The sequence below is a fragment of the Salvia miltiorrhiza genome, chromosome 6, assembly GCF_028751815.1.
Source record: "Salvia miltiorrhiza cultivar Shanhuang (shh) chromosome 6, IMPLAD_Smil_shh, whole genome shotgun sequence".
In the NCBI taxonomy this organism is placed as follows: domain Eukaryota; kingdom Viridiplantae; phylum Streptophyta; class Magnoliopsida; order Lamiales; family Lamiaceae; genus Salvia; species Salvia miltiorrhiza.
Genome location: NC_080392.1, coordinates 12,392,929 through 12,465,017, shown reverse-complemented (window position 1 = coordinate 12,465,017; position 72,089 = coordinate 12,392,929). Strand labels below are relative to the sequence as shown.

Below are 72,089 nucleotides of genomic sequence, written 5' to 3'. Positions count from 1 at the left end.
GAATGCTCATCCATGCTCACCATTAAACAGATTGTGCTTTAGAAATCTACATTTATTGTAGTTGCGTCTCTTGCTATTGTTTTCTAGTCTAATCCAGGTGATGTTTTGCTTTTTCTTGTCTTATTTCGTGCCCACCATTGAACATGGGTTGTTTCTTGGACATGGATTGCTTATGTTATAATTCTTGATTTTTTTGGTTCGATGTATGTATATATATATATATATATTGGACCTGGCCCAAGGCCCACTCCACTCTCTATATAAGGATACACTCTCCTACGCCCAGAGCAGTCAGTTTTTAAATTTTAGAGGCTAGACACACTTATCACAATGTAATCACTAGAGTAGTTTGGGTAGCCATGGCTTAGTTTAGTTTGTATTTTCTTGTTTTATTTACTCTTCCCAAGGTTGATTTTGGGTAGAGATGCTTTTCGTTTGAGCTTCAATGATAAAACCAAGTATTTTATTTGCTATCTTTTCCTTTGCCTTTGTTATTTATTTATGTCTAGTTAATTTTTCCTTCCTGGTGTGGGCATAATCGAATTATGTATGAGCATATGAAATTATGAGGTTGTATCTGGGCAAAGGAGTTGTGTATGTGTGTTCTCGAAGCATTTGGCCTAATTCCAATTCAATTTGGGCAAACCCGACGCTTTATCTGGCCAGTTTTGTTCTGGGCACGACCAAGTTACAAGCAGTAAGTGGGCAAAAGTTAGGAGAAATCCGGCTCCACATAGTGCGGCAAATGTGGGCGAGTGGTAGTATGTCCTCGGACATGCCTGATGACCATTTGGGTCCGACAAACCTCCTGTGGGCAACCACCTGAAGGGCGCGGATGAGGACGGGGTAGGTTGCGTACGTGACACCTAAAAGGGGCCCAGCCTATTGATCGACTGTCCATAACCAATGATACATGGGCACAACGACTTTCCTTGAACCTATGAGCGATGGTTGTGCCCAAACTTAACGAGATTGTGCCCAGACCAGGTTGTCTTTACTTTTGATATTTTTCTTTGTTTTAATTGTTTCAGTTTCTCCTTTTCGGGCACAGCCTTTTGTCCCCAACGCTCAGACCATAGTGATACCAATGTGACTGTGACCGTGACAAAAGAGAATAATACACCAACTCCTCGTGGAATCGACCTTATACTTACCGCTAGCGGAACCTAGCTTTGGACATAGGAAAATTAATTATAAATGTATTTGCACGGAGAGTTCCACCGCACAACGAATTTCAAAGGCAAAGGATCAACCTCTGTCAGTTCAAAAACTACCAACTAGACCACAGAGAACAGGCTCTCTGTAATCAGTAACTTAGGCTTTGGATAAACAATATTTGCCTAAGGTTTTAAGAGAATATATATAATCAACAATGAACTGATTTTGACTTTGGGATTCTCTTCTTTGATTCAAACTTTGGAAGGCTTTGATTGACTGAGTGGCGATTTCGGCAGCGTTTTAGCTTGTGTATTTGAATCGGTGAAGATTGAAGTGATCCTCTCGGGCTATATTTATAGGAGAGGTCTTGAATAGATCCGTTGGCGTAGATGGTCTTCAAGAATTCATCCGTTGGAGAGTAATTCGAATTTTGTTAAGGCTTCAATCTTCGAGGTTCCTTGTTTGGTGTGAAACGGCTACTCAAGTACATGAGGTAAGGCGCCTCTGAAAAGGTAATCACCAAAAAGGAATGCTCTATAGAAAAAGGACGATCCTCTGTATCTCTGCATTTAATGCGGCTGTACTTTGATTGCGTGACTTCCTTTTAACGTTGGAGTTCAGTCCGAGGAAGAATGTCAACTGATACTTGACTTTAGTATCAGTCCGCTGATTCCACGTAGCCAGCATTAGACGAATGAGTCATAACTGATTCTTCAATTGAGAAACTAGTTTAGTCAAATATCAGTATTTGACTTCTGTCTTTAAACGCGAACATCAGTCGAGTTCTTCAGTCTTCAGGCTTTAGTCCTTCGTTCTTCATTCTTCATTCCTCTGGTCTTCAGTCTTCAATCTTCAGAACACTAAACAACTAGAAGATGAACTCCAACACTTGAGTTCGAAGGGTTCTAGTCTATTACAAAGAAAACTTAAGGATTTTGGTATCATCAAGACAAGGGTTAGGATAATTCATTAAGTTCCCAACAGAAGTTCTCACTTACTCAACAATCATCAGACTTTGAAAGGATTGAATGAAAAATGAAGAAAACTCTCTCTGTTATTGCTGTCAGTTGCAATTTCTCCCCGCAACTGATAGCAATAGCCGAGCTCAATGAAGACGAAGGCTGTAGTGGGCAAAATTCGTCAACATGACCCGTATCCAATCAACACTCCAGGCTGGCTCAGCAAGCCAAGTAACCTGGTCAATCCAACCCAATTAATCTTTCAAGTTGGACCAATGAGCTAAACAGCCCGGTCAATCTAGCCCGACAAACTTCAAGTCCAACTTGTCTCAATAGTCCGGTTGGATAAATCGCACTTGGCCCAAACCCATCAAGTTAGCTCGCCAATCTGGCACGACCCTAAGAGGCCCAGTCAGTCAAGCATATTGGTCCATCTAGCCCAAGAAGCTATAGATCAACTTGAATCGATAACCAGGCTGGAGGTATCACATCCGGCCCAAGGGTTACCGCCCACCTTGTTGACGAAGTCACATGACCTAGCCATCAACCCTAAAAAATATCTTTCGCCAAGCTGACACAGTCAAAGGATGAATCTTTATGATCCCGTCCAAATCGCAACAACTTGGAAGTGGAAAGCGTGGACGGATAAGGTCAACTTGTAAAACCCTAGCGGCTGGCTGCCCTTTATATAGACAGACTGACTAGGTTACAAAGGACGACGAAAAAATCTTACTTGCTATCGATTCCTTGAATTCTCTCTACTCCGCCGCCTAGCCAACTTGGCCTATCTCCGCCTCCCATATTCCATTATCACAACACACTGTCACCGTTTCCACCCTCCGACGCCGCACACTCCAGCCTGCCTCTCTCTCTTATTTCAATTTGCTTATCATTCTATTTTGCTATTCCGCTACTGACTTGAGCGTCGGAGGCTCTACGGTCGACACCCCCACCCGGTGCTCAACCTAGGGCTCTTACGTGTTCTTGTGTTGACAGGTTGCTAGTGCCCAATCTATCCGGACGTGCAGACGTCAACTTCAATTGTAGATTTTAGCCTCTACAAAGGCCAGTTAGTTATAACTAACTAATAAGCTGAGATTAAATCTCGTCCCTTTAAACACATAGACGGCTGAGATTATAACATCACGTAAATCTTTCTTTGCAACTAAACCCCTCTACATTGAATAATTGCAAATCGACCCCTCCGTATTGAAGCTACAACTCTTACTTTGTGCAAAGGGCGACACCTACAAAAAAACCGGCTTTTTTTCATTTAGCCCAGATGGGCCGATTTTTAGTGATTTATCAATTTACTAATTTATCCCTCATTAAATATATTGTTTTTATTGTTTTGCTTTTTCTATTTTATGATTTTTGAAATTTATGGGTTTTTTTGTTCCTAATTTTGCGGTTATTTTGTTTCCTTATTTGTTGGTTTTTTTATTTTCCAAAATTATATATAAACCATATAGTTTTATTCCGGATTTTTTTTTTGTTTCAAAATATTATTATTGATTTGTTACCAATAATTTAGTGTTTCTTGTTAAAATAATCCTAGATTTTTTTCCAACTATTATTTTTTTCGAAATTAATTTTTTTTAAGATTAAATTATTTATTTTATTTCAAAAATTATGTTTTATTTATTTGTTTCCACATATTTATGATTCTCATAAAACTAATCATAGATTTGTTTCTACACACATTATTTGTTTCAAAAATTATATTTTTTTTATTGTTTTACACTAATAATTTAGTAAAATTAATGTTTTTAAATAATTGAATAATATTTTTTCGTGTTATTTAAAATTTAAATTATTACACACATTATTTGTTTAAATGATTAAACGAATTTTCTCTTTAATTTTTGAAGATTTTGGACGATCCTTCAAATTAGATCCTAATTTTGTGGGATTACATTTATCCAAAATTAAATCTTCACAAAACTCAGTTGAGATTTCGGCCCATCCCAAAATCTTAAAAATAAAAAAAAAAAAAAAAAAAAAAAAATCTCGGCCCCTCTCATATCCAATTCCTTGACCAAAATAATGCACTTCAAATGTTTGTTAAATGATTAAACGAATTTTCTATTAAATTTTCAAGATTTTTTAATTTGCAAAATAAAATTCACCAAATTCACTAATTTTCAAGATTTTCTATTCAACGAATATTTTTTTTTAAAAATTCACTAATTTGTTTGAAATGGAAATTCACATAATATTACAAGATTTTTTTTTACAAATTCAGTAATTAATTTCAATTAATTAATTCTACTTTATTTCATTGACTATAATTATTTTCGACTTCGTTACTCACACAATACTATATTCGTTTTGTTATTATTATATTGCATTTAATACTTTATTATAATACATTCAAATAAAGTATATGTTAAATAGTTTTGCGAGCGAATCCAATCATATGTTTCATATTTTTTTGTATTTTTTTTTCAAATTCACTAATTAATTTCAGTACATTGCAAAATGACATCGTATACATTGTTTTTCATTCAAATATATGTTAAATAGTTTCGCGAGCGATTTCCAATCGTATGAATAATTTATTTTTATAAATATTTAATTTTCAAATTTTCAACATTTATATTGCCCACATATATATTCCTTCATTTATAATATATTTAATTTTGTATATGTCTTCGTTTACTTGGCCAACATATATATATATTCCTTCATTTTTAATAAAAATTTCATTAATTAATAAACTTTATTTGATTGAGTATAATTATTTCGATTTCATTACTCACACAATAGTGGTTCATTTAGTTATTATCATATGGATTACAATACTTGATTATAATATATTAAAATAAGGTATATGTTACATAGTTTTCCGAGCGTATGATTCATTTTTTAATTTTTTTTCATTACTCACACTATAGTAGTGCATTTTCGTATTATTATATTGCGTTTAATAAAATATATGTTATTTAGTTTTCAACTTCATTATTTACACTATAGTAGTTAATTTTCAACTTCTATTCAACGAATATTTTTTTTTAAATTCACTAATTTGTTTGAAATGGAAATTCACATAATATTACAAGATTTTTTTTTACAAATTCAGTAATTAATTTCAATTAATTAATTCTACTTTATTTCATTGACTATAATTATTTTCGACTTCGTTACTCACACAATACTATATTCGTTTTGTTATTATTATATTGCATTTAATACTTTATTATAATACATTCAAATAAAGTATATGTTAAATAGTTTTGCGAGCGAATCCAATCATATGTTTCATATTTTTTTGTATTTTTTTTTTCAAATTCACTAATTAATTTCAGTACATTGCAAAATGACATCGTATACATTGTTTTTCATTCAAATATATGTTAAATAGTTTCGCGAGCGATTTCCAATCGTATGAATAATTTATTTTTATAAATATTTAATTTTCAAATTTTCAACATTTATATTGCCCACATATATATTCCTTCATTTATAATATATTTAATTTTGTATATGTCTTCGTTTACTTGGCCAACATATATATATTCCTTCATTTTTAATAAAAATTTCATTAATTAATAAACTTTATTTGATTGAGTATAATTATTTCGATTTCATTACTCACACAATAGTGGTTCATTTAGTTATTATCATATGGATTACAATACTTGATTATAATATATTAAAATAAGGTATATGTTACATAGTTTTCCGAGCGTATGATTCATTTTTTAATTTTTTTTCATTACTCACACTATAGTAGTGCATTTTCGTATTATTATATTGCGTTTAATAAAATATATGTTATTTAGTTTTCAACTTCATTTTTTACACTATAGTAGTTAATTTTCTTATTATTAAAGCGACTTCAATACTATATTATAATACATTGTCTTCAAATCTTTGTTATATAGTTCTCCGAGCAAAATCCCATCATATGATTCATTTTATTTAATATTTTATTTCCGAATTAACTAATTTATTTCAATTAATTAATACAATTTTATTTCATTGACTATGATTATTTCTTATTATTATATCGCGTTTAATACTATATTATAATTCATTGTATTCAACTATATGGTATATAGATTCTGATAAAAATCTCTGCGTATGATTGACTATACTTTACTTTTGCTTCCAACTTAAATAATATTTCAATTATATAATTAAACTTGATAAATGTTGAGTTTAATTATTTCGACTTCAATACTATATTATAATAATGGTCTTCAAGTATATTGTTATATTGTTATATAATTTCAACTAATTATATAATTAAACTTTTTTTCATTGAGTATAATTATTTCGACTTCGTAACTCACACGATCGTGGTTCATTTTGTTATCATCAGATCGATTCAATACTTTATTATAATATATTCAAATAATATGAAATATAGTTTTAAATTTATTTTTTTCAAATTCACTAATTTATTTCAATTAATTAATTCAACTCTATTTCATTGAGTATAATTATTTCTTATTAAGGAAATGTCATTTGGACACCGAGTGTCCAAGACACACGGTCCAAAACCGGGCTTTTTTGAATAAGTCAGAATGAGCTGGTTTTAATTGATTTGTGCATTTACTTATTTATCCCTTATTAAGTTTCCTATTGTTATTGTATTGTATTTTCTGTTTTTTAATTCTCGAAATTTATATATAGTTCCTTATTTTTTGGTTTTCTTTGTCGAAATTAATTTATTTATTTTTATTGATTATTAAATTATTAATTTTTATTCAAAAATTATGTTTATTTATTTGTTTCCACTAATTTTATGTTTTACTTATTTTTGTTTCCACATTATTTTTTATTGTTTCGAAAATATTTTTTTTTTCTGAAATTTTGTATTTTTTCTAAATTTATGTTTTTTTTTATCTGTTTCCACTAATTTGGATATTCTTCTAAAAATAATTCTAGATTTGTTTCCACTAATTTAGAGATTTTCATTTTCCAATAAATAATCTTTGATTTGATTCCACTAATTTAGAGATTCTCCTAAAATAATCCTAGATTTATTTCCACATTTATTTTATTTTTCAATTATTATTTTTTATTTTGTGAATTTTATGTTAATTTTATTTGTTTCTACTAATTTAGAGATTCCCTTCAAAATAACCCTAGATTTGTTTTAATTTATATTTTTTTTCCAATATTTAATAAAAAATTCGAAGATGATTTTTTTTATAAAAAAATCAAAATACAAGAAAAAGGTGATTGGGGGAAATAATCCTAGATTTATTTTCATTTATATATTTTTTTTTCCAATATTTTTTTTAAAAAAAACAAAGATGTTTTGAAAAAAAAACTAAAATACACGAAAAAAGTGCTTGGTGGATTTGAACCTGAGACCTCAATAATATGTGAGTTATACTTTGTCATCTTGTCCGGTAGTGGCAACCGCATTACTGAAACGTTAGAAATAAAAATAAAATGAATCATATGATGGGGCATCGATTGAAAAAATAAATAACATATACTTGGATTAAATGTATTATAATAATGCAGCAAACGCGATACAATAATAGGGAATAAATTTTAATTAATTAATTGAAATAAATTAGTGAAGGTCGGAAAAAAATTGTGAATACGATGTGATTTTGGTTGGAAAACTATATAACATATAAGTTAAGACAATGTATTATTGAATTGGCCTTCCGATTGTTGACGATTTTCTCTCTCTACAATACTGTAGCTAATCTTTGATGAGGATCCGCAGATATTGACCTCTCTCTCCGGTCTGCCGCCGCCACCGACGACCGGCGAAGATCAGGCGTCCGGTGCAGACCATCAGCAGCGTCGGTTCTGGTCGAACAGATACAGCAGCAGCTGCAGCGCGGCTCGTCCGGTGATAGCAGTCACCGCTGCTGCCCGCTTCTCCGGTTGCGCGTATCGGAGCTTCCCCAGCGCTGCATCTCGGTCGCCCGCTCCTTCACCCTCGGCACCTCCGTCCGCTGCCGCCTTCCGTGCAGATTGAAGATCCAGACTTCTGTTGCAGACGCTGCTCGCCCTCGATTGAGGCGGGCTGCTGGATCCGGCGACCACAAAAACTCTACGGCGGCGCAGAGAGGGTTGTTGTTTCCGATCTGGTCTCACTCCGTCTCCGCCTGCGCCGCACCCTTTGTCGCGTCGGATCCCGTCGGAGGGAGAGATTGATTACCCGATCTGGTGAGTGTTGACTTTTGGTTTTTCTGGTGGCCCGATCGCCACCTCCGCCACTGGAGAAGGTCCGTTCCCTTCAGGAAAATGCAGTCCTTGGATGAGATCAACGGCACGCCGTCCAACGTCCACCAACCGATGCCGCCAACGTCGCCGAGCAAGTCATCCACGCCAACCATCAACCAACAACACTTGTCGATAATGGTTGATAAGTCAGGGCTGAATCTGCCGCAAGTTTCCAATAACTTCTCTAATCATAGCCATCGAGAAGGTCATGACAAAGAGCAATTTGCTGCTGAATCTACAAAGGGTGTGGCTGAGGAATCAACGACGACGTCTTTTGCTGGTAGAACTTTTGGAAATTCACAGGATCATAAAAACATTACATCCAATACTAGGGTTCCGGATTTGATAAAGGGAAACAATACTAAGAATGCCTCGGCGACGGAGCTTCATCGGCCGAGCATCACTTCTTTTGCTTCGCTTCTGAGGAGACCCCGACAAATTGAACGTACGCCGGATGTGCTTGTTCATCGCTTCACTTCGCTGCAACCGGACTTCTCTGGTGAAATACCCACGCTTAGGGTGCCAAAAGAACATCTGCTGCCCAAGATAAATCAATTTGAGCATGCTTTAATTGGTCGTCTTCTTCTTAGGAAAGGAGAGAAGCCGCGTCTTCTCACGGATCTTAAACGTGATCTTCAGGTGGCTTGGAATATTGACAATGATTGGCAAATCATCCCCATGGGAAAGAGCTTCTACACTATTAAATTTAATACCGCTGAAGACAAGGCGTTAGTTCAGAAAAACACTTCTTGGGAGCTACCTTTCGGAACCATGCGATTACGCGAATGGGTAAGATTCTTCGATCCCTATAAAGAAATTTCCTCACTTTGTGAAGTTTGGATGCGCATTTATTATTTGCCCTTAGAATTTTGGACTCTGGATGTCATTACGGGTATTGGAAGGGCTATGGGATCGCCTATTAAAGTTGATGGGGCTTCTGCACGTGGTGCTGCTGGACATTATGCTCGAATTTTGTTGGAAATTGATCTCTCGCGTCCTCTTCCGGAGGCTTTGCTGGTTGACGGGGAAGAACGTTCATTTCACGTCGAATTTGAATTCGAACAACTCCCGGCCTTCTGCTCTAAGTGTAAGATCACTGGACATTCTATTGATAACTGCAATAGAATGAAGAACAAATCCAAGGAGGACAGCAGGAATGGGAAGGACAAAGACATGTCGCTGGGTAAAGACAATGAAATAATTAACAAGGGAGCTGCCAAGGATGTTAGGGCACCTAACTGGAAACCAAAATCTTGGGACCAGAATAGGACTGCCCAAGCTCACAGACCGCAGATTATCACTGAAAATCAGTTTGGGGTTTTGGAACAGGTGGTTGTCGAAGAAGAGCAGATTATAAATCAGTTGGTGGTTTGGGAACAGGTTGCTGTTGAAGAAGAGCAGATTCAGACACCGCGGGGAACAAAGAACCACAATCAGTCGTTGGCTTTAACTGAGAGGAATGTTGATTTTGAGGATGTCAGTGGAGATAGATTGACATCGGGTCCGGATATCTTACAGGCGATCACTGTACCGGTTACGGAAGAGATAGATTCAGGAGACGAGTCTGATGGGCATGTGGATGGTGGCAATACACGGGCTGAAGCAGATTCACAACAGATCGTCATTTTTGAAAGTTCGGTCAATCAGGATAAAAATTGTGAGAAACAGGAAAGGATGATGGAAAGCGCTATCAAAGCTCAGCGGATAGTGGAAACTTTCAGGAATTTTGAGGCGGAAGCGCAGGTGAAAAAAAGGGGGAGACCGCCGAAAGATTTGGAGGCAAAGAAATCGATGATTCGTGGTGAAGATAGTATCAAGAGTCGTCTCCGGAACTCGGTAGAGCAGCAACCTAATCAGCAACCTAACCAACAGGCTGAAGATTTCATCAAAAATAAACTTTACAAAGCTTGGGAAGCAGGAGATAAACCTCGAGATTTCATTATTACGTCAGGAAGCTCGAAGAATGATAGAGCCCTGAATAATGTGGCGGCCAAGAGTTGGGCAGCTGAAGTGGAATCGGGTGAAAACCCGAACACGAATTCTCAGTCTTTATGATGAATGTCCTCGTATGGAATGTCCGGGGCCTTACGGACGAGTCCAAACGAGTTTTAAAGGAGCATTGCGACTCCTTCTCCCCGGTTATTGTTGGGATTATTGAGCCTAAGACGAACCTCAAGAAGACTTATTCTAGATTCTGGCGTTCTCTGAATCTTATTCCTTGTTTTCAAAATTCAAGAGACAACATGAGTTCGAATATTTGGGTTTTTTCTCATCCTTCTGTTACTCATGATGTGATTTTCTCCTCGGAGCAGGTGGTTATCATGAACTGCAGATGGTCGACGTGGAATTTTAAAATCGCGGTGGTGCATGGCGTTAACACGTATGCTGGCAGACGGCGTTTGTGGTTGGATCTTCTGGATCATATTGATGGTAATGTTGTCTTTATTGGCGATTTTAATGCGGTGAAAGGCGCTCATGAAAGAAGTAGTGACTGTATGCCTAACTCTACTGCTTGTGCGGAGTTCTGTGATTTCATTGAAGCCACCGGTTTCATTGAGGCGCTGACGGTTGGTCTGCATTACACGTGGTCTGGTCGTAGATTTATGCCTACCCACGTGGAGTCTCGTCTGGATAGAGCGATTTATTCTGACTCTTTTGCAAATCTCTGGAGTTCGGTTTTTGTTCAAGCTCTTCCACGTATTTCCTCGGATCATTCTCCGCTTGTTCTTCATTGCATGGTGGATGCTCCTCCTCGCCATCGTTTCTTTAAGTTCCTTAACATGTGGACCTTACATCCGGATTTTCTCCATACGGTGGAACGGTCCTGGCAGATGGATACCGAGATTGCCTGCCCGATTTTTAAAGTTATGCATAAATTAAAGCGTCTTCGGCAGGTTCTTCGCGCGTGGAATCGGAATGTTTTTGGAAATGTTGATTCTGGTATCATGAATACTCAACAAGAGCTTTTGGAGATTCAAGATCAGATTGCCAGGGATGGTTACACGGACGATCTCTTTGATAAAGAAGTGGAAGCCCAAGCTAAGATCAACGTTGTGCTTTCCAGGCAGAGTTCGCTTTTACAGCAAAAAAGTCGGGTGTCTTGGCTTCAAGATGGAGACAGGAACACGAAGTTCTTTCATGCGATGCTTAGGTTTCGCCGTAAACCTCACATCGTTTCTCACATGGAGATCAATGGAGATATGAATTACGATCAAAAGGTTATTGGGGATCATATTGTGGATTTCTTCTCTTCTTTGTTTTCGACTAGCAGTCATACTAATACTGATATTACGGCGGTTGAGGCGGTTATTGAGGAGATGGTCGAAGATCGTTATAATAATTTGCTCATTCGTTTGCCGGATGAAGAGGAAATTTCTGCTACGGTTTTTCAGATGGAGCCGAACAGCTCGCCTGGGCCAGATGGTTTCTCGGGTAAGTTCTTTCAGCATTGTTGGTCGATTATTAAAGTGGATATTTGGTGTGCTGTTCAAGCCTTTTTCCGGAATTCTTATCTTCCTCAAGGCTGCAATTCTAATACCTTGGTGTTGATACCTAAGAAAGATGTCGTCAATTCGGTCTCGGATCTGAGACCGATTGTTTTGTCCAACTTTCTTTACAAGATTATTACTAAGGTGTTGGCGTCTAGACTGAGCCAGGTTGCTGCTATTTATGTCTCTCGTCATCAGTTTGGTTTTATTAGCGGCCGTTCCATTCACGATTGTATTCTGATTGGGTCGGAAGGCGTGAACTGTATGCATCGTACGAGCCGTGGTCAAAACATGGCTTGCAAGATTGACATCAAAAAAGCTTTTGATACTCTTAGCTGGGATTTCCTGCTTAACGTTCTTCGTGTTGCTGGCTATGATTCAAAGTTCATTAGTTGGATTGAGATTCTGCTTCATTCGGCTAGGATTTCTATTCTGTACAATGGTCAGCTTAAAGGTTATTTTGCGTGTTCAAGGGGTGTTCGTCAGGGCGATCCTCTTTCTCCTGTTCTTTTTGGAATCGCTGAGGATGTTCTTGGTAGGCTATTTGCAAATGGTGTTAGCGCGGGCACCCTTACCCCGATGCAAATGAGACAGGGAATTAATTTTCCCACACATCTTTTATATGCGGATGATATTCTCATTTTCTGTCACGCCACGGTCACGAACGCACATACCATTCAGAAAATTATGGAATATTATGGTCAAATTTCTGATCAAATTGTGAGCCAGGACAAGTCGCAAATTTTTTTTACTAGCAAAGTTCCTTCTCAAACCTGCAGGGCTATTAGGAGCATTTTGAGATTTTCTCAGGGCAACTTTCCAATTACTTACCTTGGGGTTCCTATCTTTAAGGGCCGTGTGCGTGCCTCCTATCTTCGACCGATACATGATCGTGTTATAAACAAGTTCGCGAGATGGAAGGGATTACATTTGTCAATGGCTGGGAGGATTTGCCTGATCAGGTCGGTTATCCAAAGCTCCCTGACGCACTCCATGATGGTTTATAGATGGCCGACTGCTCTTATTAAGGAGCTCGATGCGTGCTGCCGTAATTTCCTCTGGACTGGCAACATCAAGCAGACGCTGTCTTGTTCTGTGAGTTGGAAGAGGGTCTGCTCGCTTAAGGAGGAGGGCGGTCTCGGGGTAAGGTCATTCGAATTAATGAATAAGAGCTATCTCATGAAAATGGCGTGGAAGGTGGTTGGTGGGTGTGAGTTCGGATATGATTTGATTAGAGATAGATATCTCGATCGCTTTGGGCGTAGTAAATCTCTGGTGGCTGCTTCTACTATCTGGATGAGCTTACGTGAGGAAATTGATGGTTTGGTGGCAGATTCGTACTCGTATATTGGTGACGGCGCTTCTACTTCGTTCTGGTATGACGACTGGCTTGGGTATAATCTGATGAATAAATGCGGTATTCCGCTTTTCATGCTTCCGTTTCTTACTCAATCGGTGGCTGATTATTTCTACGATGGGGTCTGGCATTTCACGCAAGCCTTTGTTAATGCTTTTCCTGAGATAGTGTGTGATATTTTACTCACTCCTCTTGGTTCTGAGGGAGATGTGCGTTTCTGGAAACCCTCGTTGCACGGGAATGTCACTACTGCGCTGACTTTCAACAAGCATTGTCATCATTTTCCGAAGGTGTCTTGGGGTTCTTGGCTTTGGGAATCTTTTATTCCGATTCGACGTTCTTTGATCTGTTGGCGTCTTCTTCATAATAGAGTGCCAACTTATGATCGCCTTATCCGCTACGGTATGATCACGCCTAACGTCTGTTTGCTCTGCTTAAAAGGAAGTGAGTCTCATGATCACCTTTTCTGGAATTGTGAGCGTGTGAAGAATATTTGGACTACGTTTCTTGGGTGGTTTAATTTCACGCAAGGGTTGCAAGAGAATGATATTCATAGTTTTTTGGTGGCAGCTTGGCAGTATAAACTTAGTCCCCTCACCGGTAATTTCTGGAAAGTGGGTATCATCACGGTCATCTGGGCAATCTGGATGCAGAGAAACAATTGTATCTTTGATAATCAAAAGTTCGAAGCAAGTCGTGTAATTCACACTGTGAAAGTTGCTTTCAAAGAGATTGATGATAACTTTACTAAATTAGGCTACATGTGGAATTCTTGGTCGGATTATCTGATTCTCCGGGCAGTGGGTGTTACTACCAGGAGTGCTCCGCCTCCGGAGTTTGTGGAGGTGCATTGGTGGCCACCTGTGGTGCCGTGGATCAAAGTGAATACGGATGGCTCGGCGACGGGAGCTCCGGGCACTATTGCTGCAGGTGGGGTGTTTAGAGATAACTGGAATGTGGTGCGTGGTTGTTTTCACTTCAAAGGTGGCTCGGGTTTTGCCTTTGAAGCGGAACTCCTGGCTGTTATCTCGGCGATTCAAATTGCTCACAATCGAGGATGGCACAAGCTTTGGATTGAAGCCGATTCAACCTACGTGATATCCATTCTTAATTCTCGTTCTTTAAATGTGCCTTGGCGTTTTAAGGCGGCGTGGAATAGGATTTTAAAGATGTTAGATGCTTTCTCGCTGCAGGTTTCTCACATCTTTAGAGAAGGAAACAAGGCGGCAGATTTAATGGCTAACCAACAACGTTCGGACGGGTGGTGGCCGTACGAGATTGAGGAGATTAGGGCTGCGGTTCGCCTTGACATGGCGTCGCATAGCCATCTGCGTCAGAAACGGTAGTTGGGGCTGATGGTTGGTTCATGAGTGGGTTTTAGGGATGGATGTTGTGGAATGCTCAAGGAGATGGCATTTACCCGGATGTCTTGCTCTCGTTTTTCTTTGTTTGGGTTTGTTCTTCTTACGGCGACGGCGTCTTATCGGCCGTTTAGTATTTTTTCGTGGGGTGAGAGCCAGGATAGTTTAGGGACGATGGTTAGGCCGGAGTTCCGGAAACTTTCCCTTCCGCTCTTCCCTACTTTCGTTCTGTGTTTAGACGAGTACTCTTTTTCCTTTTCACGGTTTTTCCCACTGGCCTTTCCGTGAAAAGGTTTTAATGAGGATTGGCCCTTAGTCTGCTCCTTCTGTACTTTCAAGGGTTTTTTTTGGTTTTTTCTTTTCTTTTTTATATATAAAATCGTCAATTAAAAAAAAGACAATGTATTATAATATATTATTAAACGCGATATAATAATAAGAAGGGTAGTGATTTTTGGCCACCTAGGTGTCCAGACACCTAGGTAAAAAAAAAAACCAGTTTTTTGCTTAAAAATGAATGGGCTGGTTTTTTTTATAATTAGTGGATTGACTAAAATATCATTTCCTTAAAATACTCGACCAATTTGAATCTAATCATATTTCTGTTTAATTTCCGTTTTTCTTTTCCCTAATTTTTTTATTTTTTTGAAAATATTTTTTTTTCGAAAATTGTATGTTTTTTTTCGAATTGCTTTTGATTTATTTGTTTCCGAAATTTTATTATTTTTATTTTTTTCCACTAATTTATGAATTGTTGTAAAAATAATCCTAGATTTGTTTGCATAATTTTTTTTTCTTGTTTCGAAAATAATTTTTTTTATTTGAAATTTATGTTACTTGTTTTTCGAAGATTTATTTTTTATTTGTTTCGAAAATTTTGTTATTTTTATTTGTTTTCACTAATTTGGATATTCTTCTAAACATAATCCTAGATTTGTTTCCACTAATTTAGAGATTCTAATTCTTCTAAAAATAAGCCTAGATTTGTTTTCACTAATTTAGAGATTTTAATTCTTCTAAAAATAATCCTAGATTTGTTCCACTAATTTAGAGATTCTAATTCTCACAAAAATAATCCTAGATTTGTTTTCACTAATTTCGAGATTTTAATTCTCCTAAAAATAATCCTAGATTTGTTTCAACATATATATATATATATATATATATTCGATAATATTTTTTTTTCGAAGTTTATGTAAAAAAAACATTTAGAAGATGGTTTAAAAAAATTGAAATACAGGAAAAAGGTGCTTGGGGGGATTCGAAACTGCAACCTCCTTATTATATGAATAATATTATGCCACCTTGTCCAATAGTGGCAACCACATTAATCCATGGTTCGAAATTAGTTTAAAATGAATCATACGATGAGACATTGATTGAAAAATTAAATAACATATACTTGAATTAAACGCGATATAATAATAAGAAAATTGAACTAGTGTGAGTAATGAAGTCGAAATAATTATACTCAATGAAATAAAGTTTAATTAATTAATTAAAATAAATTAGTGAAGTTGAAAAAAAAATATAAAAAAATGGTGAATACGATGGGACATCGCTCAGAAAATTATATAACAAATACTTGAAGACAAATGTATTATAATATAGTATTGAAGTCGATTTGATAATAAGAAAATGAACTATAGTGTAAATAATGAAGTCGAAATAATTATACTCAATGAAATAAAGTTTAATTAATTAATTGAACTAAATTAGTGAAGTTGTAAAAAAAATGAATCATACGATGGGATTTTGCTCGGATAACTATATAACATATACTTGAAGATAATGTATTATAATATAGTATTGAATTCGAAATAATTAAACTCAACGTTCATCAAGTTTAATTATATAATTGAAATAAATTAGTGAAGTTGAAAACAAAAATAAAGTATACTCAATCATACGTAGGGATTTTGCTCGGAAACTATATAGCATATACTTGAAGACAATGTATTATAATAAAGTATTGTAATCGATATGATAATAAGAAATAATTATACTTAATGAAATAAAGTTGAATTAATTAATTGAAATAAATTAGTGAATTTGAAAAAAATAAAAAATAAAATGAATTATACGTAGGGATTTTGCTCGGAAAATTATATAACATATTTTAGAGTATGATACTCTATTCTTTGGTTGTCATTTATATAGCTTTGGTTTCTGATACCAAACGAGCTACCAGAAGTGGTACCGCGAAGCTGACGAATTTTACTTAGAGTTTCTCTTGAAGATAAGATCATATCTTGAGGATCTTTGTTTCCTTGTTCGTGAAGATTTTCGAACCATATCTTCAAGCTTCAAAGATGAGTCCTTATCATAGAAGGAAACTTTGGATTTCTCCCATATAAAAACCCATGTCTTCCTGGAGCTAGGGTTTGGCTTTTTCGATACTTTCATCAAGCAGTTCTTGAGCACATTGCTTTCCTTTGAGCAGTTCTTGAGCGCAGTGCATTCTGTCACCATCAAGCAGTTCATGAGCGCAGCACATTCTATGAGAGAACATTGTTGGTTCGAGTTTATGTTCTTGTTCTCTTCATCTTGCTTTTACAATTGTTGCTAGCAAGGTATTTTCGATAATCTCCTTTGTGAGTTAAAGTTTGTAGTTGTGTGGGATTAAGTGTGTTCGTCGGGGTTCACACTTACAAGGTTAGTGTTATCTAGCTTTGATACCAATTGAAAGACCTGTCTGCCCAGCAACACATAAACAACTCGTAGTAACCCAAGATAATACCAAGAGTAATACCAAAACACAGCAGCAGGCAATATAAATACAAACACGAACACACAAGATGGTAACCCAGTTCAGTTATAGAACACCTACGTCTGGGGGGGCCTTGCCCATGGGAAAACGATTCACTATGAGAGATTAAATTACAGCAGGACTCATACAAGACTCAATCTTCGATGCCTCTATAATTTCTGAAAACCTCAACACTAATAATCGTTGAAAGCTAGATAACACAATCCTTCTAAGTGTGAACCCCGACGAACACACTTAATCCTACACAACTACAAACTTCAACTCACAAAGGATATTATCGAAAATACCTTGCTAGCAACAATTGTAAAAGCAAGATGAAGAGAACAAGAACATAAACTCGAACCAACAATGTTCTCTCACAGAATGTGCTGCGCTCATGAACTGCTTGACGGCGATGGAATGCACTACGCTCAAGAACTGCTCAAAGGAAAGCGTTGTGCTCAGGAACTGTTTGATGAAAGTATCGAAAAAGCCAAACCCTATCTCCAGGAAGATATGGGTTTTTATATGGGAGAAATCCAAGTTTCCTTCTATGATAAGGACTCATCTTTGAAGCTTGAAGATATGGTTCAAAAATCTTCACAAACAAGGAAACAAAGATCCTCAAGATATGATCTTATCTTCAAGAGAAACTCTAAGTAAAATTCGTCAGCTTCGCGGTACCACTTCTTGTAGCTCGTTTGGTATCAGAAACCAAAGCTATATAAATGACAACCAAAGAATATAGTATCATATTCTAACATTCTCCCCCTTTGTCCTTTATATAGACTAAACAAAATCAAATGCTTCAACATATGAACGAATAGCAATGATTTCATTAGCTCCCCCTTACATCAAGAACTCCCCCTTAAACGATGATATCAGATCAGCACAGCAGAAGAACACAAGTGCAATACAGAAATGTGCACTTCTAGCAAAGGGAACCAAAGAGAGCTATGAGCTAAAAGCAAATAAGCTCAAGGGGTCAGAGAGACGAACCATAGAACGGAGTCCAGCACAAACCACACCAACACACCCTACGCCAAAAACATAAATAACTCTCCCCTTTTTGTCACAATGAATGACAAAGGGTTTAGTCAGATCCACTTTCACCATCAGAAGCTCCAGCAGCTGCGTCTTCATCACTTTCAGAATTGTCATGGGAACACCTTCCTTCTCAGTATTATCAGCATGAGGCTCTTCACCAACTGCATCATTTGCAGCATCGTCTGTCTCTGCATAAGAACCAGCATCAGGTTCGTGTTCTTCTTCATGAGAACCATTGTCAGCACCGGAGATAGACTGTTGAAGACTTGCAATAATAGCATCAACACCCATCTTTTTTACTTTATATGAATTTATTATAATAAATTATTGTCCCCAAGGGGACACCAAGCGGTGCGACCTCCTGTGTGTGAACAGTGAGGTTCCAGGTTCAAACCCCACTGCTCCCCCTCCCTAACTCCCCCAAGTAAAAAAAAAGTTATTATAATAAATTATTGTAATCGATATGATAATAACAAAATGAACTACTATTGTGTGAGTAACGAAGTCGAAATAATTATACTCAATGAAATAAAGCTGAATTAATTAATTGAAATTAATTAGTGAATTTGAAAAAAAAAATGAATCATACGATGGGATTTTGCTCGGAAAACTATATAACATATACTTTATTTGAATGTATTATAATAAATTATTGTAATCGATATGATAATAAGAAAATGAACTACTATAGTGTAAATAACGAAGTTGAAATAATTATACTCAATGAAATAAAGTTGAAGGAGATAATTGAAATACATTATAAAATGCGGTTGTATATAAAAACGAAAAAAGAGGAGAACCAAAAGCCCTTGAAAGCACAGACAGCAGACTAAGGGCCGAGCCTCAAAAAACCTGTTTACAGAAACCCGAGAGGGAAAATAAGTAAGCAGGAAAAAGAGAACTCGTCAAGACGACGAAAACAAACAAAAACCAAGAAGAAGAGCGGAAGGGAAAGTTTCAAGGACTCCGGCCTAACCATCGTCCATAAACAAACCCGGCTCAAACCAAAAAAACACGGCAGCACACCCAAGGCGAGATCCGCCAAGTGATCGACCAAAAGGCCCACTCCAAACCAGCAAACAACACATCCTGGAGCAAGGCCCGCCAAGTGTTCGACCAAAAGACCCAACCAAAGTCAGCAGTGACACAAACCAGCGACTCATCCAACGCCCCCTCGGACGATCTCCAGTCCAGCGAGATCTACACCCGACGCGAATAGCTATGCGTATAAACATCAGAATACACCGCATTCAAGAGCTCATCAACGGCATAAGGCCACCAAGCCTCAGTCCGAAGCTTGATTGGCCATGACATCCACCGCCGAGTTCCCTTCCCGATAAATGTGTGTGACACGAAAGTCCTCAAAATTGCGCATTCGTAGCAAAGTGCGACTCCAGTGAGGAAGGAAACGCCAAGGAATATTCGACGATCTCGTCGACAGCAGGCTGACCACATAAGTGGAGTCCGATTCTAACCAAAGTCTAGGCCAACCACGGGTAGAAGCAATCGCAATGGCAGTAATAGCAGCAAGGAGCTCTGCCTCAAAGGCGAACCCCGAGCCCCATTTGACATGAAAGCACCCAACGACCGCTGCATCCGAATTACGGAAAACCCCGCCTGTCGCTATCGAACCTGGAGACCCAACGGCAGACCCGTCAATGTCACTTTCACCCAGCCCGTCACCGGAGGCCACCAATATATCGAGATGAATTCAGGAGGAGGCGCAGACCGAGGGCAGCCCCAATGTTTCTCAAAGTTAAGTAATCACTCCATAAGTTAGACATAACTCCCAACTTAGGAGAACTCGCATCCAACTCTTTGACAGAGGCTTTCAGAAACTGAACTACCCCACTTTCATGGAAGGTAATATCATCGAAAATAGCATAATTTCTCCCATACCAAATCCGCCAAAGTGCCGTAATAATGGTGAACTTCCACCAAAAAGCAATGAGCGTACTAAACGAGATATTCCAAGCCTGGGCCAGGAAATCATGAATATCCACGTAATGAGACATGTAATCCTTTCCGAACCAACCAAGTAAAGACGACCAAAAAGGTTTCACCCGGGGGCAGCTCCAAAAAATGTGAGAGATAGTCTCTAAATCCATGTGGCAGAGAGGGCAGCGGTTGGGGCCGATTAAACCACGTTTGATCAGATTGTCCAGGGTAGGCAAACGATCATGGAGAATCCGCCAGCAAATGAGAGAACGTCGGACCGGGATATTAGCATTCCAAATCCAGCTGCCCCAGATGACCGTGGGATAATTGTGAGAATTATCGGCATAAGCAAGAACCGACGTAACATTGCCTCTTAGAGATTTCTTCCAGTAACGAGTGTCAACGTCCGAAGTCATAGGTAAGACAAGCATGTCACAAAAAATATCCGGATAGTTCTCAACGAAATTCACAGAGAAATGCCATTTGTTGTCGAAGAAGTAATCCGAAACTGGTTGCATGAGATAATCATGCATGTAAGAAGGAATGGCAAACTTATCGCACAAACGATAACCAAGCCAATCATCAAGCCAGAAAAGAGTATTACTCCCATCACCGATAACAGAATAAGTGTTGTCAACCAAATTATTTATTTCATCCTTAAGACCAATCCAAACCGAGGAATTCGTAATCGACCTTTTAGAATAACCGAACTTGTCCAAATATCTCGAACGAAACAGCGCATGAGCAAGGCCTTGACCTTTGACGACATTCCAAGCGAGTTTCATAAGAAAGCTTCTATTCATCATCGAAAAAGATCGCACCCCCAGGCCGCCCTCTTCCTTAATAGCACAACACCTATCCCACTTCACCCCACAAGAAGGTTTTTGTTCCGTATTACCAGTCCAAATAAAATTTCTACACTTACGATCCAACTCATAGAGAAGCAATTTTGGCCATTTGAAGACCATCATTGTGTGAACGATGGAACTTTGTATGACCGACTTCACAAGACATAATCTGCCAGCCATCGAGAGGTGTCCTCCCTGCCCATCTCGCAAATTTCTGAACAATTTTATCTTTGATGGCCATAAAATGAGAAGCCCGAGGCCTCCCAACAAAAAGAGGTGCCCTAAAATAGGTCACCGCAGAACTTCCTTGCGTGAAACGTAACACATTATTGATGTTTCTTTTCACCGGAGTCGAGACACCCTTCCCAAAATAAACTCTCGATTTCTCAAGACTACAAAATTGACCCGAGATGGACCCATAATAATCGAGGATATGCTTGAGGTTGTTCGCATTGGCCGCCGAGGCTTTCCCAAAGATCAAGATATCATCGGCGTAGAGGAGGTGTGTCGGGAAATAAGCATGCCGACTATAACTCATGGGGATGAACTTCCTGGCTGCCACACCATTGAGAAAAAGCTGGCTAAGAACATCCTCAGCGATCCCAAAGATGATAGGGGATAACGGATCTCCTTGCCGCACCCCTCTCGAACAAGAGAAATAAACGCTGAGCATTCCATTAAATAAAATAGAAATCCGGGCCGAGGAAAAAATGATAGAAATCCAGTGAATAAACTTTTCATGAAAACCCATCACACGCATAGCCAATAAAATGAAATCCCAACGCATCGTATCAAAAGCCTTCTTAATATCGATTTTGCAAGCCATATTGGAGCCCCGATTAGAACGCTTCATACAATTAAAACCTTCCGAGCCCAACATGATACAATCATGGATAGAACGACCAGAAATGAAACCAAATTGATTTTGAGAGACCACAAGACCAGCCACCTTATTCAAACGCATGGCCATGATTTTGGAGATAATTTTGAAAAGAAAATTCGACAGGATGATCGGCCGTAAGTCCCCAACAGTAGCAACGTTCTCCACCTTAGGAATAAGCACAAGAGTATTCGGAAAGAACCCACATACAGCCCTCATGACATCCTCAGAGATAATGCTCCAACAATTCTGAAAGAAAAACCCGAAAAACCCGTCGGGTCCAGGCGCGCTGTTCGCACCAAGACTGAAAACAGCCGCCGAAATTTCAGTATCTGAGGGAATAGTGATCAACTCCTGGTTATGAGAATCCAAAACCACGTGATCCAGATTGGCCTCAAACTCAACAATATCCAACTCTTCCACCGATTCCTGCGAGAAAAGTCTGGAGAAATGATCAATGATATGATTTTCAATGGCTTGCGGATCATAAGTAATTTGGTTATCAATTGAGAGATGGCCAATGTGCAGCCCGCCCTGTCTAACTCGGAGCATAGCATGAAAGAAATCAGTATTCCGATCACCATCTTTCAACCACGTGACCCGACTCTTTTGCTTTAGGAGTTCATTCTTCCTAGCGAGAATGGTGCCCATTTTGGCTTGGATTTCAATTTCCTCGTTGAAGAGGTCATCCGTGTATCCTTCAGAGGCGACACGACCCTGGACGTCCTCCAAAACCTGCTGCAGACGCATAATCTCATGATCCACATGTCCGAAAGTGTTTTTGTTCCACAAACGAAGAACGCCTTTCAAACGTTTAAGCTTCTTCATAACTTTAAGAATGGGGCAAGAAATAAGTAACTCCTCCTTCCAAGAGGCAGTCACAACAATCAAGAAATCCGGATGCAAACTCCACATGTTTAGAAACCTGAAAGAACGTTTTCCCAGAGGCAGGTGAGGCTGGCAAATGAGCACAATAGGAGAATGATCCGAGAAGAAACGCGGAAGAGCATGGGAGATAACAGCCGCCCAAATATCCACGAAACACGGAGAGACCAGAGCACGGTCAAGACGAGACTCCACATGATTAGGCATAAAACGCCTTCCCGACCAAGTGAAGGTTAATCCAGTCGACACAGGCTCAATGAGACCAGACTTATCAATGAAGTTACAAAAATCCGCGCAGGCCGTAACAGAAGGCATGATCATGCTTCGACGTTCATTAGCCCCTTTAACAGCATTGAAGTCACCTAAGAAAACGTGTTACTAGTGGCAAACGTCAAAAGATCCGCCCAAAGAAACTGGCGGACTGTCGGATCGTTGGCGCCGTGAACGATAGCGATCCTGAAAGTATTATTGTGCCAGCAGCAATCAGAGATCACAACTTGATCAAAGGAGAAAATCACATTAGCTACGACCGAAGGATGATGAAAAACCCAGATGTTGGAACGTCTGGGGTCCTATCATTCTGATGCAAAGGAACCATATTAATAGAATTCCAAAACCCCTATCTATTTCTGTCAAAATTTGATTTAGGCTCAATAATACCCATAAAAAGGGGCTTGAAAGTAGAACAGTGCTCCTTGAGCATATTTTTGGATTCGTCCGTGAAACCACGAACATTCCAAACAAGAATATTCATTAAAAATCTGCCGAGAGGTCCGATGGGCTGTTCCCCATCTCAACTTCCGCCGCCCAGCTCCTGGCGGCAACATTACTCATAGTTTGTATGCTCTTTCTTTCATTCGGCTCTATTAAAAAACCATGCGGTTGCATCCCAAGCTCAGCCTTGCCCCGTAATCTGCTCTTGATGTTGTCCACCACTGCAGGAAGCTCAGTTTTCCTTTTCCCTCGGGGCCGACCCTTTTTTAGAGGCGTCATACTCGTATTTGAGGACAAATCCTGAATAATATTTTCAAGTCTCTGAATCTTGATTGCATTTTCAACAGCTAACAATTTCATGTCCGCCTTCCCTATTTCTTTCATCTCAGTCTCCGGTTCTGGCCTATCGCTTTCAGCACAAGTTCCTACCGAGAGACAAGAAGGCTGTGGTCGCTAGAAGGCCGGTGTATGAACGTAAAACCTGCTGCCGGTTACTCTAGCGGGAAGAGATTCCCATGCTGACTGACGAATCCACACTGGTCCTAGGTATAGGTAGATTGGCCAAGCTAAGAGTCATGAACAATCCTTTGAGGGATTGGATTTTTTTGATAGTGGAAGTGCCATAAAGCGCGAGCCAAGATCCACGATACGAAAACAAAAATCAGAATCAAAAAGAAAAAGATATCGTGATGTAAGTCTATAATTCCTGATCGATCTGCCGCTCCTTGTTCCACTTCCAACGTAGCTACCTTTCGTACGGGTAACTTGTCTCAGAGTTCCTTGATCTCTTCGGTAGCCTGTAACCCGTTCAGATAGCACTTTTTTCGTTGAGAATTCCTCGTTCCCTTTCGTGTGAATTCCCCAGCGGCGAATTCAAAACTTGTGGGGCCCTTTCTATTCCATCTCTCGCACTTTTTTCTTGCCAGGACTCAAGGCTCAACTACTACTGCCCCGAGCTTGTTCATAAGCACCGCAATTTTGGCAACGATGCGGATCACATTGAATAATCTGAGGTCCTGGTGAAACCTCCCTGCCTGGAGAAACTATAGCCCCGAATCCCAAACTACAAATGAAATCAAGAAAGCCATCATTAATGCGAACAAGGCAATTGCTTCGGTAAGAGCAAAGCCCAAGATGGCATAACCAAATAACTGTTTAGCTAATGATGGATTTCGAGCTACCGAATGAATCAAAGAACTGAATACGTTTGATCTTTAAGCAGTTTCAATTGATAGGTGTTATTTCTTGTTAGGAAATAAAACAGAAGCCACAAGCCAGTTGTTTCGGTGGTTCGAAGACAAGGTCGAAATAGGATGTTTTCACGCCTTTCCCCGTAGTGCCCGGTTTGTCCCGATTTCCGATTCATAAACACGAACTCGGGCAAAGAGACAAGGAACAACAGAACAACGGCAAAGGACAGGACAAAGGGCAAAGACAAGGAACTCGGCTTCGGCTTCCCTTTCCCCCTCCTCTAAAATGGTGCTGCAATTTCTCTTTTCAGGGAAAGCTCTCGGATAGCTGGAAATTCTTTGATTAGGTGGTGGGTTATATAGAGTCGGTTGTGGTGGTAATAAATGAATTAGAGACGTGAACGTAGTCCTCATTCTCAGTGTCATGAACCGATTCATCCGTCTCCTCAAGGTTCACATCTTCCTGAATAATGTTCACATTATCATTCTTAGAAGGCTTGAAAATGGTTGGAGTAAATCTAGACCCGAAAGATGATTATCCAGAACATCATCCACTATAACATCATTCAGAGCAGCAAATTTGTTCTCTGCCAGAACATGCGAGCTAGCCTCAACATGATTGTTGCCACTATCTCGAGCCAAAGCCGCCCGAGCCTCCTCATTTTTAGTGCCGCTGCCTTGCCCCTCGGACGCTTCCGAAATTATCTCAGCACTTTCCAGAGTCCGTCTTAGGATGTCATCTAGCCTTAGACATCTTTACTTTTACGTCCTTTCTAGACACCCCCTCCAAGTTCGGAGCCGTATCATCAATCTTTTTCAGTTTTCGACAATTGTCTGTAGAGTGACCTGTGATTTTGCATCGCGAACAAAAAAGAGGCAAGGTTTCATAGCTGAATTCAACGAAAAATGCATTATCACCTTCTTCCAGACGTAGAGATTCCCTGAGGGGGGCTGCCATATCAATCTCCACAAGCACACGAGCGTAGTGTCCAACTTCTCCCGCAACAGAGGAACCGTGAATCTTTAGCGGATTACCCAAAAATCTACCGATCGCAGAGATAACTTCAGGATGCCATAACTCCAATGGCAAATAATAAATGCGCACCCAAATTTGTGCTATAGAGGAAATTTCTTTATAAGGATTGAATTTAGGAGTCCATTCCCTAAGGCGTAGGTGACCATCCATGAGCTCTTGATTTTGATTTCCTTTCGCTATTTTCTTGTCCTCCAAAGAAGCGAATTTAAGAGTGAAAAAACATTTTCCCATGGGAATAAGCTGCCATGAGTTAGGGATATTCCAAAGCCGCTGCAACTCGGCCTTAATCTCATGAGCTAGACGAGGTTTAGCCCCACTACGAATAAACAATCTCCCAATAAGCGCGAACGAGAAGTCTGCAACACGTTGACGATAGAACTCCTTAGGAATCGGGAGAGATTCATCTCCTCCATCAGATTTAGTATTCAAGGCCTGAAATTTATGAGCTGGTAGATCTGGTCTTTTTACCCTTGGCACAATAACCGAAGCATAATTCGGTTTCTCAGTTTTGTCTTTCGTCTCAGGGATCGACGACTTCCTAGGCGAAGAAGAACCACTAGGGTTTGCATTATTAGGGTTTCTCGTACCCAAGTCCGCAGATTGCGGGGCAGGAACTCCGGCAGGCGATCGGGGAACGAAGTTGTTAGAGATGTGTGGCAGATTTAGCTTCGAACGATCATGGTCGCTATGAGGCGAGCGACCGGAATCCATGGTCACCACTAGGGTTTGCATTATTAGGGTTTCTCATATCCAAGTATTGAAATACATTAGTGAAGTTGAAAAATAATAAAAATAAAATGAATCATATGATGAGACATCGATTGAAAAATTAAATAACAAATACTTTATGTCAATGTATTATAATAAAGTATTAAACGCAATATAATAATAAGAAAATGAACTACTATAGTGTGAGTAATGAAGTAGAAATAATTTTACTCAATTAAATAAAGTTTAATTTATTAATTGAAATAAATTGGAGAAATTGAAAAAAGAAATTAAAAATAAAAAGAATCATACGATGATACATCGATTGAAAAACTATATAACATATAATTGAAGTGAATGTATCATAATAAAGTAATGAACTCGGAATGATAAAAAAAAAATGAAATTAAGTTGAATTATATAAGATATATATCATGAAGGAAAATTTATTAAAAATGAAGGAATATATATATGTTGGCAAAATAAATGAAGACATATACAAAATTAAATATATTATAAATGTTGTAATATATATGTGGGCAAAATAAATGATGATATATACGAAATTAAATATATTATAAATGAAGGAAAAATTTTGTTGGAGAAACAACTGAAGTTGTTTTTCCAAAAAAAAAAACAAATGCATAGAATATATTATAAATGAAGGAATATATATATATGTTGGCTAAACAATTGAAGATATTTTTTCCAAAAAAAAATATCTTCTTTCATAGAATATATTATAAATGAATAATATATTACTCAATGAAATTATGTGATAAGTTATTATAGACGTACAATAATAAAGTATTAAACGCGATATAATAATAAGAAAATAGACTACTATAGTGTAAATAACGAAGTCGAAATAATTATACTCAATGAAATAAAATTTAATTAATTAATTGAAATAAATTAGCGAATTTGAAAAAAAATAAAAAATAAAATGAATCATACGTAGGGATTTTGCTCGAAAAATTATATAACATATACTTGAAGACAATGTATTATAATATAGTATTGAAGTCAATTTGATAATAAGAAAATGAACTATTATATATTAAATAATGAAGTCGAAATACTTATATTCAATGAAAGTAAGTTTAATTAATTAATTGAAATAAATTAGTGGATCTGGAAAAAAATGAATCATATGATGGGACATCGATTGAAAAACTAAATAACATATACTTTATTTCAATGTATTATAATAAAGTATTAGACGCAATATAATAATAAGAAAATGAACTAATATAGTGTGAGTATTGAAGTCGAAATAATTTATTAGTCGAAATAATCATCATATGATTCATTTTAAACTAATTTCTAACTATGGATTAATGTAGTTGCCATTACCATACAAGGTGGCAAAGTATCATTCATATAATAAGGAGGTTGTAGGTTCAAATCCCCCAACCACCTTTTTCCTGTATTTCGACTTTTTTTAAAAAAACCATCTTCTAAATGTTTTCTTTTACATAAAATTTGAAAAAAAAATATCAAAAATATATATATAACCATCTTCTAAATGTTTTTTTTACATAAAATTCGAAAAAAAATTATAAAAAAAAATATATGTTGAAACAAATCTAGGATTATTTTGAGGAGAATTAAAATCTCTAGATCAGTGAAAACAAGTCTAGGATTATTTTTGTTAGGTCCCGGAAGGTCAGGATAGGTGTATAGGGAGGGATACACCTATAGGCTATTTTTCAAAACAAACACAACCTTTTGAATGTTGAAAGAGTTCAGGAAAACTTTGGTTGCAAAGGTTGAAGACTGATACTGAATTTCTCTTTAGTAAAGAGATATCAATTAAGCGCAAGGCTTTAGCTGATATGCGTGAGGTTTCACTCTTGTTGGAAAACAGAGGAGTGCTATGAATCTTACTGACTATCCGAAGATTGATCAGTTAGACTAATATCACTGGCAGCGAAAAACTATTCTTTTTTAAATAGCCTTTGTGATTAACATGTTGTCAAGATTTTGGTTTCAATTCCTACATCCACGGTCAGTTGATCACACTGACAAACACTCTCGGCTTGTGCTTACGGGTGCACAGCAAACCGAACAACTGAAAATCAAATTTTCAGTACCAACACACTGGGTTGGAATTCTCAAACACTCTTAGCTCGCTAAGACACAACAATGTCTTCTCTTGGAGTCAGAACACTGGTTTGAACTCCTCTCGGCTCAAACTCTCTTTTCGATCAATTGAAAGGAGGTTCGAAAACTACCAACAAGATCACAGAGAACATGCTCTCTGTAATCGGTAACTTAGGCTTTGGATAAATGGTGGCCGTCGTATTCCACCAAATAATTCCTGCAATCTTACCAAGAATTACATTAGTATAGCAACAAGCAGGGTCGAACCACAGAGAACGAGTAATTGCAATCAAATTCCTAAAGATCTAATTTTTGGTGTAGCCACCACGCCTTAAAGTGATAGAAAAAATTAATTAACTAAGAAAGCAAATTAAATCAAATAAAATAACTCTTGAAATAAATCAATAAAAAGGTAACTCGGCTCAAATAAATCCATATCAATTTAATACTCTGTTCATTGACGCAAAGATTAATTAATCCCTATCAACCAACCAGTTATAGGATACCGTGATACGCACTGACATACCCCAATTCCTACTTACTGTGTCGATAGACAGCTAGATACGCTAGTCTTGTCTATTTCCCTTATTAAAATATAACCTAGCTGGATACGCCAGTCTTAGATTTAATATTCTAATAGCATTAAGGTGAAGGAACCCAATTTATACCAATTATCCTAGATACGCTAGTAATAATTAATATACCAATTAATTCCTACTACGAACATGGTAGTTTTATCACTAATCAGCCCTATTCCAACAATTACGGATTGGAGGTGCTAATTGACTGTAATCCAATTAAACCTAAGTTGGCCAGACTTAAATAAAATCATAATTATCTTTAAACACTAGGAATAAATCGAAATCAATTATATGAACAATTAGGTCTCACAGGTTATTAAATCAATACTTCATTATTCTCGCCGAGTTAAAGATTTAGCTACTCATGCTTAAATTAAGAACAAGCAAAGAAATAAAAGTAAACATAAAACAAGAGAATAAATTAAATTGCGAAGAAAATAAAATAACTACTCTGGAATGAAAAGAGAAATCGTCTGTACTGAAAACTAAAGCAAAAGGATGAACGTAATCAAAGTAAACTAATAAATCTAAGTCTAAAGTTGCGGCTGCCAGGGGAAAGATGATCCCCAGCAAAGACGAAAATTAGGGCAAGGAAAATTCTATTTGAAAGACGAAAACTAAGCCCTATTTATAGACTTCGAATCCCTATGGATCACCATGGAAGTTGCCATGCAAAGCCGGACTCTAAAAGGAATAGAATCGTGCAAAGGAAGGTAAGTCCAGCTGTGACGCGCGCTCTGGAAATAATCTCCACTATGGCGAAAATCGCGGCTCTCGCCAGCGGAACGGCTTCCGCTCTGCTCTGATATGTTGATTTCTCTGGCGAGACTTCGCTGCTCTGGCTTTTATGATTCCGCTAGCACTTATGACTCCGCTGGCACTTATGATTCCAGCGGAGAGGTGATTTCTCTGGCGATTATGATTCCTCTGGCGCTTCGATTCCTCTGGCGCTTCGATTCCTCTGGCGCTTCTCGATTTCTCTGTTTTGACTATCCATTTCGCTGCTCTGGAGATTGGTTTCTCTGACGCAGGGCTTCGGCTGACTTCTCTGGTCTGGTCTGGAGCGCGGGCTTTGGCGACAGAGCTATGCCGCTCTGCTCTGGCTACAGAGTTATGCTAAAAACACCCTCTTTAGCCCACTAAATCTCCAAAATTGTATTCTTCCATCCAAAAAACTAAATCTCCTGCAAAGCATCAAACAAGCCAGAAAACATACCAAATTCCAGAAGATTATCTTAAAATAAAGCTCATATAAACCCTTAAAATTAGAACAATTAAGCATCAATCAATAAACAATATTTGCCTAAGGTTCTAAGATAATATATGTAATCAGTAATAGACTGATTTTGGCTTTAGGATTCTTTTCTTCGATTCAAACTTTGGAAGGCTTTGATTGGCTGAGTGGCGATTTCGGCAGCGTTTCAGCTTGTGTATTTGAATCGGTGAAGATTGAAGTGTGTTGGGAACCTTGTGGAATATCCTAACCCTTGTTTTGATGATACCAAAATTCATAGGTCTTAACTGTAATAGACTAGAATCGTTTTTGAACTCAAGTGTTAGAGTTCATTTCTAGTTTAGCTTGCGGTGTCGAAGACTGAAGACTGAAGACTGAAGACTGAAGAACGAAAGACTGAAGACTGAAGACTGCAGATACCAACTGAAGTATCAGTTGAAGAATCAGTTGAAGGCTGATTACTTAATGCGCGCAATGGACTGATACTAAAGTCAAGTATCAGTTGAATATTCCTCCTCGGACTGATCTTCCAACGTTCAGAGGAAGCCACGTACTCACAAAGTACAGCCGCATTAAATGCAGAGATCTCAGGATCTTATCTCTGCAGAGGTCATTCCTATCTGGTGGTTACTTTTCAGAGACGTCACATCTCCTGTCCATCAAAGAGAGCCGTTTCCACCCAGACAAGGAACCTCGAAGATTGAAGCCTCAGCCCAAATTCGAATTGCTCTCCAACGGAAGAAATCTTGAGGACGATCTATGCCAACGGATCTATTCAAGAGTTCTCCTACAAATAGCGCTCGAGGATCACTTCAACCTTCACCGATTCAACGACATAAGCTGAAGCTCTGCCGAAATTGCTACTCAGCCTAAAGCTTAACCTCCCCAAAGCTTGAATCGAAGAAGAGAATTCCAAAGCCAAAATCAGTCACTGCTGATTACACACATTCTCTTAGACCTTAGGCAAACCTCTGTTTACCCAGAAGCCAAAGGTCAAACTTGCTTCAAAGAACTTGTTCTTTGTAAGTATAGTTGGCACTCGTTCAAACCTCCCCCCCCATAAGAGTGTTTGAGTGTTTCGGAGTTCAGGAAGGTACTCTGACTCTGAGTGAGAAGTCTTAGCACGGGTTGTGCTGAGCAGAGAAATCCGACACGAGTGAAGCGTGGGTCCTGAAGAAGGGTTTTCTTCAGTGGTACGGTTGTGTGCACCCGGCAAGCACACGGTTTGGTTTGCAGTGCACCTGTTAAGCACTTGCGGAGTGGATTGTTGGTCTGATCAACCAATCGTGGATGTAGGAAAGGGTTTTTCCGAACCACGTAAAAGTCTCTGTGTTGTTTACAGTTTTCAGTTTTACATTCTTACTTGTGTTATTTCAATTGATAAACTGAATACTGATTAACTGCAAAGAGAAACCGAATAACCAACAACTGTGCTCCACCGAGGCTATTGCGAAACTAAGTTTAATTTCCGTTGCGTATGATATCAGTCTGACTGATCTATCTTCTGATAGTCAGGAAGAGTGTTATCATCTCTGTTTTAGCAAACTCGACTGAAGCCCTTACTTGAATCAGTTAAGTTCCAGTAACTTAACTGATACCTCTTTACTGAAAAGCTTTCAGTATCAGTCGTCAACCCTGTTTGGTCAAAACTGATTTCAGTAAAACATGCGTCTTTGTTTGCATGTAAAGTTTCGTTTTGATCTCTGACTGAGATCCCTCTGATTGAGGATTTGTTTAAAAAATAGCCCATAGGTGTATTCTTCCCCCCCCCCCCCATACACCTATTCGAGACCCTCAGGACCTAACAAAGTGTTCCTCGAGCTCTAGTTATAGGAGAGGTCTTGAATAGATCCGTTGGCGGAGATGGTCTTCAAGAATTCATCTGTTGGAGAGAAATTCGAACACGGCTGAGCCTTCAATCTTCGAGGTTCCTTGTTTGGTGAGAAACGGCTACTCAGGTACAGGAGATAAGACGTCTCTGAAAAAGTAATCACCAAAACGGAATGCTCTGCAGAGAAAGGACGATCCTTAAAATCTCTGCATTTAATACGGTTGTACTTGGAGTGTGTGGCTTCCTTTTAACTTCTGGAGTATCAGTAAGAGAAAGAAGTTTAACTGATACTTAACTTTAGTATCAGTCTGCTGAATCCACGTGACCTGCATTAATGAATCGGTCATAACTGATTCTTCAGTTGAGAAACTCGTTTAGTCAAATATCAGTATTTGACTCTGCCTTTAATCGCGAACAACAGTCGAGTTCTTTAGTCTTCAGTCTTTAGTCCTTCGTTCTTCGTTCGTCATTCCTCCGGTCTTTAGTCTTTAGTCTTCAGAACACTAGCTAAACTAGAAGGTGAACTTCAACACTTGAGTTTGAAAGGTTCTAGTCTATTACAAGGAAAACCTAAGTATTTTGGTATCATCAAAACAAGGGTTATGATATTTCATTAAGTTCCCAACAATTTTTATGAGAATTAGAATCACTAAATTAGTGGAACAAATCTATGATTATTTTTAGAAGAATTAAAATCTCTAAATTAGTGGAAACAAATCTAGGATTCGTTTTAGGAGAATTAGAATCTCTAAATTAGTGGAAACAAATCTAGAATTATTTTTAGAAGAATATCCAAATTAGTGGAAACAAATAAAAATAACAAAATTTTCGAAACAAATAAAAAAATAAATCTTCGAAAAACAAATAACATAAATTTCGAGTAAAAAAATTAATTTCCGAAAAAAAATATTATTTTTGAAACAAGAACAAAAATAATATATGTAAACAAACTAGGATTATTTTTACAATAATTCACAAATTAGTGAAAAAAAATAAAAATAATAAAATTTCAGAAACAAATAAATCAAAAACAATTCAAAAAAATATATATAATTTTCGGGAAAAAAAATATTTTCGAAAAAACCAGAAAATTAGGGGGGAAAAACAGAAATAAAACAGAAATAGAATTATATTCAAATTAGTTGAGTATTTTAAGGAAATAATATTTTAGTCAATCCACTAATTATAAAAAAAATCGGCCCATTCATTTTTGAGCTAAAAACCGGATTTTTACCTATGTGTCCGGACACCTAGGTAGCCAAAAATCTTTTTCCTTGATTTATTTACCAACTCTTCTAATTTTTTTTATATATATAAAGATTTATCTTACATTAAAATAGACACAAATACTGTAGAGTGTTGAGGCCAATTTGCCTTAAAAATAGAATATCTTGTTTTATCAAAAAAAAAAAAAATAGAATATCTTGTTTGTGATTGAATATACGTGACAGCGTGAGACACTTAGCATTTATATTTAATTTTTTCTATTTCTAGATACGAACTCCTATTCTCCTGAACCCTTTTATTACTCCATCAAAATCCCTCAACGCAAAATCTCCTACCTCAAAATTGATTTTTTCTTCTTTTGTATTTTATTTTCCTCCCTTTATGGGTCAAAACTATTTTCAAGAATCGGCAAGATTCAGCATTTTTGCCCGTTATCAGGTACTTTTCAAGTTGTTTGTGCTTCAAGATTTGCTTTCGCAAATCCCTAATATTTTCTTTCTTGTTCATGCAGCTGAGCTCCGGGGAATATGCTAACAAGGGATTGCTTTTGAGGTGAGGTTAGAACATTTAGGCCTCCATTCTCAAAGTTTCCTATTTTTGAAAATTTCTTGTTATCTATTGCTTTTCCTGGAACTGAAGACGTTTGTTGATTTAGATTTTTTAATATCCGGAAATTTTTAATAAAATTTTCGATGATGGGTTTGTTGAGTTTTCCATGTGATTATGTGGAATTTGCAGTGGAATGTAGGACTAAGAACGTGTTGGTTATGAATTAGTTGCTGGTAATGCAGGTTGTGTTAATTATTGCATGTAAGAAGTTCAGTTTGAAATACTTTTTATTTTCCTTGGATGGTTGAGATATTGGTTTCCGGGTTCTTTTGCAGAAGTTTGACTTGTAGTAAAATTAGTGTAAAAGTCATGTGTAGTATTGCAGAAACATGTATCTATCAATCACTTTTCCGGCCAGTAAGTTACTTTGGTTTCAACCATATAGTGGACTAAGCTCTTCCTCTTAACTTTTCATTATTGATAAGATACATGATTGAGTATTTTTTATTTTCATTACCAGGATTTCCCGTAGGATATGAATTAAGCAAAATTAGCTCAAATGATCGAAATTATCTTAGGCCTTAAAATATCCCAAAGTTCCAATCCATCTTAGTAAACAACTATTTTTGTCTACCTAGGCTAATCCTCTATCCTAAACTCCTCCCAAGTAAAATCCTAATGTCATCCTTTGGCTAAGAGTTGTTCTGATTTGGTGGCTCATGTTGTTAAGAGGATATAACTCTTACTATGTCTTTGTGTTTGAGACTGCACTTGTGGTTGTCTGTTTTCCGAGTGTGTTCCTAGGTGTTTTGAACTTCCATTCCTTGCTATCTGAGTATCTGGTTCCAGGGAGGTTATGTCTTTACACTTTTCAGAACCTCCTGTTTGTTAATTTTATGCCGCTCCCTAAAAGAATAGCTGAACTACATGGATAATGAAAGACTGAGTTGCTGCTACTATTTGTCGAAGAGACTAGAGAACCGCTCAACCCCTTCTATAGAACTACTGTGTGCGCCAACTTGTTTATCATGTACCTATATTTGTATTTATGAGTCCTGATTTAAAGATACGAGTTAAAGCAAACACTTGTGTTCCTTCATGTTTTTGCACATGAATTCCCTTGCTACAATTGATATCTTATGCCGTATTCAGTCCTCGTTTTTGAGATGTCGCCTTATTTTTCTCTAATGGTTTCTTAATTCTGCTTTCCTGGTTATACGACTGGATTCTTTTTGCATCATATCGGTGAAAGTTTGTTGTTTGACTAACACTTTCCTGGTCAAGGATATGTGTGCCACTGGAATTTATGGCACTGAACAGGATGCTAATCACAATGTCTCTTTCTGTTCCAGGTTTGGAGAATGATTCTGACAAAACAATACCGCTGCATACATTCGCCAAGTTGTGCTTGTACAAAAGGGCACCTTACTGAAGAAATCATATTTTTAGTTTTTAACCACTTAAATTGGAACCCGAAATTGATTGCGGCACTTTCTTGTGCTTGCAAATGGTTTGATGATCTTGCCAAACGTGTTCTTTGGAAGGAATTCTGCAAGACTAGAGCTCCTAAGATGATGCTCGATATGCAGTCAAGTGGGAGTCACAGTGTAGATGGAAACTGGAGAGCTCTTGGTAAGCTGCTCATATATTGTTCTGGATCTCGCAAGGACGGGCTGTTCAGTAGCAGTCACATTCCGGGTCATTTTGTCTACCGTACACGCTTCTCAAGGACATCAGGGAAGAGCTTCTTATTACCGCAATGCAGAACAGATGTCTTGTACGTGTCGGATCCTTGTGAGCACCTCGACCAGGGGGATGATGGTGATGTGGGATTCTTTCGCGGGATATTCAAATCTTTCGCTACTTCGAAGGTCAGAAAACTGCTAATAAAGAGAAGCGCTCCGTTACATCCAACAGAGATGTGCCCTTACTGTAAGGCAAAGCTATGGAACATGCTTGCAGCAAAGATGATACCATCGAGTGCTAGCTGCCGGCTGGGTGCTTATGATGATTGCATCGAGTACTATGTTTGCCTTAACGGCCATGTGCTCGGGATTTGCACCCTCTTGCCCTTGTCCGACACCGATGAAGCATCAGAAGAGTGAGGCATGCTATAGGCCAGGTATGCCTTGTACTTTGCTACTTGAATCACATAAGACGATTAAAATTTCTTGGATCAATATTTTTAGCTAATAACAGACTGAGAGTGTGTTTACCCTAACTTGTAAGCTCCTTACAACCTCTTATAAGTTGCTCTTAAAACATCCTAAGCAGCTTATAAGATGCTTTAAGGAGCTTATAAGCTCTTGAGAAGTGGTTGATAAAATAAGTTTCTAAACAACTTATATGTTGTGAAAATTAGCTCCAATAGCCTATAAGCTCCCAAAAAAGTAAGTTATCCAACCTCATCTTATCTTTCCATGGTCATATAAGTTATAAGCAACAACCAATTCACAAAATAACCTACTATTATAATTTTGTATGTCCAACATATCTTTCTATTTTATCTCTATGATTTTCTGTCTCTAGCCCACAATTCTCTCTTTAATTTATAAACTCAATTATCCAACCAAGCTCATGACATAATACATTTTACAAGTGGTTGAAGCTTATAAGCTCAAGATGGTTAGTTAATAGCAGTTAATGAAGCAATATAGTATGGTGTCTGTGTTGCCTTTTCTCTTTCTCTTACCTGGATGTTACCCTTTTTTCCAGTAGGTGTCAAAGATCCATTCGGTGCTTGCCGCTACAAATTGGACTGAATGCGATTAGCTACATGTGGAGAGCCTTGTTCCCATCTACAGTTTAGTTAAGCGATTGTTAACATCTGTATCTTCACCCTTGGTTGTATGTACAATGTATGATTTTTGTGAAAGTGCAGCTTCAGAGTATGTAATATACAAGTGCTTGTCTTCTCTCAACTTGATTATAAGGGGCCTCATCACTCGGTGAAAATTATTGCTGTCAATACACATAAATTATGAATTACAGAGTGTGTTCTCATGGCGTTTGTGAAAACGCTTCGTCTTGGCTTCTAGAATCTACATCGGCTGATCCCAACTTTCTAAAGACGAGCTTCTGCTGGGGCAATTGGCCATTGCCAAAGGCTGTGACTTCAGTGTCCACAACTACGGTATCCTCATCTTTGAAGTCTCCTCTCAAAATCCCCTTGGCCAGCTCGTTCTCCACGTATTGCTGGATCACACGCTTCACCGGCCTCGCCCCGTAGTTTGGATCGTATCCCAGGCTACCCAGGAGTTGAATTGCACCATCGCTCACCTTCAACTTCATCTTTCGGTCTGCTATCCTCTTTCGCACTCTATCCAACTGTCATATCGAAACCAATTTCAACAACTAAGCAAACAAATAACTAATACAGGGTGTGTAATCAGAAGGAAGGAAGAAAGACTAACCTGTAACCTGACAATACTGCTAATCTGCTCGCGATCGAGAGGTTGGAATACAATGTACTCGTCAACCCGATTCATGAACTCAGGGCGGAATATCGATCTTGCGGCGTCCATTACCCTTTGCTTTATAGTTTCATAGCCCATCTCCTTAGGCGTCTCATCATCCTCCTTGTTCAGTATATACTGTGAACCCACATTTGATGTCATGATAATCACACTGTTGGTGAAGCTAACAGTGCGTCCTTGCGAGTCGGTTACTCTACCATCATCTAGGATTTGGAGGAACACGTTGAATACATCGGAATGAGCCTTTTCTATCTCATCAAACAAAATAACTGCATATGGCCTGCGGCGAACAGTCTCCGTCAGTTGCCCCCCTTCTTCATATCCAACATAACCAGGAGGAGCTCCTATTAACCGTGAGACTGCGTGCTTCTCCATATACTCACTCATATCAATTCTTACCAGAGCATCTTCGGTGTTGAATAAATACGAAGCAAGAGCCTTAGCCAGCTCCGTCTTTCCAACACCCGTAGGACCCATGAACATAAAGCTAGCAATTGGACGGTGAGGATCTGAGAGGCCAGCCCTTGATCTCTGTATAGCTTCAGCGACTGCTGTTACTGCTGGATCTTGACCAATCACGCGTCTATGTAGCTCCTCCTCCAAATGCAACAACTTCTCTCTCTCAGACTGTTGGAGTTTGGAAACGGGAATACCAGTCCATTTACTAACAATTTCAGCAATATCACTCCCAGTCACTTCCTCCCTCAGCATGGACTTCCCAGACTTTATATACTCATCCAGTTCCTTTTCTGCAGTTTCAAGCTGACGCTGCAGTGAATTGAGGCTCCCATATTTCAGTTCAGCCGCACGATTAAGATCATACTCTCGCTCAGCCTGCTGGATCTCCAGATTTACTCTGTCAATCTGCCAATACAAAGTCAGAGTTCTGGACATGAATTTATTGATTTACTTACAGCAGCAAAAGTATTGGCAAAGCCATTTCATATATATGTTTCATTATGTGATATGGATGCTTTCATTGAACAGCAGTACAGCAGAGTCGTGCCACTGTCTAATGAAACATTCACATTACCATGATGTACTGAAATTATGACAACGTACAAGTAATAAATGCAAAGATCAAATGATTAAGCACATACTTCCTCCTTCATAGATTGAATGCGTGTCATGACAGTTTTTTCATGTTCCCACTGCTCAGTCAGCTCAGTTTGCCTCTGCTTTAAGATAGACAGTTCAGCTTCAAGGCGACTCAACCTATCTTTTGTCGCTCTATCAGTTTCATTTTTCAATGATAGCCTTTCCATCTCAAGTTTAAGAACAGCACGGTTGATTTCATCAAGAGCTGTTGGCTTTGAGGTAATCTCCATTTTCAGTTTAGCAGCTGCTTCATCAACCAGGTCAATAGCTGCAATTTGAACAAGTGAATTGTGGGAGTTAGACTATTTAGCATTTCAAAAAAAGTGAATCTCTGCAACTCACTAGACAAAATTACGTTTATCTTTTCACAAAAAGTTCTTTCTTCAGTATATGGATATGCCACCATCAACATTCACATGCCTGATATTGATTCTTTCTGATCTAACTTTTTATGTTTCTTTCTAAAATTCCACTTTTCACAAACCTCAGGTCATCATGAACATATCATAGTTGCATACAGGAAGCTGATATGTACCCGTTATATTGGCAAAGCATGCCACTAGTGAATATTAATATGATAGTGAGAAGTAGAAGGCATTTTCAAGAAAAAGAGGACAGGAGAAAAATCTTGTAAAACATGTGTATATCTCCTGCATGCATACTGCAATTCAAAAATTGGCTGGGATGTATGAAAAAGCTATCTTTTGGTAGAAACTAGAAAGGGACAGATGTTTATACCTTTGTCAGGAAGAAAGCGCTCACTGATGTAGCGATCTGATAAAATTGCAGCTTCAACAAGTGCACTGTCTGAAATGCGAACTCCATGGTGCAGCTCATATCTCTCACGCAATCCACGGAGAATAGAGATGGTATCTTCCACAGTAGGTTGGTCTACATAAACTTGCTGGAACCGCCGTTCCAGGGCAGGGTCTTTTTCAATGTACTTACGGTATTCATCTAAGGTGGTTGCACCAATGCATCGGAGCTCTCCACGACCAAGCATGGGTTTCAAGAGGTTTCCAGCATCCATTGCACCATTGGTAGCACCTAAGACACACAAATTGGCCATATACAGTCTCAGAAGACCAGGAATACGGCTAAAAAAGAGGAAACATAAAATTGAAATCTTAATACATGTAATCAGGTTGCATATGTGCGTGCATTAGAAGCAGGTCGGCACACAAGCATTCAATGAGAACAAAAAAATGGAGAAAAAAAGAATCTCAGAAAAGTACACTGAACTACAAAATGTAAAGACACTGCTAATAAAAGCAGTACCTGCACCAACTACTGTGTGAATCTCATCGATAAAAAGGACTATATGGCCATCTGAATCAGTGACTTCCTTAAGAACAGCCTTCAGTCTATCTTCAAATTCTCCACGGTATTTTGCACCAGCAATGAGAGCTCCCATGTCAAGAGATATCAACTACATGAAGAAAGGTAAGCTTGCTTCAACATCAAATGTCTCACAAGTAAAAGCTTAAAGGTGCACAGTCAGAACAGAATAGAGATGCTGTGTTGATAATTGATATGGACAGCTCAAACTTCTATTGACATGTAACTCAATATAACTCACCCTTCGATTCATCAAAGCTTGAGGAACATCTCCTTGCACAATTCTCTGGGCCAGCCTGTCAGTCAAGAGTAATATTAAAACTTAGAACCTAAAATATGAAATGAGAGATGCTGTGGTGCATGGGATTTGAAGAGGAACAATAAAGAAAATCTGGCTTAATGTTGCTTAGGCAGATTCAGAACACTCGTGAATTACAATCCTCTGACTTAGTTGGTACACACTAGCCTGCACTGCATGTCACTTTATGCATACATGAATCTACATATATCATCAATTTGTGCTTCAGTTTGATGGACTAATAAGGGGTTAAAACAAATTAGGTGTGAAACATATACCTAACTGATTGTACCATGTTGCTATAAACAGAAGAGGGAAAAGACTGCATGGCTCACCCTTCAGATATTGCAGTTTTCCCGACACCAGGTTCACCAATTAGCACAGGATTGTTCTTTGTTCTCCTTGAAAGAATCTGAATGCATCTACGTATTTCGTCATCTCTTCCTATAACAGGGTCCAGCTTTCCTGCTCTTGCCATGGCTGTTAAATCTTTTCCATATTTTTCTAACGCTTCATATTTTCCTTCAGGATCTGTGGAAAGGAAACCCATAGAGATAAGTTTCACTCCCAACTATATTCAAGACAAAAACATTACAGGCATAGTACCAAACACAGATCAGTTTTCCAACATATCTGGTGAGTAATAACTGAAATATTTATCTAAGATGCCAATATCATGGACTAACAATCAATCATATTCCTTACATAGGACAACGATGACCTACGAGATATAGTTGGACACACTAATGACCAATGGAGGACTTCTCACTTCAAGTATGTAACAATGATGCACAATCAACATTATTTGTAAGCTGCATCACAACAATCTACCTTGATTCATCCAGTAAAACTGCATAATTCTGTACTACTAGCAAGAAAAGGGCGCAGCAAACATAAAATATAAATCACAGAATAAAGTAAAAATCAGACGCTATACCTTGGTCAATAACAGTTTGTTTTCCCCTTATCGACTGAATGGCATCTTTCACCGTTTTCAGAGAAAGTTGAAAATCCTTAAATAATTGCTTCCCGAACCGGTTATCCTCTGCAAAACCAAGAACTAAATGCTCTACTGAGACAAATGAATCACCAAACTCTTTCTTGTACTCCCTGGCTCGCTGTATCAGCCCTTCCAGATCTCGTCCTAACATTGATCCAGCTGAATCTCCAAGAACCTGGTATATTTTTGAAACCCATGTGGCTTGTAAATTACCAAGTCACTTGATATATGACAAAAGCAGATCTAAGAAGACATGACCAAAGTACTCATACTTGAATAGAGAAAGTTTTTGCGTACAATTATTTCAGTAGCGAAATAGGTATACTAATGCTGACGCCCACTAGCATGCCTCACAAACCACTACAGCATCATACCACTCTGAGCATATTTCTTAACATAAGCATTCATTACACATCACACATTAAGCCGGAGATCCAACAATGACTGCCTATCATTCACTCCGTTACTGATCGGATATATTTAACAAATGCCACACACTTGTTGACGATTTTGTGGTAGAAACATAGAAATGCAGAAGTACATCTCCTAATAACTTAACCGAATAGATTCGGATAAGCTAATGACTTGGTGCAGATTTCAAGTGAAATTATGAACAATAACTGCAGTACAACCAAAACTCCAGTCTAATTAATTCTCATGTCAACTGACCGATGGCATTCAAAACTTGGTTTAATCATAGACAACCATGGCTATTTGAAACTACCTTTGGCTGACGCTGAATGTACTTCTCAGTAGCATCAAGCAGTCGAGTATTATCCACCCCGGCTTTGGAAAATATCCGACGAGCAAGGCCATTCTTTTGCTCCAAAAGAGCTTTCATCAAGTGCTCAGTCTCCACAATCTGGTGCTTATTACTCTTCGCCTCCTCCGGCGACGACACAATCGCTTGCCACGCCATTTCAGTGAACTCCGACTGCGTAATCTGTCTCACCAACAACAAAATCACACCACTCAATAACACAAAAAGTACCGAACATGAAAAAACACAGAAAAATATCAGTAATTAACAACTCACTCTTCCGTTGGCCGACGCATCACACCGTACGCTGAAGGAGCGCGACTTCCGATTAAATTTATCCAATTTTCTGGTAAGGGCAACACTTCTGTGCATTAACTTTAACCGATTAGGCGAATTCAGAGACCTGAGATTGGTTGAGAAATTAACAGACACTAGCGTCTGAGGGGACATCGCGGTTCTACACGCATTATCCGGCCGCGGCGAGTTAAGCCGCAAGGCGGCAAAGGAAGACGTCGCCGACGCCATTAAAAGCAATTGAATGAATTTTGGGTGTGTACAATTTTCCGGTGAAGACTTAAACGAAGATTAATGAGAAAATAGAAGGTATTTATAAGGAGAAGAAGTGGAGTAGTCTGGGAGGTTCGAGTGAAGAAAGTTCGCGAAGGGGAACATTTACTTGAGTTACAAGGGAATGCACCGTGAAATTGGTGCTGCTGCGTTTCTTCACCCACGTGGCGCTGCCTGCGTGCCTCGTTTCTTCGGATCATGTATGCTCCAATCAGATTCATATATATCTATCTGCTCATATATTATATAATAACAAAAATAAATCATATCCTATTGGATTGTATAACCATTTCATTATAATTTTTCTCAACTCTCATTAATTTCTATTTTTTTTCAAATCTCTAATCAATCTCCATCTCTAATCAAACTCTATTAATTAAAAAAATTCATATAAACATTTATATATAGATTCATATGATAAATATAATTTATGTTTGCTATCACAATTAATAACAACTAAGATTTCATATTTAATTTTTTTAATTCTTATTTAATTTTTTTCATCTTATCATGAATTTAAATTTATTTTATGATAAAAATTAAGATTTTGTAACTAATAAATTTAATTTTTAGATATAAGCTTGATTAGTCGTGATTTATCTACACGTAGCTTATTGGTTTGTAGATTTATGTTAATATTATATTTTATTATGTAATATTGATTTAAATTTACCATATCATATTCACAAATTAATACTCCCTCAGTCCCGCTATTCATGACACGTTGCTTTTGGGCACGGAGATTAAGGAGAAGAAAATTAGGGAATAAAGGTGTATGGTCCACATGATTATAATTGTGTTTAGGGATTGTTTATTATTTCTAATTTATCAATATATAAAAATATTTATTTCTTAATTCATTAAATAAATTTAGAATCTGTAATTAATTAATTATTTCTTACCATTAACACTAATTTCACAAAAAAAAAAGTTTCTAAAGTAAAATAGGCAGAAAGATTGCATTTTTTTTTTCTTCTTAATTTTGTTAACTTCATCAACAGAAACTATTGCTGTATGAATCAGATTTAGAAAATCGAGATGATTGAAGTAGTTTTGGGAATTAGGAAGAACATGAACTGGGGTGAGCATTTGTAGAGATTAGGCATTTTTCCCAATTTGTGAATTGGGAATTTTTTCGTAGAAAGGAACAGATAAAGATTTCTCCAACAAGATTAGAGCCAATTTCACAAAATAGATCCAATTAACAAAAATGAATGAATTCTCAAAGATCAACAAATATTCACAATTCATGAAATTCACGAAATCATCAAAAATCAAGAATAAGATTCCAAAAATTGTATGAAATCAAGAATAAGATTCCACAAAAAATCATGAAATCAAGAATAAGAATGATTCAAAACAAGAACAAAATCAACAAAAATCAACGATTGAACCGCTCAAATCTCGCCGCACTAGTGCTAGGGTTTCACTCGGTGGCGAAGGAGGAGGCGGCGGCGTCACACTCAGTCCACCACCGGGCCGCTGATATGGTTTCCTCTGAGGGGGTGGAGGCGCGACGATGAAGCCGCTCAGATCTAGCGCCAACCGATGCTAGGATTTCACTCGGAGGCAAAGGAGGCGGCGGCGGATGGAGCAGGCACAGAGGTGTGGAGGCGGTGGAGGGTGGTGGCGGCACTAGGATTTAGGAGGTGGTGGTGAAGGGATGAAGAAGAGGGTAGAGAGGGCAGGAAAAGGCGGCGGAGGAGGGTGGGTGGACGCGGAGTCGCCGCACCGTCGCCGTGGAGGAGGAGAGGCGGCGAGGGTGTAGCAGCTGAGAGAGAGTGAGAGTGAGAGTAATCGGGGGAGAGAGAGAGAGAGTTAAGAGTGAGAGTGTTTTGTTTTTAATTAAAGTATATTTTATTAGGTATTTAATTAGTGCTTTAATTAAGATTAACTATCCCTTATTATTTCCTAAAATAGAAACGAGCCAATATTAATGGGACAACCCGAAATGGAATACGTGCCATGAATAGCGGGACGAAGGGAGTACATATTATATTTATATATAGATGATTAGATGTATATATGTATTTACTCTACTTAAATAATTAACTATTTATATAGATTCATCAATTGTTTCTGAGATCTGTCTAATTGTAACTCATTAGTTCCAACAAAATTAGACAGGATAGTGTAAATAAGAGTATTAACAACATCTGATTCTTCTCTATTAGAGATACGATCAGTAGTACTGGCACTAAGAATTTTATTCTTAGCTTCTTTTGAGATATAAAAATCCCACCAGCCTTGTAATTATCCGGTAAAACTAGTGATAGCTTGAGCAATTTGCCTATCACTATTACCTTTGATTTTGGTTGCTGATGAATAAATAAGCATTTGTTTAACAATGGTTTTAATCTGATATTCAGATTTTCCATCAATATTCCACTCAGTGATGGCTTCACCACTGAATTGAGCAAAGTCTCTATTGTCTTCAATCTGAAGATCAATAGGTGTATTTTTTGTATAAAAAAGTTTAACATTAAAGACTTTAATAATTTTATTAACTTGAAATTCTTCATCAGAAAAATTTTCTTCTTTAGTAATAACAGAAACATGATTAGAATTGCTTTCAATTCTTTTAGTAACATTGATTTTTTGTAGTCGTGTAATTAAACCATCTAAAAAATTATTATCCTTTTAAGAACTTAATAAAAAAAATTCTTTTTTAAGATTTGGAGGAGGCTTAATCATAAGCGTATCAATATTCTTTTCCTTTTTAGGACAAAACATTTCTTCTATCCTATTGGTTTGATTACTAAGATAATGTAAAGCAAGATTAGTAAAATTATTTTGTTGTATAATATTATCGAAATCTCCTTTCCCAGATTCGGTTTTAATAGGAGTAGCAAAATTTCTTTTTCTCCTGTTTTAAGAATAAGAGTAGAAAATGGAGGATGAATTTCCTCAACTACCTCACCTGTTTCATGGGCATAAATTTTATATTTATTCTCTAAGACAAATAAAAAGATTTTATTATTGAAATCTGGGAATTCTTTTTCTCTTTGAGGAAAATATAGATTTTTAAGCCAAGAGAAAAAATCTAATTTAGAATTATAAACTGTACTTCATTCATCATATCTCTTTGTGTAAAGAGATTTTTGTCCTTATGAAAGAGAACAAAGAAACCATTTTCTTTTTTCACTATTTTTAGTCTTATTAAGACTTTTTTCAATTCTTTTAGAAAAAGAAAGATTATTGTTAATCATGAAAAATTGAAAACATTACTGCTATAACCCATATCGAATAGAGTAGGAGATCAAGGATTTCTCTTAAAATTTCTACTTTATGGGATTTCAACCTTGTATTCAGGTCAAGATATTTGTTCTGGAGTTTTATTAATTCCAGAAATACTGACTCTTTCAAAATCGGATAAAGGAATAGAAGAAGTAGAAGCTCTAGATGCAACTTGGGGTTCTTCATCTAATTTAAGACGAAACCTTCTAGACTTAAACTTGATTTCAACATCACCATCAACATATTGAATGATGCTTTCAAGTTCTCTATTTTCTTCTTTAACGGGTGGAGTTATATTTTCAAGTTTTCAGACTTCTGGAAGAGTCACTTGATTCCATTTTATGGTTTTTGGTACTGCTAAATTTCCTTTGGCAGTATCAGTAATAAAAAGAGTTGTTTCTCCATTTCTAGATCTCATTTGATCAGTATGAATATTAAATCTAGAGATAGTAGTGTTCATTGCTTTATAACAAATTCTATAAACAAGAACAATATTTTCAGTTTGAGATTTCATTTTAAAACCTTCAGTCTTTATATTTAAAGTAAGAGTATCCATAATGATTGGATCAGATAAAGACACAGGAAAAATTGGAAAACAACTAAAATATATTGGACCATCACAAAGTGAGGATTCAACGATTCCTAATAAAGAATCTTCAAATTCTAGATGCCTTTGGTCTCTGACCATAATTAAGGCAATGACATTTAGTCCTTCTCTAGTTAATGGTTTCAATCCAATTTGAACCATTCATAGATGTAAAAAATTTATAATTTTGAGATTTATGATCTTCAATTAGATCTTTAGAAAGAAGTTTGAAAAAGTTAAGTGCCCCAAATTACCAAAAAGTAAGACTGTGTAATTTGTAGAGTAATGTTAGAATGAATGTTATCAACAAAATGTTAATAACATTTAAACAAACATGCAGTGGAAATGAGTAACACACAGAAATACTTTTTTCACGGATTATATAACTATAATCTGCGAGTGCCTCAAGGCTAAATTTACTATGATACAAAATACAGATTTGGATCTCTTGGTTATCTATCTTTACAGATTGACTGCCGAAGATAAATCAACCTATCTACTCACTACACTAGAATGTTGACTCAACACAGAAACCAAAACAACCGAATAATAAAAGTTAATCGGACAAAACAAAACAACCTGCTACGCTCCAATGTCCTTGAACTTCGATTTTTGCCCTTGACCTCCCGTCAATACAAAGTGAGATTTTACAGATTGTCTGCCTAAGCCCCCTTCGTCAAAGTAATCCTTGAAGAATCGGTGTCATGTTTGCAGCAGAAAAATGGCGAGACGGTTATGAGTGAATGTTAGGTCGCTAAAATTGCACTTCCAAAACGTAAGAATGAATAAGGCTTCTTGCTGCTTTTAATGACTTTCATGTCGTGGTTAGTTTCCTCCACTTTTTACTTCCAGAAGCTTCCTATAACCGCCGCAATCCACCTCTGAAAATTGCCAGTCGACCAATTTGGAATGTTAGTTGAAAAGATCATGGAACTTGGAAAATAGGAACAAACTGCTCATTATTTTGGACCATGATTAACCACCTTTCCACTTATTAAAAATGTGGTCAACTACCATAAAACCTTTATTGCACAATCAAAGAATAATAAAACGTGAAAGGAAGATAAAGATTAAATATATACAATTACCAAATGGAGAGTGAAAGTATAAAGTCAAGACAGATTCCGAAATGTTGGCTGGTTCCCAAAAATGTTGACAATAGAAATGTTATCAACATTCAATCCAACATTGTTGGAGTCAACATTGACTCTAACAATATATATATATATATATATATATATATAGATAATTTTTATTTATTAATTTTAAATGACTAATTATAAATGTATTTTACGTGTATATATATATATATATATGTGTGTGTGTGTGTGTGTGTGTGCACGCGCACGTGTGTGTGTGTATAATTTTATTTGGAAAATTGTTCTTTCAACATCTTTTCTCATAAATACAAGAGTATATAAATTTGAAACCATTCATACTTATTATAAATATGGGAAAGTTGAGAATCATCATAAATGAAATCCTATTAATTAACTTAAATATTGAATTTGTTTCATATCTAATTTATTCTAAGTCCAAATAAATCTTGAATTCCTTCAAATTTCATCAAATATTTTAAAATTAATCTAATATTGTTCTTTGAAAAAATTGGGATAGTACAGTGCACACTTAAAAACACATCAAGTTCTCAAGTTAACTAAGAACATGAGATTACAAGTATTTTACTATTAATCTCAAAATATAATTTAATAAATTATATTAGCAAGCATAATTTATTATATTATTTTTATTCCAGTTAACTAAAGATAGAATTATCTTGACCCCACCAATGAGATGGTTGATACAATTAATGATTACGACATGTCTCTAATGTTGGAAACTTAATAAAATATCATATTCCTACTTTTGATAATACCAAAACTCTCTTGTCCCTTCTAAAATAGACTATAACTTTTTCGAACTCAAATGTTAGAGTTCATACTTTTGTTGTCTGAAGACTGAAGACTAAAGATCACAACTGAGGAAAGTTGGAAAAGACAAGTCAAAATGCAACAATTTTGACTGAATGAGAGCTTCACTGAACCATCAGTGAAGATTAATGCCTTGATGCAGAGCAAAAGAATCAGCGGACTGATACTCCTGATAAGTATCAGTTAACATTCTTCATCGGATTGATACCCTAAAGATAACATTAAATGCTTTTGTAGCCGTATTAAATGTAGAGAATATTGGAGATCGTCCTTTCTCTGCAGAGAGTTCCTATTTGATGCAACATGTCTCAGAGGCACCTGCGGACTCAGCCAGATTCAAATTTACTCTCACAACGCCAGAAAACTTGAAGATCATCTCTCCAACGGATCTATTCAAGACTTCGCATATAAATAGAGCTCGGGGAACAACTGCAATCTTCACCGATTCAAATGCACAAGTTGAAACTCTGCCAAAACACAATTGTTAGGTCCCAGAAGGTCTAGAATAGGTGTATAAGGGGGGAAATACACCTATAGGCTATTTTTCAAAATACAAAACAGAACAACCTTTTGAAGTTAACTAAAAGAGAAGCCTTCAGTTAAACAAAGATTGAAGACTGATACTGAAGATGACTTCAGTAAAGAGATACCAGTTAAGCACGAGACTTTAACTGATATTCACGTAGAGCTTCAGTCTTGATTTAGAAACAGAGGAGTGTTATGAATCTAACGGATTATCCGAAGATTTATCAGTTAGACTAATAACACTTGCAGCGGAAAACTTTTACTTTGAAATAGCCTTTGTGAGTTAACACGTTGTCAGATTAAGGTTTCACTTTGCGATTAATCAGTTTCAGTTAAGAACAGGTTTGAGCACAGATAAGAAAGTAAGAACTGAAAGCGATAAAATATAAAGGATTTTTACTTAGTTTGGAACAAGTTCCTACGTCCACGGTCAGTTGATCACACTAACAAACACTCTGGACTTGTGCTTAGTGGTGCACAGCAAACCTTACAACTGAAAATCAAATTTTCAGTACCAACACATGGATTTCTTGCTCACTCTTAGCACGCTAAGACACAACAATGCCTTTGCTAGCGCTGGCTAAGATCTCTTGGAGTCAGAACACTAGTTTGAACTCCGCTCTACTCAAACACTCTTTTCGCTCAGTTGAAATGAGGTTCGAAATACCAACTAGATCACAGAGAACAGGCTCTCTGTAATCGAAACTTAGGCTTTGGATATACAGTGTATTTGCCTAAAGATCTAAGAGAATATAGGTAATCAGTAGTCTGATTTTGGCTTTGTGTATTCTCTTCTTCGATTCAAACTTTGACGGCTTTGAATGGCTGAGTTGCAATATCGGCAGTGCTTCAACTTGTGCTTTTGAATCGGTGAAGATTGAAGTGATCCTCGAGCTCTATTTATAGGAGAGGTCTTGAATAGATCCGTTGGCGGAGATGGTCTTCAAGAATTCATCCATTGTGAGAGTAATTTGAATTTGGGATGAGGTTTCAATCTTCGAGGTTCCTTATTTGGCGAGAAACGGCGTCTCAGGTACAGGAGGTAAGGCGCCTTTGAAAAGTAATCACCAAAAAGAGATGCTCTACAGAGAAAGGACGATCATCTGTATCTCTGTATTTAATGCGGGTGTACTTGGAGTGCAAAGCTTCCTTTAAACTTCTGGAGATTCAGTCCGAGGAAGAATGTCAACTAATACTTGACTTTAGTATCAGTTCGCTAAATCCATGTAGCCAGCATTGATGAATCAGTTATGACTGATTCTACAGTTGAGAAAGTCGTTCAGTCAAACATCCGTATTTGACTTTGCCTTTAAATTGCAAACATCAGTTGAGTTCTTCAGTCTTCAGAACACAAAACAAACGAGAAAGAGAACTCTAAGAGTTGAGTTCGAAAGGTTCCAATCTATTACAAAGAAAACCTAAGGATTTTGGTATCATCAAAATTAGGGTTAGGATATTCCATTACCATTAAGGTCCTAACAAGACTTTGTCAATTTGAAAAGAATGGGAAGTCTTGCGAGGGAGATAGTGAAAACAAAAAGAGATATTGTGTATCCATTGGTGTATAAGCTTATTAAACTTTCACCTGTTTTGCATGTGGAAAGAGCTTTTTCTGCCATGAAGATTGTCAAAAGTCGGCTTCGAAATCGAATGGGTGATCGTTGGATGAATGATTGTTTAGTTACTTATATTGAGAAAGAAATTTTTGAGACAATTGACAATGAGCTGATAGTACGTTGCTTTCAGAATATGAGTAATCGTAGGGAATTATTGTAAAAATATTTTATTATATAATTTTTGTAGAGGTTATTTTATTTATTTTTATTTTTTTATCATGTTTTGACCCCCTATCCTTAGGGGCTTGGCTCCGCCCCTGATCTGATCGCTCGGGCGGCTAGATGATCTAGCTACCCATCAGTTAGATGAACTCTTGATTGATAGCTATCAAATCGGTCAAATGTGTAAAACTTTCACAAAAACCCAAGCAAAATCATCAACATAAGAGGTATTTAAAGAATAGAGCATATGAATCTTGTATTTATAAAAAAGGGCATTTTTCATATATAACTTAAGGAATATAGCATTTTAATTCTCACTCTATAAAAAATGGGAGGGTGTACTTTGTAAAAAACAAATTATACATTACAAATGATACTTTATCGGATAGACTGAAATGAATCGAATCGGCCGTACATACAAGAGATTGCATATAAATTACTGAACTTTCGACAAATTATCATTTTGCACACGAACTTTATAATCTTTATTAAAATTATTCAGCTAATATTTTTTTCTCATTTTGCATATTCGCTCATTTTTATCGTGGTGACATGGCATAAACATACTTATTTAATATAATATGCTTGCATGACATAAATATGATCGTGTAAAAAAACAGAATTGATGTCGTATTGTATAGTTGGATGAAAACGACATTGTTTCAGACCCAAAATTTGGCGAGAAAATGGGCAATTATATAAAATGAAAAAAATAAATAATTCGAATAAATATTTTAAAATTTATGTGTAAAATGAAAATATATTGAAACTTTAATAATTCATATGCAATTACCCTTATATTTAAGAATTAAGATAACCTCAACTCCCCAAAAAAAAAAAAAAATCATGTCCCTTTCTCCACTAAACAAATAAACAAGAATTAAGATGAACCTCCAAGCACTATGAATCTATGATGGATCTTCTCTATATTTTCCGCAATCGTATGATATTAATACATCACATTTTCCATGAAAAAAAGGGAAAAAAAGAAGACTGACATATCAAATCATTCGACTACCGAAAATTTAACGTACAAACTAGTTGTACACATTTATAAAGCTTCTAAAACTCTTCATTAAATAATCTCAAACTCAAATAGGAGCAGAACTTTTGTTCTAAATTTCGAAGAAATGGTTAATGAATCTCTCGTGGAATATACACATCCATCCGCTCTCAACTTAATAAATAAATTTCAAAAAAAAAAAAAAACACACTAAATAAAAATAAAGGTTTTAAAAGAAAAGAAAAACTAAAAATAAAAATACAAATCCCTCTCTCTCTCTCGTTTTATTTTATGGAGTATAATTATATTCAAAGACTTGAATCTCTTTTCACTCTCACTTGGTCTCTCTGTGTCCTCGTCGCCAATTCTCACTCGTCTCTCCAAAATTCGCTTGTCATCTCCTTCTCGTCATACTCATTTTCTCCGCATTCGTATCTGTCCTTCTCTACTCCGCAAATCAAGTGCCTTCAATCAGGTAACCATCGATTTGTCCAACGAATCGGATCATGCCAGCTCCTTTTAATTATTCTGTTTTGCAACGTGATCAGTGGAAAAATGTCAAGTTCTCGCTCTTTTTCGATTGATAAAAAATGTGTGCTTGTTTAATTGTTAGATTTGCTAAATGAGCTCTCCATTCGGTGTTACTTTTGCTTCGTGAGTTTTGCTTTTGATTATGCTTCGCGTTAGATCTGCTGGTTGAATCAGTAAAATTGTCCATTTTTGGTTACTTTTATAGCTTCTACTATGAGATTTATGTGGAAGCTGAGAAATATAGTCGCACATTTATGAAGAAGCTATTAGGGTTTATGGTATGACAGAAATTTAGCGATGATGGTTTTTTAAGAAATGTGATTTTTGTTCGTATTCTTTTAAGTTTTTATAGATTATGTTTGCATTTTGGCTTGTTTTCTGTTTTGATGTTGATTTTTAGGTTTTTTTTGTTGTTGCACTAGCATGTGGTATTCGGTATTCCGCCAGTGATTAATGACGTTATTGTTCGTTTTGGAGTTTAGTTGGGTTTTAATTCTTGCCAATATATGTACGGTACCATTCACTTTCTGATTCAATATTTACACAGTGACCTTTTTTCCCCTTAGGAAACACTTCTAGAAATTTAAACTTATAGGACTCTCCTGTACTTATTTAATTTTCTCATGTAATCTTGAATGGAACATTTCCAAGGTGATTTTTTCCTTACTTTTCATTTCTGGAGCCCTCCTTAGGAATGGCCACGCAAACTGAGAGTCCTCCTCCAGCTCCGAGTGCTCAAGTGATTGGAAATGCTTTTGTTGAGCAGTATTACCATATTCTCCATCATTCCCCTGAGCTGGTTCACCGATTTTACCAAGATACAAGTATGTTGAGTCGACCGGATCTTAATGGTCTCATGACAACTGTGACAACCATGAAAGTGAGTCAAGTTTTCTTTCATTTTCATTACTTGTGATTGTTGCAGTTTACTTTACTGGAATTTCTTTACCGACCAGATGGCCTGCTGTGTGTATTCATCATAGAATAAATTTTCCGCTATCTTTTCAAGTATGAGTAACTAAATCTATGTTGTCATTGCACTAAGGTTACTTATTTTGTGGCTGAGTTGTTTATAATCTATGTCTAATTTGTCTATCTCACCATTAAGTAATTATAAACCTTATATATACTGTTGCATAATGATAAACCTTATATATAATGTTGCATAATGATAAACCTTATATATACAATCATATCTAATTTCTGCCATCTCATATGCAGCTTCTAATATTGTTTTTCATAATGATAAACTTTATAAATAGATAAGTATCTCCATAGACCTCAGATATTGGTAAGCAACAAATGGCTAAAACTAACATTTTCAACTTGATAAAGGTTGATGAACGAAGTGCTCTTTGAGCCTCTTCTGCTACTTTCTAGTCAACAATGTATTCGTTCCTACTTCTTATTCATTTTCTTTCATTTACTTTCTTGCAAGTTGCAAATAACAATACATGATATAGAGTTTTCCTTCTTGCAAATAACAGCAATATGTTATAGGCTTTAGCAATAGCATAGTGTATTCCAGTTGTATGATAAAGGAGTAGAACTAGTAGACTAGGACTGGGACAATGGTTAGGAGTAAATACTTATCCTCTTTTTTATTTGTTTGAAAATTAAGTATGCAAGAAAATTTTGTTATTGCCTATTTGTCATGATTTGAAGTTTTAACATATAACAATAGTATGAACTTGTGGTACTGGCATTAAGATAAGCCACTGCATCTCTGTCTTTATCGCATTTAAGAAAACTTCATTATTCAAGCATTATTGGCTATGCTAAATTTGCATTAGTAGGTATTGTTTCTAAAGGTTCACCATAACAATAGCGACACCATCACAACATTAATTGTATTAAACAAGTATAAGATAATAAATTAGCTGTTTAGGTTAATTCAGTTTCTTCATTTTTATGGGCTGTGACCTCCTTATCTTTTTCTTTTTCAATTAAAAGACAGAAAAATATTAGAAAAATAGAGAATCAGAAAATCTAAAAAAGATTAAATAAAAATAAATAGATTTCATAATTAAATTCGTTCTTGTTGAACTAGATTTTTCAGAACTTTCCAACAATATATGATAAGACTATATAAAAAATTCATAGACAAATTAACTTATGAACAATTAGTTGATATGAGTACGATCATAAGTGTTCATTTGTTTTTCAAATGGTGTTAGTCAATGGTTTGATCTTTTAAATGTAGTTCATTTTGCAATAAGCTTATTTTGGGAGCTTTCTAATACTCCCTCCGTCCCATAACAAGTGTCTTGATTCTTTTCGGCACGGGAATATATGCGAGTGTGTTTAGTGTATAAAGTATGTTGGCCCACATGATTAAAGCTATATTAATCCCATTTTCCTTTCCCCTTAATTGCTACTGTTACATTAATTAATTTTATTAAAATTATACAATTAATATTTGGAACTTCAGCAATCAACAGCTGAAGTGTAGCCTTGAGATTAGATATACACCCCATCAGTTTCTCCAACCTTCTTATCTCCATTTTCACTTCCCTTTTTCGGGCAGCTAGTTTTCTCCTTATCAATGGCGCCTTTGGTTCAATTTGGGGATAAGGAATTGGAAAATGAAAGAAAAAAAATGAAATCTTCTCTAAATTTAATCACCAATTCTTTGAATTCGGACCGCAGTTCATCGAATTCGAGCGAGATGTCCTGGAGTAGTCTGCCAAAAAATTTGTGGAGAAATTTGATGGAATTACGAGGGGATCTGCTGGTGCATGAAGAGAATGAATCCGATGATGTCGGTGACCAAGTGGAAAATGGTGGAGTAGTCGAGCGAGTCGGCGGCAGCATCGATGTTTGTGTACTCCATTTCCGAGCTTCCTTCGCCTTCTCCATTGCGACGGAAAATTAAATTGCTGAATTGATGTCAAATTGAACGGAGAAGAAGGGCCTTTGGGTTTTGTTTATGCTATTTTTCGAAGTTCATCAGGGCGGGTGCAATCGGCCGGCTAGGGTCAGCAGAAGAGGGGCGGGTGAGAGGGGGGTGGAGCGTGCACACCGGCGCGGCGGCAAGCACAGGACCGGTGAAATTGAGAGAGAGATAACAAGAACAGATAGAGAGAGAACGAGGGTAGAGAGAGAGAGGCACAGCTGAGGCGGAGCGACACCTCACGCCGGTGGAGGCGGCGGTGGCGAGGAGGAGAGTGAGGTTGAGTGGTGGAGGCATGGCGGGGTTGAATAATTGAAGAAGAGCAGTGCAGAGAATGGTTTTTGGTTTAGTGTAAATGGGCTCTTAATTATGCTTGATTTCAAGCCCTAATTATTTCCATTTTAGGAAACAATACACTTGTTATGGGACAACCCAAAAAGGAAATGAAGACACTTGTTATGGGACGGAGGGAGTAATAAATATTACTCCTTCCGTCTTGTATAAAAAGCCATAATTTTCCATTTTGGGATGTCCACAAAAAATAGTCTTATTCCATTTATAGACACTACCCCACAACAATTACACACTATTCTCAATATATCATCTTATTTACCTATTCTACCACATATGGTCCACCACTTTAATTTAACCTAAACCCTATTATCCACTAAGGTGGGTTACTTTTATCCACTTTTCTACTACCCCTAAGGTCGATCCCTATCTCCAACTCACAATACACTCAACTATTAAAACCCATGCCACTCCTCTTACAGGATGGAGGGAGTATAAGCCTATTCGTATGAGAAAATTTTGATCATATATAGTTGGATATTATGAAGAACTTTACATGGAATATCACTTTATAAATAGTTGTAATATCTATGCAGAGTTTAGCTTAGTTCATAATACAATGTGCTATACATTGATGAACATCATAAAAGAAACTGAAATTTACACTTATTTTAATTGGTTCAGTGGTATGTTTTTGCTTTTTTCTGAAGGATGATCACAAACATTTTCATCTATTAGAGTAAGAAATATTTCACTTCTACAACTACGTTACACAAAAACTTGCCTGGCTTATTTTATTTATTTATTATTTGCTACCCTTTATGATATCTACATATCTGAGTTTGTGTCCTCTTACTCCTGTCTCTCTTTTGGATACACCACAGCTGTTCAACTGATTCTCGCGGTATCCAAATAATATCCTATATTATATGATACCAATTTTAGGATTTTCCGTGCATCATATAAGTGAAAAAGGCTTGGGAAACATGTTATATTTTGATCAGAAGAAAAATATTAAAAGACAACAGAAATGCTGAGATCGATTATTTGCATGGAAAAACTATTTCCAGTAATAAAAGACTTCGCTTAGTCAAAGAATAGTGAGAGGTTGAAAGTTTTCCACATCTTGTACTTTTCAAAGATGCAAGTAATGTGCTCCACAAGTATTTTTTAAGGTTTTCCCCTTGACTTTCTGCACTGCAACTAATACAAGAAACATATTCAGTTTCCTAGTATTTTAGGCTAACCTTCATGTACTTTATTTTCACCTGCCTGAATTGCTATGACTCAAGCCCCTTCTTTTGATCAACCAAGTTTAGCTCTAGATAACCTCATTAGTTATTCCGTTATTCACAAGTTTAGCTTCTGATTGTCATGGGAGGTTTAATGGAGTTAACGCTAGTCTCATTTTCTACCAGAGCATAAATGACGAGATATGTAACTTGGACTATAAGAACTACAAGGCAGAGATCAAAACTGCTGATGCTCAGAATTCTTTTAAGGAGGGTGTCATAGTCCTTGTGACTGGGTGCTTGACTGGAAAGGACAACATGAGAAGGAAATTCACGCAGACATTTTTCCTTGCTCCTCAAGACAAGGGGTACTATGTTTTAAATGATGTTTTCAGATACGTGGAGGAGAGCAAATCAGATGTTGTCTCGGAGGTGGCTACTGTAGCTGATGACACCCCATCAAGTACTTTGACACAAGATCCAGGTCAGCATTTCTCATTCTAAAATCTCTGAGCAAAGTTGAATTCCCAGGATGGCTTTCTTATCTTCGCCAATTTGTTTTCAGAACCTGCGCAGGTGATTGATCCCCCCAAAGCAGAAAATATAACTCATGCTGAGGAAACTAAAACTTTTGAGGAGAAAGAGAATGACCAAGTGATTGCCGAGAGAGTAGCTAGTCACCCTAGAGACATTGTGGTGGAAGCTGAATCTTGTTCAAATGAAAATCATGCATCAGTAGCAGAAGAACCAATTACTTCTGCATCTCAAGAGGATGCTCCAAAAAAGTCATATGCTTCAATAGTTAGTTCACAAACAAAGAAGGGACCTGCCAAAGTTTATGTTCCTACTACAACAAGAGTAGCATCTACAAAGACTGAGCAACAATCAATTATTCCTGCTGTTGAAGAGGCTTCAGTTTCTGAAGCATCAGATAACCGTGCAACTGTTAATGCCCCAGAAAGTGATGATGCTCAGGATGAAGGTATTTTATCATTTTTGTTTCTATTTTGCAACATTCAAATGTAAGAGCAAACATAATGAGTAATCTGGGATTAGGAAAACTTGAAGGAAGCAAATACCTCCATGATGTGAAGCCAACAGTTGAATATCTGCCGATTCTTATACTTATGCCCTTATTTAGCAAATCACATTAGTTTTGTATGTGTTTGTTCTTACAGTTGAAGGTCATTCTATATATATACGGAATTTGCCTCTAGATGTGACTGTTGCTCAGCTTGAAGCCGAATTTGCAAAATTTGGACCTATTAAGCAGAATGGGGTCCAAGTCCGCAGTAAAGAGGTTAGCCATACTGTAGGTTTTTACTGCATTGTTTTTCTTTTAAGCTAATAGTAATAGTGATGTTAGTATCGTCTGTTATTGCATATCTTGCATTTCGGTGTTTCTTACCCTTAGGAGTCCATTTTGCATCCATTGGACAGTTTGTATAATGCTTTACTTTCTATCTTTGCAGCTACAAGGATTCTGTTTTGGCTTTGTTGAGTTTCAAGAATTCAGCTCCATGCAAAGTGCAATCAAGGTCTGCGCTCTATATATTCTAGACTTTCTAGTTAACAGGTCACCAAAGTTTGTTTTTCTGTTCTTGAGAATGCTTTTGGTCTTCTGGAATCCAGTCTCCTTGAAGTTCTTATGTTGAAATTTAAGTCATTCAAGCAAGTTACCTTAGTTGGATATTGAAGATCTTAAATTTGAAATATACATTCCATTCGGTTTAAAATTTTATACCTTTGCTATGATAAGGAGGGTCAATAATGGTTTCCCATTGTGTGTGTGTTGGCCAAGCGGTAAGGGGTTAAGGCCCAAGGCCAAAGGTCTTGGGTTCGAGTCCTTTGTGGCGCGGTCTTTAAATTTCTTTATTTAATACTGTTAGCTTAGCAAAAATAAATAAGAAATAAAAAAAATAATGGTTTCCCATTTCGGCTCCATGGTGTCTCTAACCTCCAACCTAATGATTGAAGGGAAGCATCTTACTAATTGAGCTGCACTTCGTTCTTAGGAAACTAGAGAAATTTATGTGCTGCAATCTGTTTACTGTTTTAAGTTTTTGTCCCAATTATTCATCTTTCCCAAACCTTCAGAATGTTATTTTGGTTCTGGACCACAAAGGCACCATTAGATTCTTTCTGCTATCTTTTCCTTGCTATTGCAGTATATGCCTTTCTAAATCTCACGGCCTTGAGATTTGAGGCTTTGAACCATCTTATTCCACAAGAATTTTGTGATTCAAGACCTAGCAAAGCAGCTGTTTCTATCAATCATTTTTCCGTCAACTCTCGATCTTATCACCATGATTTTTAGCTTCTGAACTATTTTTGCTTTGAGCTGTGGAGCAGATATCAGGACTATTGAAACTTCTCAATCTTGTCAGATTCTTGTTATTTTGATGTTGTTGCTGACATGATTGATTAGTGATTTCCAAAGATTGTCAATGTTATATCCTATATTAGAATAATTTTAATTACCATTAGTTGATGGTGCTTTAATCAGGAGTTGCACACAGCTTACATATGAATTGAAAACAATGAGATGTTTTTCCCTCTAGAAATGAGTACAATGGATGGGCATGCATTAAGTTCAATAGTCACTAAGGTTTCTCGTTGATGCACGATGTTGTCTACTTTTGTCTTTTCTCTCACATTATACATGCATTGTATTTAACCGTTTTACCGTAATCTTTAATCATTGTACCCAATTGATCTGCTAATTTTGTCCAAGCTATTCATTGTTTCAATTGGTGATCCTTCTAAGAATAAGAGAGGCTGAAGTATATGCATTCTATAGTTGTTACCTCTGAATGCTTTGAATGCACGCTTGTATATGGATTGGAAATTTGATGCTCAACTTTTGTTTGGCTCTCCAATCCATGAGCTATGCTATTGTCATATATTAGTTCTAGTGTGTTTTATTGTTCTGGGAATTAATTATAATACGAACTTGTAGATGATCTTCAATTTCATAGTCTATGTTTAATTCAACGATTTGCATCAGGCTTCTCCTATAACTATCGGGGACCATCAAGCTACCGTGGAGATAAAGAGAACTACGACTCGAGGTGAGCCAGATCCATTAACTTATTCTTTCAGTTCTATGCTTGTGATACTTAATAAACTGATCCTGGCTTTTGTCTTGCAGTTGGCAGCGGGAGGGGCCGTTTTAGTTCGTCAAGGGGAGGCTTTCGTAATGAGAACTTTAGAGGTCGTGGCAACTTCAGTGGTGGTCGGACCTATGTGAGGAGTGATAGCATCAGGGGTCGAGGAAGTTTCAGTGGTGGGAGGGGCGGAGAAGGCTACCATCAACAGGGAAGAGGACGAGGCAGCCGTCGTAGCGGTCCAAATCAGAATGTGAATGTAGCTTCAACGTGAATTGGAATGTGAGATGTATGGGTGGCAATTTTGACAGTTTCCGTTGCCTGAAACATCAGATATTGGTAGTCATTTGACTCAATTTATATTAATCATAGTCAATTTTCTTCTTTGATTTGGCTGACTTCTAGTGTAGTGCCTCTGCCTCCCGCCCACTCAATTCTTTCTAACTCATTTCTTTGTAGCAACGAATTCTGAATTATGTTGCTACTCATTTGACTCATATATTTTGACACAAGCAATATTGACATTGATGAAGTCTCAATATCAATAGAGTATCCCAATGAAAAACAAGTGTCACACTTCCTCTGTCCCATTGATAATGGCTCGTTTTTGCTTTTTGTTCGTCTCATTGATAATGACATATTTCAAAAAAGAAAATCACCTTCTCTTACGAAAAGTTGTGGATTCCATTATTTTCTATTACTTTTATCTTTTAATCTCTCTTCTTCTTAATAATCGTGTCGAACAGTTATGAGTCATTATCAATGAGACTTAAGGAGTATTATCAACGTAAGAGGATTGTTTTGACTCTAATAATCCCAGAATATTTTTTTTGAAGATATTTAAGCAGTGAAATTCAACCTAACCAAAAAAAAAAAAAAAAAACAGAAGGTCCAGAGCAAAATACCTTGTGTGATATTTATGTTGTAGAAGTGTATAAAAACATAATCAACTGAATTTAAATATAGCAGGGCTGATAAAGAGGCCCATTTAGAAGGATGGGCACATTCTCCCTCTTCGCCCCAACATATAGAAATTGACAAAGAGCATAGAAATTCAATTTGTTTCCCTCTCTCCTTGTGATGGATCGCAGACAGACAACACCGTCGAGTGTTGACGGTCCAGTGCGGTTCGGTTCAATTTTAGTTTTCAATTCTCACCCTTCTTGTCTTTTCGGTCCATCCAAAATGTATAATTTTTTAATTAAAAATATTATTTATATGTATTAAAAATATCATTTATAATGTATCATTTATTTTTATAGAAAATATTATTTATATGTAATAAAAGTGTCATTTATTGTTAATAAAAGTATCATGTACGAAGGTTAAAAAAAAAATTGGGCAAAAAAAATGGCACGAATGCGGATTTGGACAGAGCTGGACCCGTTCGAACGATGAGGACTAGGGATGGCAATGGGCCGGATCTGGACTGGATCCTACTTGGTCCAGATCCAGATTCACATTTTCTTACTTAGGTCCGGATCCGGTCCAAATCCGTTGGATCTAAAAAAATAAGATCCAGGTCCAGAACCATAAGATCCACGAGGTCTTGTGCCGAGACCCAAATCCATCTTTTTTTTCTTTTTAAAACATTTATAAATTTTAAATAAACTCAAATTAAAATCGAATTTGATCTAGACTTTCAACAATTATTAAAAATAAATAACTAAATCATAATCTATATAAAAAAAATTACTATAATAATTCATAATAAATAAGAATATAATAATCAAGTACTCCCTCCGTCCACCAAAAAAACTCTCATTTGGGGTTCGGCACGGAGACTAAGAAAGCTGAAAAAGATGGTGTAAAGGTGGTGTAAAAGACTAAAAGGGTAGTGTTTATGTATTATGATTACTTTTACTAATCTTTCACTAGCTATTTGATAATAATAATAATAATAATAATAATAATAATAATAATAATAATAATAATAATAACAATAATAATAATAATAATAATAATAATAATAATAATAACAATAATAATAATAATAATAAGAATAATAAGAATAATAATAATAATAATAATAATAATAATAATAACAACAATAACAATAATAATAATAATAATAATAACAAGAATAATACTCCCTCCGTCCACCAATTAAAGCCCCATTTGAGGGTGAGCACGGAGACTAAGAAAACTGAAAAATGTGTTGTGGGTGAAATAAAAGGGTAATGGTTAAGAGATTAGATTATTTTTACTAATCTTTGATTAGAAGATTTCTTTTATTTTCTTATTCTTATTTGTTCTTGTTCTTTATTTTATCAATCTTTCCTTCTTAATTTTTCGTTCATTTTTTTGAGTCAAATTTTTTCCTTGTATGTTTCGAATAAACAATTGTATGAGTTCCCTAAAAAAAATTGTATGAGTGCAAATTTGTATTGTTTGAACAGAAGTGAAGCTAAATGGATATTCTTGCAAGTCAATTAAAGTGACGGCGCAGGACTTCTTCTTCAGTGGTTTAGGCAAGGATGGCGCCATCAACAACTTCGCCGGCTCGGTTGTGAGTTGTGACCGACGCCAATGTTCAAAAAATCCCCCACCATGAACATAACAGAAAATCAGATGAAGGCATCATTGGCCATCCCACCGAAAAAATGAAAACGACATCACCTGACGGGAAGAATGCATTCAGTGATTCCAAGCCTTACACTCTCGTCCGGCGACGTCGCTGGTTCTCGCCGCCTTTGGCGCAACGAGGCCGGTGCCTCTTCTTCCTCCTCCTCTCCTTCCCTATTTCTTCCCCAAAATAAAATCCCCAATTTCTAGGGTTTTTGGTGAAATTTTGAGCCCTAGCTCTGCTCCAAGAAGTCAACCGCCGCCTCGGCTCCTTCTCCGGCGAGGTTAGAACCTCGCCTCTGACGCCACTTCCCCCCGTCCGTCACTCCTCTGAACTTGTCACCCTAGATTACTCCCTTCGTAACCGAGCCCTAGCTCCTCCGTCAAAGCCGCCGCCGCCGCCACGAACTTCAAATTTCCGGTGAGGCCGCGCCTCGCCTTCGACACTCTCGTTCCTCTCTGATTTCCCTCATCAAGAATCGGACTCTAGATCTCCTTTCTCTTGCTGATTTGCCTTCGCCCTCTGTTCCTTCTCCTAAAATCCTCGAGGAAACCACGAAATAAAAGCTTCAAAATCCTCTTTCGTTGAATTTGGAGAATAATGGCCGAAAATTAATACTCCAATTCAACTTAAAAATCCTCTTCCAAATATGTTACTAATAATGGTCGAAAATTCAACTTAAATTAGGAGAATAATTAGTTCTTTAATTAAGTGAGCTAAAAAATGGGATGAGATAATTAATGGCAAAGGGTAGTAATTTCAAGTAAAGAGGGAGGGTAAAAGGGTATAAAAAGCACAATAGGGCTTTAATTGGTGGACAAAAATTTAAGGGCAAGTAGGACTATAATTGGTGGACGGAGGGAGTAATAATAATAATAATAATAATAATAATAATAATAATAATAATAATAATAATAATAATAATAATAATAACAATAATAATAATAATAATAATAATAATAATAATAATAATAATAATAATAATAATAATAATAAGGATAATAATAATAATAATAATGATGAGGAGTAATATGTGTAGAGTAGAGAAATGATATAAATCAGAGGAATCATCCTCGCCAGAAGAATCATACTGGTCAAAAGAATCATTCTTACCAGAGGGATTTCATCCATCAGAGACAACTCATCCACCAGAGGAATGGCTTTTGCCAGAGAAGTCATCATCGTCAGAGAAGTCCTCCACACCAGAGAAGTCCCCCACATCAGAGAAGTCCCCCACATCAGAGAAGTCCTCCACGCCAGAGAAGTCCTCCACGTCAGAGAAGTCCTCCACGTCAGAGAAGTCCTCCACATCAGAGAAGTCCTCCACGCCAGAGAGATCACCTCCATCAGAGGGATCGTCAGAAACGCGGAAGACTTCCCGCGTAAAGATGAAATTCTGGATATGCCCTTCGACCACGCCAAATGCATGCGCTTACACCAATTTTACCATTTTACCCTTCCATGTACTCTATAAATAGACCTCAGCTCATGTATTACAATTACGCTATCATTTGTTTTTGAATACAACAGTTATATTTTGCTCTTGTGCTCAATTCTCCGATCGTCACTTTACTCTTTCCGATCAAATTTACTAGGTATAGTCCACACTTTACATCTTATAGTTTAGGTGTTGGTTCTTAATTCACCAACTGGCGCCGTCTGTGGGAAGGCTACTGGGTTAGGACGTGAGATTATGGTCGCCGGCGTACGCAGATCTGCAATTCCAATCGGATTTGCGGGCGTCGGCACCGATGGAGCCAATAATTCGGACACCCAACTGTTTTTGATCGGTTAATTGTGTTTTCTAGGTTAATATGTTGCTAATCCTCTATGATCTGCGTTGATTTATGTTTTGGGTGCATGGGGAAAGGTGGTGACGGGCATAAATCATGAATCAGGGGAAATTTACATCTGTTTACTGTTTGTTCGGGTTGGTTGTCCGTGGATAAGGGGTTTCCTTGTAAAATTGACGTTTTCATCACCGATCTAATGTTTTGCATGAGGAAATTGTAGTTTGATGCTCTGTTTTGATTATGTCGGTCGTTTTCTTACGGATCCCCGATATCTTGGGTTTATGCTGTTTGCGTATGGGTGTTTTACATGTCAACGTGATAATTGCGGAGTATCTTCGTATTTTCTACGATAATCTTAGAATTATACTAGTGGTTTGTCGGATACTATCCTGTTTTTGGTAGGCGTGAGGTTTTTATTGTTAATTCATGGTTTTGCACCGATAGTACGTCGATTAGCATTTTGTTTCTGTTATGATTGGGCTTGTGTGGTGGATCTGTAGGTGTTCTTCGCTTGAGGATGATAATTACTGTTACTTCCCATGTCTTGGCAATTAATCCTCGTTTTGTAATTATTACTCCCTCCGTCCGCCAAGATTATGACAATTTGCTTGGGTACGAAATTTAATAAAACTGGTGATGATTTTGATGTAGTGGAGAAAAGGTCTCACCACTTTATGAGATGAGTGGTTGAGATTGAATTTTGAGTGGTTTTTTTGTAAATAAAGAGTGTTAGTAAGGATAAAATATTAAAAAGGATGGTGGGACCATTGCCATAAAAGGAAAGTGACATAATCTTGGCGGACGCCCGATATAGTAATTGTGACATAATCTTGGCGGACGGAGGGAGTATTATTATTATTATTATTGTTGTTGTTGTTGTTGTTATTATTATTATTATTGTTATCAAATAGCTAGTGAAAGATTAGTAAAAGTAATCACAATACATAAACACTACCCTTTTAGTCTTTTACACCACCTTTACACCATATTTTTCAGCTTTCTTAGTCTCCGTGCCGAACCCCAATTGTGAGTTTTTTTGGTGGACGGATGGAGTAATTAATATTGGGAGTTGTGAAAAGTGAAAAGTCAAAGGATTATAAGTGGTGGGGTATAGTCCAAAAATAAATAGGAAGTTCTTTTGTGGACGTCTTAAAAAGGAAATATAGAAAGTTCTTTCGTGGACGAAGGGAATATTTTTTAAAATTCGTGTACTTATAAATGTTCATATTTTTATTATACGAAGCGGGTATTTCTCGATTTCACGTAACTTGCAATTTCTTTTTTCTAACGCATAATTTTTTCTTGAACTTACAAATTCGATTTTCTTACTCATAATTTTATCTTGAACTTATAAATTTGATTATTCAAATACTATATTATCAAAATATAATTTCTTATAAACTTTGAAATTTATAAACCCATAAAGTGGATGTAATCCTCCGTCAGCCAGTAGCCCTTGGAAGGCGCTGGAGTAACAATAGTATGGTGGTGGGGTCCAGCCGCAGCAAGTTGCAGTTTGCTCCGCACTAGCATCCGACACGTGTACACAGCTCAACTGACGTTTCCACGTGTCGATCCCTGGCAGGTTTTGAAGGATTTCACATCTTTTCTCGCGTAGATTCATGCTCCCTCTGCGCCCTAATTATTCATATACATACATCTTCGTCCTTACTCGATTCTATATTTTTTTTATTTTTTTTTGTCCTTTTCAGAAAATATGAAGCGGATTTGTAGGAATTATACTAATCAGTACTAGTAACAGTGTATCGTGGGGTGGGATCCAATCGAACTGAATTAGTAGTATACTACTACCACTTAGGGATATCAATCGGCCAGCTCACCGAATTTCGGGCTAGTCCTATCGAATTTTGGGTTAATCGGATGTGGGCTAATCGGATTAGAAATTTTTTAGAGTTATAAATTTTCAATCCTAACCCTAAACGTTCGGGTTAAAGCATTTATATTTTATTATTTTTAATGATATAATGTATAATGTATAAAATATACATAAAAATCAAATATATAAATTATATAGCAAGCATGAAATGCAAAAACATAAGATATTGAAAAAAAAAATATCAAGATTACATAACATATAAAATAATTTGATAACAATAAAATGTTCAACTTTGTTAACAAAAAAATAATAAAATATCCAACAATAGTTTGAATTTATAGAATCAAAGCATCTCAAAAATACAGAAAAGTGAAATGGTGAGACTTTATAATATTTTGTCATTTTTTAATTTTTATATCTAAATATTTAATATTAAGTATTCGGGTTTCGGGCTAGCCCATCGGGTTAGTCGGGCCGACCCTATCGGGTGCCGGGCTAATCGGGTTGTAACTTTTATCGTGTTGAAAGAAGCTTAGTATTGGGGCGCCATTATGAAGAAATACAATGCTCAACAACCTCAAGATACCATTCCACGCGACATCAAGCAACTCATGTCGCACTTTCAACGCGTGGCAAAGAAAGTGAAGTTGTGGGATGGCATATACAAAAATTGCCAGGAGAATTGGGCATCCGGCATGAGTGATGAGCAAATCATCAAGCAAGCAGAAAAATACGGATTGTCGAGTATCGTTCGGCGTTTAAGTATCCATATGCATGGAAGGTACTGCGCGAATCTAGATGATTCGCGAGCATTGGCGAGGATGTCCACTCTGATAAATGCTCGAAGGGCTCGGACGGTCACTACACAACGACTTCTAGCGACCAAAGTATCTTCACAAGGCCCTAAGGCCAAAAGGCGGCGAAGAGAGACAAAGGAAAAGGCAAGAAAAAGGCCGAGACATCCGACGCTAATGCTCAAGCTCTCGGGTACATGGCAGAGATGGTCAAAGTCATGGGCTAATTCTCCCAAACTCAATGCGACATCGCTGATAGCATCTTGATGAGTAGGGACACCTCTCAAATGAATCCTGACGAGCTGGCGTTTCACTTGGCCAAGGTGGAAGAAATCAAGCAACGCAACAATCTCCCATAAATTCTAGGTTTCTTTTGTATGTTTTTTTAACTTTAAGTAATTTAGGACTTTATTTAATTGTATTGCAATTTTAATTTTCAATCAATGTAGGGTTAATTTTTAAATTTAATGAAATTTGAGTTGTTAGATTTAATGTAAATTTTAATAAAAAAAAAGAATAAAACTAAATGGGAAATGAAAATATTAATTAGAGAGCCAAGGGGGTGGACTCTCTCACTCTGGCTCTTAAATGGTGAGGACCACATTTAAGAGCTCACATTGGCTCTCCATTGTGGATGCTCTTAGAGATAATAATACATCATTTCAAAATATTATCCTCGGACCTATAAAATTAGGTTCCTAGTCTGATTGAACAAAAATATAAAAGATATACTCTCTCGGATCAATTGAAAATATTTATCTTTTCATTTTCACCTATTCAAAAAAAAATATTTATTTTATATTTTCTTAGTAATACTATACTCCATTAATTATAATTATAATCAAATTAAATTATGGATAGTATTAACATTATTGGACTCACCACTATTTAAAATTAGTAATGCTATCACTTATTTATGAATATTACTAATATCATTAATATGCCAATGAAACTTAGCTCAAGTGACAAAGTTGAACACCCAAAAATATTTTTTTATGAAAAGACTTGAGTTCAATCTTCTTTTTTATGAGAGGACTTAAGTTCAATCTCGCATGTGTACTGTGTAGTTTTTCCATCTTGTGGATAATGGTACCGCATGCATGCGATATAGTTTTTTCACCATTGTGTGAACAATAATCTCGTTTGCGTACGGTTATTTTGCGGTTATCACAAATCAATTTTTTAACGGGTGGCACTTTATTAAAACCGCCTTAAGAAAAGAAAAATATTGAGGAAAAAATGGGAAAAAAAAAAATAGATTTTGGACAAGAGTGGAAAAGATTAGGGCAATCCATGAGAAGCATGAAATCAGTGGCCATAAGCCTCATTGTAGATGCAAGAAACGCAAAACTCAATTGAATCAAAGATTATCCAATACACTTTTCCAATGCCCCTCGATTTAGATCTACTCACACGTCACATGACATATACCCCATCAATACCAAATAAATTCTAACAATTACACCCATAACAAATGCTATCACTAATATGCCAATAAAGCTTAGTTCAAGTGATAAAGTTGAACACCCAAAAATTCTTTTTTATGAGAGGACTTGAGTTCAATCTCGTATGTGTGCGGTGTAGTTTTTACAACATATATATATATATATATATATATAATATTTTTGATAATGTGTCAAATATACGTCAATTTAAACTATCAAAAATTACGTTTTTGATAATGTGTCGAATATATGTCAATTTAAAATATAAAAAATGAGGGCTCACATTGAGTGATAAAGATGCTTCGTTATTGTAGGCGTTTCACCTTCCACAGTTAATGGACTTATACTTTTATACAACCGTAAAATATAACATAAAAATGTTATGAGTTGATTACGTTTAACTCTTATTTTTTTAACACTAGTTTTATATTTCTCTTGAATTTTGTAGTCTTTACCCGAAATTAATATTGTATGATTATATTAGATGACATATAGTGACAAAATAAATTGCTAGTAGACACAAATATATAAAATTTATAATACAGACATCGAGAAATATAATACTCCCTCCGTCCCCAAAATAAGTTCCTCTTTGGGGACGGCACGGGTTTTAAGGAAAATGGTAAAGTGTATTGATAGTGAAAAAAAATTTATAATTAGTATTGAGAGTGGTGAAAAGGTGAAAATGTGTTATAATTAGTATTGGAAGTGGTGAAAAAGTGAAAAGTAAGAATAAATAAAGTATTATTAGTGGTGGGGTAGTTGTCCAAAAATAGAAAGAAAGAAAGAGAAACTTATTTGGGGGACGTCCCAAAATGGAAAAAGAGGAACTTATTTCAGGGAGGAGGGAATATCAAAGACTGACGGCTAATTAATCCCAACCTTCTCTCTATTTCTTTATCTCTATATATTATAATAATAATAGCATTTATCGTAATAAATAATATACTAATAGTTTTTATTATAATATAATATGCTGACGAACAATTTTATTTGGATTTTAAGTTTGCATTTTTCCTCTAAATGAAGAAATAGAGGGGAAAAAATTCAGATTGAAGAAGAGATCTTTAGGTAAAATATCAATACTGTTTTCTTTTTTTTTGACAAAAAAAAAACTCAGATTATTATCTTTCACTCGTTTTCTTCAATTGGATCTCTATTTTTATTTTTCTTTCTAAATCTTTTTTTTAATCACTTTCTTCGGTTGATGGATGAAAGATGTGAATATTATTTTTGTTGGAATTCATGGTCGGGTTTAGGGTTTATGTTGACGGCTTATTGGGAGGTGGGGGTTAGCGGCTGCGGCAGCGTGGTGGATGGAAGTGTTGAGAAAGATACTGGAATATAGAAGAAGAAGAAGAAGAAGAAGAAGAAGAAGAAGTAGAATGAAATAAAAGGAGTTGGAGAGAGAATATGATCTGCCGAAAAAAATGGATTTTCTGAAACTGCCAAAAATGGCGCCAAAAAAGAGCCGTTAAACTGGTGTTTTATACTCCCTCCGTCCCATTATTTATGGGACGTTACTGTTCGGCACGGAGATTAAGAAGAGTAAAATTAAGGGAATTAGATATGTAGTGTTATTTTAATTAACACACTCACAGTCACACTTCCTCTCTCTCGGCCTCTTTCTCGTCGGACCGGTACACGGCGGCGCCGCCGCCGGCGAGTGCCGCCTCGTCGGCCCCTCTCCGTTCCCCCCTGTCCTCTATCTCCCTTCCCTCTTCCCTCTCTCCATCTCTCTCTCTGACTCTCTTTCGAAAAATAAAATCAATTTATGCAAAATCGATTTTGAAGACATCCCAAAACCAATTCACCAGCAAAATCAATTTTGAAGACATACAAGAACCAATTATGCAAAATTCGCCGGCGTCGAGCAGTCACCAGGCTTCCTCACCGGCGTCGAGCAGTTACCAGATTCAAATTACCAAACCAAAAAACAAGATCTAAATTCACCAAATTACATAATCAAATCAACAAAATAAAAATCAGATGTGCTTTGAAAACCCACAAAATTAGTGGAACCAAAATCGAAACAAAACCCACAAAAATCGAACCGAAAATCGAAACAAAAGCCACAAACAAAATCGAAACAAAACCCACAACAATCGAAATTCAGTTATTGAAGACGAGATCTACACATCCCAAACCTACAAACAAAAATCGAACTCCGTCACCGCTATTCGCCGGTGAGGTGAGGCGGCGGAGGCGTGGGGGAAAGACGGTGGAGGCGTCGCGCAGAGGAGGGAGAAGGCGGCGTGCAGAGGGTGGAGACGGTGGAGGCGTCGCACAGAGAGGCCGGCGGCCGGAACCCAAGAAAGCCGACGAGAGAGAGGAGGTTTCAGGTGGGGTGGAACGTGAGAGAGAGGTTCAGTTTTGGAAACATTTTCAAGTCCGTAAGTTCAGAGAGAAATGAGGCGTAATTAGGGAGGGATTTATTTAGGCAGATAATTAGTCAATTAATTAAGGCTTAATCTATCCCTTATTTTTTCCAAAAATAGAAATGTGTCATATAGGTTGGGACAGCCCAAAATGGAATACGTGTCATGAATAATGGGACGGAGGGAGTATATTATATAGATTGTGATCATTTAAACGGTGTTATAATTGTATTAAAAATCATTATTTGTTTCTGTTTCAATGTCAATTTTAAAGTTCTTCTTATAGAATTATGATTAGTAAGACACTATATATATAAACAGGTCTAACGATCGAAAACACATAGTCATAATTTTTGAAAAAACGGTTGTTAAATTTGTTAACAATCATTTCCGGGCATTATTTAATTGGTCGTATTTAACTCTGACGCTCATTTTTTGGAGATTTAACCATCGTTTTTCGATCTTTATAATGGCCAGATCGGATTTTTAGATCTTATATAAAAAGTATTGACTTTGCTACTAATCGAAGCCCGAATAAATGGGGCGTATTAAGTAGCTAACATCGAAAGGATGACTAGATTGAAGTTTGTAATGCTGTTTTAAATCATATATTTTCTAAAAAAAAAATTAGTATTATCATTACCCTACGATAAACGGATAAAGTAGTCATGCAAGTGGAGCAACTTAAAATGCTATTTAAGCAAGACTCGAAGCAATCGTTTCATATTTGCAGTAAAAAAAATGACGATAAGTTGTTGTGAATGTTATCTTCGTAAAATCACGCTTCCAAATCGTATGCATGATCATTGAGGCTTCTTAGAGCTTTTATAGAGGTATATATATTTTGTGGTTTAGTAAGCTCCACTTTCCATGTCTATATTCTTCAAATAATCGTTGCAATTCGCTCTCAAAAATTGTCAGTCAATCAATATACAGAATGTTAGTTGAGATCATGCTCTTGAAAAATAAAAACAAATTATTCACTATCTTGGAACTATGATAAAATTACATTCCATTTACTCAAATGTGATCAAATTGCACAAAGAAAACGTACGTAATTTACAGTCACTACATCTCGATGCGTTGGGTCGATGATGCCTCCTTAAAAAGCTTATAAATTTTTTATATAAAAAAAAGCTTATAAAATTAATGTTGAAAGATTAATTTTGATATGGTAATAAGTTTAATGGTACTACTCTTGGACCAAATATTAAGTAATCTTAAGTTGCTGGTAACTCATTTAATTAATGAACAGTCAATATCTTAAATATGGATAATTAGACTAGATAGATGGCTCCATTCGAGCTAATTTAATAAATAAATATTTATAAAATTTCGAGATATTTTAAATAAAGAGAATATAATTTGTTATTTAAAATAATATTCATTTTAACATATACTATAGAGTCTCATTTTGAGATAGCCATTTTGATCAGTAAAACACAATCTTTAAAAAACACAAATTTTGGTCATATTTATGTTTTCAGAATGTTTTGCCCTTAATTGGCGTGAATCAGATTCGGATTTGTGCGCAGGTTAGATACACTTGGCACTATTATGCCAAAAGTACCAATAGAA

The 72,089-nt window shown here is 36.7% G+C and overlaps 3 protein-coding genes across 8 annotated transcripts; 2 read left to right on the top strand and 1 right to left on the bottom strand.

The window, feature by feature from the left end:
• Positions 1 to 33,748: 33,748 nt before the first annotated feature.
• Positions 33,749 to 37,002, top strand: LOC130988730 (EID1-like F-box protein 2). Of its 4 annotated transcripts, none has more exons than XM_057912668.1 (4): positions 33,749 to 33,936; positions 34,010 to 34,050; positions 35,400 to 36,169; positions 36,766 to 37,002. In XM_057912668.1, exon 3 carries the CDS (start codon positions 35,409 to 35,411, stop codon positions 36,150 to 36,152), a length of 744 nt encoding a protein of 247 aa, XP_057768651.1. In that variant the 5' UTR covers positions 33,749 to 33,936; positions 34,010 to 34,050; positions 35,400 to 35,408; the 3' UTR covers positions 36,153 to 36,169; positions 36,766 to 37,002. The 4 variants fall into 4 exon arrangements, with proteins under 4 accessions (XP_057768651.1, XP_057768650.1, XP_057768649.1 ...); XM_057912667.1 differs by having other exon boundaries at positions 34,010 to 34,055; XM_057912666.1 differs by having other exon boundaries at positions 33,750 to 33,936; positions 36,763 to 37,002.
• LOC130988729 (chaperone protein ClpB3, chloroplastic) lies at positions 36,970 to 42,783 on the bottom strand. Its single transcript, XM_057912663.1, has 10 exons — positions 42,294 to 42,783; positions 41,982 to 42,200; positions 41,195 to 41,432; positions 40,593 to 40,788; positions 40,201 to 40,255; positions 39,900 to 40,050; positions 39,360 to 39,668; positions 38,624 to 38,889; positions 37,461 to 38,387; positions 36,970 to 37,374 (listed from the first exon to the last, which is right to left on the bottom strand). The coding sequence occupies exons 1-10, from the start codon at positions 42,540 to 42,542 to the stop codon at positions 37,048 to 37,050; spliced, it is 2,937 nt and encodes a 978-aa protein (XP_057768646.1). The 5' UTR covers positions 42,543 to 42,783; the 3' UTR covers positions 36,970 to 37,047.
• An 8,956-nt stretch (positions 42,784 to 51,739) lies between these two features.
• Positions 51,740 to 60,087, top strand: LOC130988727 (nuclear transport factor 2-like). Of its 3 annotated transcripts, none has more exons than XM_057912660.1 (8): positions 51,740 to 52,119; positions 52,868 to 53,055; positions 56,778 to 57,075; positions 57,157 to 57,573; positions 57,770 to 57,891; positions 58,064 to 58,129; positions 59,599 to 59,662; positions 59,743 to 60,087. In XM_057912660.1, the coding sequence occupies exons 1-8, from the start codon at positions 51,936 to 51,938 to the stop codon at positions 59,970 to 59,972; spliced, it is 1,569 nt and encodes a 522-aa protein (XP_057768643.1). In that variant the 5' UTR covers positions 51,740 to 51,935; the 3' UTR covers positions 59,973 to 60,087. The 3 variants fall into 3 exon arrangements, with proteins under 3 accessions (XP_057768643.1, XP_057768644.1, XP_057768645.1); XM_057912661.1 differs by having other exon boundaries at positions 51,945 to 52,119; positions 52,858 to 53,055; XM_057912662.1 differs by having other exon boundaries at positions 52,061 to 52,201.
• Positions 60,088 to 72,089: the final 12,002 nt, after the last annotated feature.

What these genes read in the sequence shown, in the direction of transcription:
- LOC130988730 (XM_057912668.1), top strand. Translation starts at nt 35,409, where the DNA reads ATGATTCTGACAAAACAATACCGCTGCATACATTCGCCAAGTTGTGCT.
- LOC130988729 (XM_057912663.1), bottom strand. Translation starts at nt 42,542, where the DNA reads ATGGCGTCGGCGACGTCTTCCTTTGCCGCCTTGCGGCTTAACTCGCCG. An exon ending in AAAACTGCAATATCTGAAGG is followed by an intron (nt 40,256 to 40,592) that starts GTGAGCCATGCA and finishes CTTGACTGACAG; the next exon opens with GCTGGCCCAGAGAATTGTGC. An exon ending in GCGCTTTCTTCCTGACAAAG is followed by an intron (nt 38,890 to 39,359) that starts GTATAAACATCT and finishes TTCAAATTGCAG; the next exon opens with CTATTGACCTGGTTGATGAA.
- LOC130988727 (XM_057912660.1), top strand. Translation starts at nt 51,936, where the DNA reads ATGGAGTATAATTATATTCAAAGACTTGAATCTCTTTTCACTCTCACT. An exon ending in TACTTTGACACAAGATCCAG is followed by an intron (nt 57,076 to 57,156) that starts GTCAGCATTTCT and finishes ATTTGTTTTCAG; the next exon opens with AACCTGCGCAGGTGATTGAT. An exon ending in AAAGAGAACTACGACTCGAG is followed by an intron (nt 59,663 to 59,742) that starts GTGAGCCAGATC and finishes TTTGTCTTGCAG; the next exon opens with TTGGCAGCGGGAGGGGCCGT.